This window comes from Toxorhynchites rutilus, chromosome 3 (assembly GCF_029784135.1).
Source record: "Toxorhynchites rutilus septentrionalis strain SRP chromosome 3, ASM2978413v1, whole genome shotgun sequence".
NCBI lineage: Eukaryota > Metazoa > Arthropoda > Insecta > Diptera > Culicidae > Toxorhynchites > Toxorhynchites rutilus.
Genome location: NC_073746.1, coordinates 332,415,219 through 332,486,936, shown reverse-complemented (window position 1 = coordinate 332,486,936; position 71,718 = coordinate 332,415,219). Strand labels below are relative to the sequence as shown.

General features: G+C 38.3%; 6 protein-coding genes and 2 pseudogenes across 10 annotated transcripts in view; 4 read left to right on the top strand and 4 right to left on the bottom strand.

The window, feature by feature from the left end:
* Window positions 1–5,986, bottom strand: part of LOC129776552 (probable trafficking protein particle complex subunit 2) — an 8,796-nt gene extending 2,810 nt beyond the window's left edge. Inside the window, exon 1 of the mRNA XM_055782260.1 lies at window positions 5,754–5,986. Within this exon, the coding sequence (XP_055638235.1) occupies window positions 5,754–5,843 (90 nt within the window). The 5' untranslated portion in view covers window positions 5,844–5,986. The remainder of the gene's footprint in view (window positions 1–5,753) is intronic.
* A 1,641-nt stretch (window positions 5,987–7,627) lies between these two features.
* Window positions 7,628–13,791, bottom strand: LOC129778528 (protein Daple). Of its 2 annotated transcripts, XM_055785475.1 has the most exons (8): window positions 13,461–13,791; window positions 12,099–13,093; window positions 11,513–11,804; window positions 9,689–11,413; window positions 9,382–9,620; window positions 9,249–9,324; window positions 8,907–9,187; window positions 7,628–8,850 (listed from the first exon to the last, which is right to left on the bottom strand). In XM_055785475.1, the coding sequence occupies exons 1-8, from the start codon at window positions 13,509–13,511 to the stop codon at window positions 8,385–8,387; spliced, it is 4,125 nt and encodes a 1,374-aa protein (XP_055641450.1). In that variant the 5' UTR covers window positions 13,512–13,791; the 3' UTR covers window positions 7,628–8,384. The 2 variants fall into 2 exon arrangements, with proteins under 2 accessions (XP_055641450.1, XP_055641451.1); XM_055785476.1 differs by lacking the exon at window positions 7,628–8,850 and having other exon boundaries at window positions 9,072–9,199.
* A 2,621-nt stretch (window positions 13,792–16,412) lies between these two features.
* LOC129778571 (small integral membrane protein 8) lies at window positions 16,413–17,078 on the top strand. The gene is made up of 2 exons (XM_055785540.1): window positions 16,413–16,669; window positions 16,733–17,078. The coding sequence occupies exons 1-2, from the start codon at window positions 16,550–16,552 to the stop codon at window positions 16,886–16,888; spliced, it is 276 nt and encodes a 91-aa protein (XP_055641515.1). The 5' UTR covers window positions 16,413–16,549; the 3' UTR covers window positions 16,889–17,078.
* LOC129778570 (eukaryotic translation initiation factor 2A) lies at window positions 17,077–19,780 on the bottom strand. Its single transcript, XM_055785539.1, has 3 exons — window positions 19,623–19,780; window positions 18,768–19,420; window positions 17,077–18,711 (listed from the first exon to the last, which is right to left on the bottom strand). Exons 1-3 carry the CDS (start codon window positions 19,651–19,653, stop codon window positions 17,512–17,514), a joined length of 1,884 nt encoding a protein of 627 aa, XP_055641514.1. The 5' UTR covers window positions 19,654–19,780; the 3' UTR covers window positions 17,077–17,511.
* Window positions 19,781–27,072: 7,292 nt separating this feature from the next.
* On the bottom strand, window positions 27,073–28,028 carry LOC129780344 (replication factor C subunit 3-like; annotated as a pseudogene).
* Window positions 28,029–41,327: 13,299 nt separating this feature from the next.
* LOC129778047 (UPF0687 protein C20orf27 homolog) lies at window positions 41,328–42,428 on the top strand. Of its 2 annotated transcripts, none has more exons than XM_055784696.1 (2): window positions 41,328–41,694; window positions 41,759–42,428. In XM_055784696.1, exon 2 carries the CDS (start codon window positions 41,779–41,781, stop codon window positions 42,313–42,315), a length of 537 nt encoding a protein of 178 aa, XP_055640671.1. In that variant the 5' UTR covers window positions 41,328–41,694; window positions 41,759–41,778; the 3' UTR covers window positions 42,316–42,428. The 2 variants fall into 2 exon arrangements, with proteins under 2 accessions (XP_055640671.1, XP_055640670.1); XM_055784695.1 differs by having other exon boundaries at window positions 41,331–41,690.
* A 1,198-nt stretch (window positions 42,429–43,626) lies between these two features.
* LOC129774602 (uncharacterized) lies at window positions 43,627–44,843 on the top strand (annotated as a pseudogene).
* Window positions 44,844–48,338: 3,495 nt separating this feature from the next.
* LOC129776532 (mediator of RNA polymerase II transcription subunit 12) lies at window positions 48,339–59,777 on the top strand. Of its 3 annotated transcripts, none has more exons than XM_055782235.1 (9): window positions 48,339–48,659; window positions 48,722–50,484; window positions 50,553–52,933; window positions 53,029–53,085; window positions 56,141–56,936; window positions 57,013–57,200; window positions 57,261–57,543; window positions 57,602–59,504; window positions 59,566–59,777. In XM_055782235.1, the coding sequence occupies exons 2-9, from the start codon at window positions 48,727–48,729 to the stop codon at window positions 59,724–59,726; spliced, it is 7,527 nt and encodes a 2,508-aa protein (XP_055638210.1). In that variant the 5' UTR covers window positions 48,339–48,659; window positions 48,722–48,726; the 3' UTR covers window positions 59,727–59,777. The 3 variants fall into 3 exon arrangements, with proteins under 3 accessions (XP_055638210.1, XP_055638209.1, XP_055638211.1); XM_055782234.1 differs by having other exon boundaries at window positions 48,339–48,670; XM_055782236.1 differs by lacking the exon at window positions 53,029–53,085 and having other exon boundaries at window positions 48,340–48,670.
* The last annotated feature ends 11,941 nt before the right edge of the window (window positions 59,778–71,718 follow it).

Below are 71,718 nucleotides of genomic sequence, written 5' to 3'. Positions count from 1 at the left end.
AAGCGTAGCACATTATGTGGGAAAATCAGCTGATTCCAATCCATTCAAAAACGGAATGCCTGGTCGTAAATGGATCAATGTATTCATTAACCCTCCTATACTCGCGTGCAAAATCATAACACGTATACTCGCGCACGGTGTCACAGACCGAAAATTTAACTTCTCTGTAATGTTGCCATTGTGTATTTTTCAGGCTTTATTGGCATTCATTTGAAGAAGAGGGTATGATTGAATGAAAAAACTCCAAAAAATATGTTTTCTTCGTCTTTATTATGTTTTAATAGTCATCCAATGTTGCCTCCTTTAAAGTAGAGTATTTTTTGATACTCCAACACAAATAACGAAATTCGAATTTTTCACTGTTATTGATTAAAAGTAAGCAACTGAATATAATTCATGGATGTATAAAGAGCTATAAAATAACATAAAAACGTATTAATCGATTGTGGTTTCATTGGAGTAACATAATCAGAACATAGCATAACTGCATGCTCGAAAAAAACATATTTTTTACATTTCATGCAGTTGTTGCGTGTTTTTCGGATCTTTTATCGAAGAGAAGAATGTATAACGACCTTCTAGATAATTATCAGATGATAATGGTTCTGGAATATAAAGTTTGCATATTTCTAATATTCTTTGTCTCTGTTTTCTTGGTAAACTAAGAATGAATGCCTTTTTCTAGATAGGGCATAAAAAGGATGATATAAAAGGATTTCTAGGAACTTCCTTTTCTTTTTCTTGTTTTCTTGTCGATATTGTCCATTATAAAAAAGTATTAGTTAAAATTTACCATAAGCTACCGATTAGTTTATAGTTTACTGTTTACAATCCTTCCTCAAGTGAAATTCTATCACAAGTGTGTATATGTATGACAATTATATTTGGCGAATAACTATACGAATATCAAACATTTATATTTTACTTCTGAGCGTATGAATCTTACAACGAATATATCGACGAATAGTTAATATATGGATCCGTTCAATCCAGTTACAAAAGGGACTGAAATCAAATAAGAATAGTCCGGTATTGATCTTATGTATTATATTCAATAAATATTCCACGCCACTAACATGAATTTATACATTTTATACAACAATATTCTAGAATATGAAAAAATGCACTTGTCCAAAAAAGTTACTCCTATACTCGCGTCGGTGTGTCAGACCGAAAGTGTTAAAAAAGTGGCACACGCCCCCTTTGTACCAACACATGCGATACGCTAAACGATGACGAACGACGAATAACGAAGCTAGAGAGAATCGCAAAGTCGTAGTGTTGATATTTTCTGAGAAATAAACGAATTTTTGATTTCTCGGTCTGACAGACCAATGCGCGAGTACAGGAGTGTTAAACGGCATCCAGGAATATCTAGACGGGTGCTAAGCGTATTGCCAAAGCATCGTGCGACCGTTTCCGAGCAACAAATCATTACCTGGTTTCACGAAATCTGTGAGTATTTCGAGGGAGAGGCGGTATCCAGTGTTTTGAAATTCACGGAACAGATATTCAATTTGGACGATACAGCGGTACGTTCAATACCTACAAAGGTAATGGTTGTAGCTAGTTCCGGCCTAAATATGTCCGATCCAAAATATTACACTGCTCTGTTTTATGGAAACGCAGCCGGGCAGTGAGCCCCAACGTTGATGCCATACCCGTACAAATCCCGGATGCCAAAAGATATTAGACAGAGATTGCTCGAAAGCTAGGCCGCTGCAAGAACGAAATCAGGTTGGATAAACCGGGAAATATTTGTCCTGTTTCTCAATTATGTTTTTTTTTTTGGAAAATATCGTTTCCTATTATACTCTTTCTAGATCTAGATGGACATAAATCACATGTCTCATATGAAACGATGCAGCTATGCACGAAAAAAACAATCCTCATTTGTATTGCATCAAATTCCACTCAAATCACGCCGCTGGACGTCAACTTTTTCCGACTATTCGAAAACTGTTGGAATCAATTTTGGTAATAGTAATGGAGGATCGACAATAACGGTGAAATAAATCCGAGCAATGAAATTGCATTTCTTTCAAAACAAGCAGTGGATAGAATGACGAACCTACAATCGACATCTATCAGTTGTATACAGTGTCGTTCCATTGGAGAGGGGTAAGGTGCTATAGATACAGACCTCTATCATATCAATTCTTGAACATTGGGGTTTCTTTGCGCCAACAATCAAAACCACACTAAGGGTGCTCATACACTGTTTGACCGAAGCCAAATATTTGACTCTTTTTGACAGACAAAATTTTATCAACTTGTACTGATCAAACATATTTGACACAAAACGCGACAAGCAAATATTCATTTATTGGATGCCTAAAATGTTTTATCGACCTGTTTGTCAAACCTGTCGGTACATGATTAAGTTACCTTAAATATTTCAATCGAAATTTTTCAAGTTCGATGTTTGACATTGTTTGCCACTGTTGATAATTGAAGGGCGGCAAACAAAATAGTGTTTGTACAAATTTCAAAAATACAACTACTTCTGTCAAAAAGTGTCAAATATTTGGCTTCCAGACAAGCATTAACAGCAACTTGAACAGTTCCAAATGAATGCTACTTTAGGTCTGAGATGAAACCTGACAGCTTGCTTCTTTGTATTATTTTTGTCAGCATCACCAGACACTATTAGACATTCCTGTTCATTATTATCACCTGCAGCCGAAAACGACAAATCAAAATCTGATCTCAAATCTTGACTGGAACAGTAATTCTATTACTGGAAAGGGCCGCTGAATCAATTTACAGTGATGCTACATCCCTTGAAGAAATTGGATCTGATTTACAACTTTGTTCCGCCAATGCATTCGGTTCTTAGCTGCAGTTCATCAACTCTCAGCTGCACCGATTCTTGCCAAATCCTGCTTCACCTGGTCCAACCACCTCGCTCGCTGGGCTCCTCTCCTCCTTGTTCCTACAGCATTCGATGCGAACCCCATCTTTGTAGGGCTGCTGTCCTGCAATCTTACAACATGCCTTGCCCATCGCACTCGTCCAGTCTTGGCGACTTTGTGGATGCTAGGTTCGCCGTAGAGTTGCGCTTATTCATGGTTCATTCTCCTTCTCCATACTCCGTTTTCCTGTACGACACCGAATATTGTTCGGAGCACTCGGCATTCGAAAATACCAAGTGCTTGTGAGTCCTCTTCGAGCATTGTCCATGATTCGTGGCCATAGAGAACAACTGGTCGAATTATGGATTTGTACATGGTACTCTTCGTACAGGGTAGGAGTTTGTTGAGCGTGAAGAATTTGCGGATCCCATAGTAGGCGCGACATTCATTGACCGCTGCCGTTCTACGCATAGTTGTCCCATGTTCCAAAATCAGGATCTGAGAAAAACGCAGTCAAAGTTTTCTAGCATATTTGTCTACAAGAAGCTTTAAGCATTTCAGTTTACTAATACACCGGGTTTTTGGGAGCAGTAAACTATTGTCTAATGAAATGTGAAAAGTTTCCCTCAATTGAATCAATCTAGCTTGATTATAAGTTTAAAAATTATTATCACCTGGGAACAATAATTTTTACAAACAATAAGTTTTTTGTGTTTTATTCGAATTATTATGCATAAAAACATCGTTTTATGAAGAAGGGAGTGATCTACAACATCTCTGCAGAATATAAATCTAATTGTTATTAAACGTTCGCTTGCAAGTTGTACACGTGTTTTGTTTGAGAATAAGTTCGTTCTCCCAGCCCAAAAGTGAGTGCTTTAGCCCTGCTGAAAGCATGACATAAATTCTTATACTTGAACCGATTCATTTATTGTCGATCTACAAAAAATACATAGCGGGACAGTTATGCTTAGAATATCAACATGGGACAATTGAGCTTGATGTTGATTTTAAAAGCTTGGAACAAACAATAACGTTTTCGAGTTTTTCCAGAAGATTAGGCGTAAAAACATCGTTTTATGAAGGAAAGTGATAATTGTCAAGAAGTAACATGGGACAACTATGTGTAGAAAGGCAGTATGAGTCGAATTTCACGGCTGTTGTTGTCAGTTGTTGTCAACGAGCCAAGATAGACAAATTCCTCTACCACCTCGAGCTCGTCGCCGTCCATCACAACACAGAATTCTGTTGTGATCAGTCCCTCCTGCTGGCATGCATTTAGTCTTAGACGCATTGATCCCAAGCCCAATCAGCACTGCTTCGTGTTTCAGTCGGGTATACAGGTTCGCTACCGTCGCATGTATTCTTCCGATTATGTCCACGTCATCGGCGAAGCAGATAAACTGACTACGCTTGTTGAAAAAAATCGTGCCCGCATGTTGAAGCCCGCTCTCCGCATAACACCTTCCTGCGCAAGGTTGGAGAGCCGACAAGAAGGCCCATCGCCTTGTCGAAACCCTCTGTGAGTCTCAAACGATTCCGACAGATCGCCTGAGATCCGCACACTGAACCGCACACCGTTTATCGTTGTCTGAATCAATCTTGTCAGCTTTCGAGGAAAGCCGCGTTCGTCCATGATTCTCCATAACTGTCGTGTAGCGTAAGGACCTGATACTCGCGGCACTTTTGGAGGATCTGCCGCAGTGTAAAAATCTTGTCTACCCCGAACAACCGGGTACGAATCCGGTCTGATATCTTCCCACAAATCTACTTACTACTGGTGATAGACGGCGAAACCAGATCTGTGACAGAACTTCGTAGGCACCATTCAGGATCGTGATTGAAGTTCCCACAATCCAGCTTGTCATCTTTTTTATAGAAAGGGAAGATTACCCCGGCCTTCCACTCCTCCGGTAGCTGTTCTGTGTCCCAGGTCCTATCAACCGGTACATCCTATCAACCGGTTTCTCTTCGTTGTTCACTGCACCGTTGTAGTCCTCCTCAACGCCCTCTTGGTCTCCTGTCTGCGCGCTGTTCAGATGTTCATCGTAGTGCTGCCTCCACCTTTCGATCACACCGCGTTTGTTCGTCAAGATGCCTCCTTTCTTGTTCTAGCAGATTCCGTTTAGTTTCTTGAAGAACTGACGCGATTCTCGATGAAAGCTGCTCCATCTCTTCACACTCTGAGCCTGATCACAAACGTCACTTCACGGTGAAAACGGAATGATGTTTATATTATCTTGCATACGAATCATTTTGTTTTCACCGTGAAGTGACGTTCGTGATCAGGCCCTCTTTCTCTTCAGAGCGGCGGTTTTTTCAGAAAGAGATGTGTTAGCTGCCTTCGCTTCAGTCTGCATCGTACTCGTTCAGAAGCGCTCGGTCTTAGGGCCGATAAACCCGTTTCTATATTATAGTTTCATCATGTGGATTTTTCAATTATATTATGTAAAATAGTTCAATATTTTTTACGACGATTTTTGATACAGAAATTCTGCTTACATTGATAATTTTTAAGATTTGCTATGAGATTTCTCTGTTGCATTACATTTTGGAAGAAAATCATCGTTTTGATTATAAATAAATGAATACATGAAGCCTTAGAATTTACCAAATCGTAGATGTATTTCCACAAAATCAATACAAATTATTTGATAATTGTAGAAACTTCCAATTTTCATTTTCTGAAGTAAAAAAACGCTAAATATCGTTATACCACTACTATTGGAACAACTACCCAATATGTAAACTGGTCGTACATTTAGCATAACATCTAATTGCATGAAGGAACAGTGTAAACGGTTCATGCGATTTCTATAAATCTCATATTTCATCACGTGAATAAATCACTAGTGTAAACGCTTTATATAACATTGCCGATATACAATTAATACCAACCTTAGTTTCCTTATTGGCATTTACAAATTCCATTTCGAAAATAGGATTGTCATTATGACCAACTATTGCGAAGTAGTAGCTACTGCTCATATTGAAAATACAAATATTTCGCACTATTAAGGAGTGTACCGCTCTATTAGTAAGTTAATAAAGCTTGATTTCACGTCGCACTTCTGGAAATTGAGTAAGCAATTAGAACAGATTTCTGTTTATAAATATAAGCACTTGACGTTTCATCGCACTACGTTCAATCAATGCGTAATACATACGAGGTGGGTCAACTTGTTAAAACCACTTTGCGGCTATCTATCAAGGTTGTGGACAACTATTAATGCGCTTTAGCATAGCTTGTGAATATTATTAACTACGGCGCTTGCGTATTGAGTAAGTGGTTTTTAATCAATTTTCTCTCGTTCCAAGTGAACAATACCGCTTTTGCTTTCTCCTTCAATGTTTTCATGCACCGCTCCTCTAGACAACCTAGCATCCAAACGGTTCCTCCTTGCATCATAGAATCGCTTGTATGGAAGTCAAATGCTGTAGCTGTTGTGTTGGCAAACTCAGCACCGATATATAAAATGAAAGGCAGGCAGATAATCACCCCTATTCAGTATTTCGATCAATTCGAAATATTTCGAACAACTTAATAAAATTCCATTCTGTATTCCGTTCGAGTTGATTTGCATTTCGTTCGATCTGTTTCTCTTCGAACAATAAATGGACAAAAGGTTCGAAATAGGGAATGCGTAATTATAACTCGAATGAAATAACGGTTTTGAACGAAAATCCGTCGGAATACAGAATAGGGTTGAATTTTTCGCGTGACTCGGTAAAATAGTGGGCCTGATTCTCGAATACACTTCACGGTGGAAACGAAATAAACGTCACGCCATTGAGCTACGTCTTACGAGTAAGTGAAGTGTCGAAGATAATGGGCCTGATTCTCGAATACACTACGAATACACTTCACGGTGGAAACGGTATGAAACGCATTCGCGATAACAACGGTACGGTGTCGACATCTGGATGCGAGATTAGTCTCCCACTAAATTTATCATTATAATATCTAATTATCTTCAGATGAAATTTTTGTATGAGATTATTATATCACATGAAGAAAACAAAGTTTTCCACTCACATTGAATACCAGTTTGATACGAAGAAGTTAATTTTCATTAATGATTTTTTATTTGAAAAGTGCTCATTCTGCCTGAGAACTCATTATTATCTTCGACACTTCACTAACTCGTAAAACGTAGTTCAATGGCGTGCCGTTTATGTTGTTTCCACCGTGAAGTGTATTCGAGAATCAGGCCCAATGATGAGTTTTCAGACAGAATGAGCACTTTTCAAATAAAAAATCATTAATGAAAATTAACTTCTTCGTATCAAACTGGTATTCAATGTGCGTGGAAAACTTTGTTTTCTTCATGTGATATAATAATCTCATACAAAAATTTAATCTGAAGATAATTTGATATTATAATGATAAATTTAGTGGGAAACTAATCTCGCATCCATATGTCAACACCGTACCGTTGTCATCGCGAATGCGTTTCATTCCGTTTCCACCGTGAAGTGTATTCGTAGTGTATTCGAGAATCAGGCCCAGTGATTGGTATATTGGACAAAATGAATGCGAGAAATACAAAATTATGCATATTGTGCAACTGTTAAGGCACTAAGCACGAACTACATATCGCTAAAATACAATAATCCAACTTACCGTTTAGAGACATAATAGCTCATCGTGGGCTTTACCTTATGTTTTCACGATTTATTATGTCATTTGAAATTCAGTCAAATGTTCGACTCTTGCGTCATGTTTAGAGTATATTTCAAGATGTATTCTAAAAATGTTGGGATTGGACAGATTGTTTATTAGAGCTTATTGTTTTTGGGGTTGTTAGTGACATCAAAATTAAACTGTTTTATTCAATCTGCACAAAACTTTTACCTTTTGTATGTTATATCGTGCAGGTCATTTTATAACCTACCTATTGATTGATACAATATTTATGAGAACGATATTTTGATTTCATGATTTTTTATTCTTGTATAACAGGCTTCGAAACATCAACTGTATTCGTAATTTCATCAAAACGTAGATTCTTACACAAAATTAATATGTTTAGTTATAATTGCTGTTTTATTATTTATACGGTTATATCACAATCGCAAATCTTTTGTTGTCATATTTTCGACGTATTGATTACGAAAAGCAACGATAAAGGCTGAATCCTCAATCTACTAAACTCATAACTACTTGCTATGTTTTCGAATACAAAATATTGTTACATTATAATAACCTTTAGCCTAATAGATACAATGTTACAGGAAACATGCTATTTAAAAATAATCACTTTCGTTTTACAAACTCGTTGTTTCATTACTGTCGTTATGGTCATTTTATCTGATGTAAATGGGAAATGTGCAAATTAAGACAATGATATTCATCATTAATACTATTGATCCTAACCTATGGTTTTTAAATTACTTATCAACTTGTTTTCAGTCCGTATTGTAATAGAAACAATTTTGTCAGATTCATTTCTTATCTGTTTTTAAATGCACTTTCGTTTACTCAAAAATTTCTCCCAAGTTTGCTTTCATATTTTTTTCGGATTTTTATCAAACACACCCATATTCATACCAAATAGCACCCTCTCGATTTTTTACCTTTTTAACGCTTGCATCCTTTTTATTTGCGTCAGCATCCGTTGTTGCACTAGCCAATGTTGGACTACCAGAAGGATTTGGATTGACAACCATTGTCTGCGGCACAGTGCTACTTTCGGTTGTTTTCAGAGTTGTTGTGGTAGAGACTCGATTCAGGAGAAGGAGCGTGTCATTAGTAGTGGTGGAAGAATGGTTATGCTGATTATTTGATGCCGTTTGAGGTTGTGCCGTGCTCGTGCCGGAAGGTTGGGGAGAACAAGATAACGAGACAGGAGGAGAGGAGCTGGACAAACCAACAACACCGGTTGGTGTGCTCGAGCCGGAATTAGCTGCATTCGCACCTTTCTCATCCATCAAATACACGGTTCGTCGGGTTCCGGCTATTCCAAGGTTCAGATTATCTGTCGCACTATCAAATCTATAAAATATGACATTACCTTTTACGTTTTAAATCGATCGCAAATGGGAACTTACCCCGGAAAACTATTTCTATGAGCCTGTGTTGTTCCGTCTCGACGGGAGGCCTGTAAACTGCTCCGAATGCCACCCCTCAGAAGACTTGTATTTAAGGCTTCATTGTTCGGTTTTCGTTGTAAACTCTGCCTGAGAACCGAATTTCTTTGCAACAAATTTGTATCAGAAGCGACCGAATTGGGTTCTTCTATGCTATTATCCGATTCGTTTCCACCAGATTCGGAGCCAAGTGTGAATTGAGATTGGGTAAGCCGGGACTCATCGACCCAAGAACGACGATTCTAGAATGTATCCTGTGCAATAGTGTTTATGAATAGGACCATTTTTTATTAGTTTACTTACCCGATTCGGTACACGATTCATCAGTTCAGATCCAGCTTTACGAACTTTTTTCACAAAATTCAATCCAAATGGTTTTCTAAAGATGAGGACATGAAATAAGCACTTATTTTGTATCAAAATAGTTACAGATTACTTTTTAGGCGAACAGCTATCCAGTTTTCGATAGTGTTCCATGATTTTTTCTTCCAACTTCTCTTTTTGACGATGTAAATTGTTTACTCGGTCAGTGAAAGTCTTTTCTTCGTCGTGATAATGTTGCTTGTCCTCCAATGAATGCGCCAGCAGTTCATGATATTGTGCCAAAATCTGTGAAACGTGGTCCATCAATGTACGTCTGTCTACGTCCAAGGTAGAATTCATCTGAAGCAGCATCTAGTAGAATCAATAGAAATATCAGTGTATCAGTACGTTACTGACGACTGAATAATCCGCAAACTTACCTCGCATCTTTGGTGCATCTTGGTATATTCAATCTCGAGATTCGTAATCTGCTCCACCTTATTATTCAATTCCCCACTCAACTCAGTGTTCTGTAATTTGAGTCTGCTATTCTCCGATCGATATGCGCGGTATTGTTCCTGTCTATTCTTGTACTCTTGCTTCAAGCGTTCACTAGTTGTAAATAAACACCTGAAGTCGTCTTTCAGTTTTGAGTGCTCTGCTCGCAGATTTGTGAGATTGGTAATTCCATCTTTCATAGATGTTAATTCTAGCTTGTAATTTTCCAACTGTTTTTCAAGAATAAGTGCGTGCTCCTTCAGATCTCTGTTATCCGTTTTGAGATCACGGATAGAATTTTTAAGTATTTCTTTCTCATTATTGAGAGACTCATATTCACTACTTAGTTGCTCGTGGAGGCATTGAAGCGTAATTTGGTCATGTTGAAGTGATTCGTACGCTTGCTTCTTGGCTTCTAACTGTTTTACAAACATATCTTTTTCAGCAGCTAATTGAGAATTGGCTAGTTGTAGAGCGACGTGTTGTGTATTAAGAGATGTTATTTGAGATCCTAATGTAGCCACTTCCACCTTTTGACGAGCATTTTCAGCCTGTAGAGATTCATTTGAAGTTAGAAGAGCGATATTGTCAGCCTTCAGTTGATCTAACTTTAGCTCTAGCTCACTAGGCATCGCTGGCTCATCGCAGTTTGAGAATTCGATGTCTTTCTCAACTGTGTAGATCTCGTGTTTGTGACATAAAACACAAATATCTGCAGATTTTGTTATTTCTTTGCCAACATTAAGTACAATCTCACGAACGGTTTTGAATGATTCGGGATTTTTGCATAATTTTTCCACGAACACTTCCACATTCATTTCGGTCTTTTCCATATCCGACTCATTCAAACCAAGTCTTTCAAGATTTTGCTTGACTTTCTTTGTTGCTAATGTTCCATCATATAAATCTTTCTTGAGTGTTGAAATGGTTTCATCCTGAATTTTCTGCTGCGACATTAATTCGTGGTTTAACTTTTCCAGCTCTTGTAATTTAATCTCTATCAAAGCAGTTTCTTCAAGTCGTTTGACAAACTGTCCAATTTCCTTTTCTTTGTATTCTAGTTTAATAATAGTTTCATCCAGCTCAACATCTTTTTGCTCCAATATCTCCTTGTATTTTATCAAATCTTTGCCATAGCTGATATTTTCCTTTTCAAGAAGAGTCAATTTTGCGTTGGCTTCATAAAGCTGTTTCTTCATCGTATCGAACTCAACGCATCTTTCGTTTAACAAACGCACCTCTTTCGTCCTGCTCTCGATAGAGCGTTCCAAATCGACCGTTCTTCGTTGTATGCTATCGCAAAGATTCTGAACTCTTTGCTTATCCTTGCTAAGACTTTCGAGTTGCTTCTCCAAATCTATGTACCGTATTCTATCGAGCTCCCGATCGTGGGACTGTTTATCTATGATTTGTTGTTTGGAATCTAATGTGTCCTGTAGTTTTTTGTTTTCTTCCAGTGCGTTCTTGAAGACATTTTCAAGCTCGCTATTTTGCTGCACAAGTCGATTACAGTTGTCTTGCATTTGTTCTAAGCGCAAAGATATTTTCTTCTTATCTTTCTCTAGATCCAATATTTTGTTAGAAGATTCATGAAAAGAGGTTTCTTTCAAACCATCAAGTGCTGCCAATAAGCGCCGATTTTCCAGTTCCAATTTGAGTGCACGAGACTAGAAAATATCAATGTTATTGTGAAACGTTATCCTTCTCACATGCGTGTAGCTACATCATTTATAAAAAATAACACATGAGCAACATATTAACAATACCTGTGCGTTGGTAGTAAGCTGTTCTGATAAACTGTTGTCATTGGATGGTATGTCTTCCTCGGTATCTGACTGATTTTGATTAATGGCTGCTTCTGTTCCTGCCATCAGGTTCTTGGTCGCCAACTGCAACTGCACGTTTTCCTCAAGTAGGTCTTGTAGTTTACTTTTATCTACATCACGTTCCAGTGACATATCGTTCATCATCTGTTTAAATTTTATTATTTCTGTTTCGAGTATCATCACTTGATCACTTCGTTTTCTAGAACGAAGCAACTGTTCTTCCAACATTTCCCTATAATGATTAAAAAAAATTAACATTACTACGACATTGGCATTAACCCTTTCACTACGACAGTGTGCTCCGCTGAAGTGCTACGCCTGTACGGAGCACTGCGCCGAAAAGTATGCACATCGCGCTAGTATGATCGAAGAGCAGTATGAATTTCATGTCGTCTAAAGACGACGCTCGTACACACAGCTCGTCGCGTGGATGTCGTTTATAGACGACACTCGTACACACAGGACGTCGCGCAGATGTCGTCTATAGACGACGCTCGTAACGAAAGGGTTAATAATGGTTACTCACTTTGTTTCCAGCAACATTCGATTATCTTCCCGCAGTTCTTCTACTCTCGTTCGATAGAATTCCGCGTCAGATAACTTTTCCCTAAGTTTCTGGACTTCTATCTCGAGACGATCGGCTCGTTCTCCGCGCTCTCGCAATACGTCCACTTCATCTCTATACGCGGCAGCTCGCCTTGCTTCGGAGTACCAATCTTGACTTTCTATCCTCAGTTTCTCATATTGGCTACATTTATGGTCGAGCTCTTCTTTGACTTCCATTAGCACTTCAGATTTTTCTTCCAGCTCTTGACGCAACTTTCGCAGTTTCGATTTATAATCAGCTAGTTCCACAGCTAAATGGTTATTCTCAGAAGATGTCAACGGTGTATTTGCTGAACTTGTCCCCGATGAGGAGGAATTGTGTAGGCTTGATTTTGAACTTGAACTGTTCATTGTGTCAACATCCGACATCACCGATGACATCCATTTGCTATGATATTGATCACGTTCTTTTGCGAGTCGAAGGATGTGTTTACATGCTTCCTCCGGAAGATGGTCCATAGCTTCTTGTGTCAAAACCAATGTTTGGCTATCGGTAACTTGTTTAATGATTTCAACAATCGCATGCTGGGTATTTACATCCAACTCTTTGATACGAGCTATGAATATTTCTTTATTTGGGCACTGTACTGCAGCACCTAGAAGTAATGTTATAAGCAACTTCATCTGCTCTAGCCCGGCTCTTGATTCTGGCGATTGGCACAGCATTGAGCAATCAGGTAGAGCCAATATAGTCTGTCCAAGTTCTTCATTGTAGAGATTTCGCAAATTTCTAACGATTGCATCAAAACTGCGCGACCGAGCGTTAATTAGCGTATGACTATCTGTACTTTTTACATTCACTGGAAGGTACTGTGGTTCGGGATCAATTTGAAGATACACGCTATGCAAAATTGTTCCATCCAATAGAGAAGCGTATCCAGCAATTATTTCGTGGCGTGGGAGACACGACTCAACCTGTAGAATAAGACAATGCATCAGCATTTGAAGAAAAATTGTATATGCTTCATGTTTGCATATGGTTTCGCATATTGAAAGTGATTCGTCAAAAATGTGAAAAACATCAACAATTATAGCTGGCTTTAAGATAACAGTAAAAATGTAAAAAGGTAAAAATTTTACGGGTATTATCTTCCCAAAAATTAAAGGAATCTAGGAAATCACAAATATACTAAATATAACATTTCCGGACTGTGAAATTTATGTAAACTGTAACTACTTCCGTATAACGATTAAAGATTGCATATATTCAATCTTACTGAACATATCAAAAACTTTGAGGATCAATTGATGTTTTAAAATGAGAAACAGAACAAAAACTCACCCAAGAAATAAGTGCACCATTTACGAATTCTTCAATCTCGCTGGTCGACATTTTCTTTTCTTTCCTTTTTTTCTTGCACTCCAAGATTTAACGATAGCAGCTGCCGATGCTCACTTGTTATTACACGGATGAAAAATATTTCTCTCGAAATATAAGGTATGAAATTACGTTATGCAACGTAAAAAACATTACTACGCTGGACGCAAGATCCACTAAATACTCAATGGAATAATATTTTTATTTTCTCCATGGCTATCAACACCGTAATGAAATTGTCATGTCGAGAACACAGCAAAACACGTTCACTTTACATCCAAACTGATTTTTTATCTCTTTTCACACTGACACTGAATGTAAATTACATATTATTGACGTAGGATTACGTCTTTCGGGAACATATTGGGGTACAAATTGAAAATCTAAAATCGAGCACATCGCGAAAATTGTCCAATTTCAAACGCTTATTGCTCAGTCATTTCATGATGGATTGATGATATTTTTGCGTCAATCGATTTGGGCACTCCATAACAATTTTTTATATTGAATAAAATAATATATGTCATGAAACTAACTATCGAACAATTCAAAAATCTCAACCCCTATCCTAACAGAAATATCCACTTCTAGTTGGTCGAAATTGACGATACATGCGGCGGTTCCCTAACAGAGACATCAAAACCAAGCTGTCTGGGGGAAATCAGTATTGCAAATACATAAAAGTAGGGGTAGCTTTCGTTCCCACCGAAATGTGTTCCCTAATAGAGACATCGAAACCCAGGTGCCCTAGGGAGATCGGCATTCGAGAGTATTTTTATATTGCAAGTAGGGTGAGTGATAAAATGAATTTTAGCAAATAAAATTTAAATTTGTAATTTTAATGTTGGTTGCTTCGTGAAATTTCATATCAGTGACCGATCGTGTATTGTGAAAAATTTAGCACAAGAGTAATTGTAAAATTGTATATGGTAGCAGTTGTGTTAAAAATGACTTGATATATGAAACGATTCATTTCAATTTCCATAAATAAAAACCAACGTGTGTACCCGCTCGAGAACGGGTCGTTCGGTTTAAGTTGTCTTTTTTGTTGCGTTCATTTTCACCCAAGGAAAAAAATTGGAAAAATGAAGAAATATTCGGAAAAGTGATTTCCCATATGCTCTACATATAGTATTAGGTATTTTAGTCCAATTAAAATTCGCATTGGGTTGAATAAATACTCAGAAAGTAAAAATTATAAAACAAAATTATCTTTTCCATTTCAAATATGTTTTCTCTAAATTAAAGTAACATGTTTTTACTGATGAGAAAAATTGATAATTGTGTTCGGTGTTAGGAATTTTCTTATATTACATTGGTGAGTTTTTTTGCTTTATTTCATCCATACATAATACAGGAGGCATCTCGTCTAGGGTCAAAGAGAGCGGTTTTCATCATATGTCATTCAACTTCGGCATCTTCTATCTGATATGCACCGCTCAACGACTGTTTACCATACTTCTTCCATACTTCACTCGGTAAACATTGGTGGAGTGAACAAACAATACCCAACAACCAAATAAAACTGCCTTTTTCAGAGCCACCAAATCATTATCAAAGAGTTTAACGATGTAATTCTTCAACATATCCAAAATCAACAGATAGTCTAACGGAATCCTGCGTCAACTATGCGGTCGTGTCTCGGACACAACCCTCCTGTGACTTTTTTTTTAATGAGTGACAGTTCGTGTAACTTTGTTTCTAAAGGGGCAATATTTGACAATTTATTTGTTTTTTGTTCAAAAACAAGGCGCCTCTATATATACCAGGTGAAACAATCATATGAAATGCACTTTCAGCCATATTGGAATTGCTGTCGGTATTGTTTACAAACAGCATCCGAACGCTGCCGGCGGCCCCTACAAACTGCTACGATTCTTATTCGAACGATGCCTACTATGTTCGGATTTCGAGAATTTATGTGAAAAAGACTGGATGAGTTTGTAGAATTGCATTCTCACTTCCACTACTCTCGCATGTGGAAATGCAAAAATGGCGTATCCTAGCAATAACAAAACAAACAACCCCCCAGCCGGGTGACGTCTTTAGAGAACCCCCATTGAACTGACAGGAGCCAACATATCGGGTATCCCACTGACATTTTCCCCTTGTTTTCATATGAATTGGGTATCCCACTGACAGTTCTGCTTGAGATTTTGCTAACGATCCTAGCATCAATCATAGCACCCGGCTGCAACCCCCGCTCTACAAACCGTAATCCCCTTCTTATTGAAGTGATGATGTTGCTTCACCTGTTATACATTGATATAAACGCCTTCCCTAGAAGTATATCCCAAGGCGCCTAGAAGTATATCCTAAGGTGAGGCCGTTTCGTCACTAAGTTGGTTAGTGGAGCGGTATATGAAAACAGTACGGAAGAAAGTAGAAGGGGAATTATTCGCTTGAAGCGTGAAAGAGACAGACTGATCAGGAGCGAGCTTCGGCACTAGCGTATTGTGTTTTGTTTACTAACAAAACACAGTAGACTTCCAAGATGGCTGAAGAGTGCTTTTAGCAGGGGTATGACTAAAACGTCAAATCCCTCATATTGCCAATGTACCCAATATTGCTGCGGTTTACTGACATTTTGGTTCTGACAATAACTGCTGTTTACAACACGGTCCGGTTTTATAGTTAAATAGTGGTTAACTTTAAACTCCATGTTGAATCTAAACACCTCCATGTGAAACCTAAATTTGAAAATCGCTTATGCAGTTAGAAATAATGCCGCGCAATTTCCGCGATTTCAACGATTTCAATCCCCGCAAATGGTATGTTGGTAAACAAATGACGCCATATTGATTTTGACTTTGGGTAGCCTATATTCAATTGATGTTTAACCCCTGGCTTTTAGCAAGTGGCCCACCTTAGAATATACTTCTTCTTCCTTGGTTCAAAACTTCAACGCATGATTGTTTGTTTTTATTTACGCTATTTCTCTTCGAACCCTTCGTACCTGGTCAAATCAACATCAAGTTATTCAATCTATGTAATCATCAACAATTAACAAGTTGATATTCTAGTCATTTAGACTCCCGCATAAAGCATACCAGATGGCAGAAAATAAGCAAAAATCAGCCGAACAAGGCAAAACGACTCCTGGCGAGGGAATTCGTTCGATGCGTTCCACAAATGTTTTTCGTGCCATCAATTTCGAGCTATACGCAAAACCGGTAATTTTGATTCCACTTAAAGTTAATTCGAATACTTATTTTTTTTGGTTTCCGATTTTTCAGAACGCAATAATCATGGGAATCGGGTTAGTGGCTATTGGAATAACCTTTGGATACATTACGTATATGCGATCCAAATACGAAGGACTTGGCTATTATTCCGCAATTCAAGAAGACGGCAAGGAGTTGTTTGTAAAACGAAAATCTAAATGGGAATAACAAATCATATGTAAAATTGTACTATTGCTGAGTTTTGAACAGGAAACACCAAAATGTTCATGGGCTATATAAATTCCGAAAACAATGTGGTTATTAAAAGCTCTCCATTTGCTAATGTTACAAAATGCTGGAATGTAATGAAAAGAAAAATTGTTGTGTACTTGTGATAATAAGAGATGTAGAAACCAAATGGTCAATATTTTTTATTGATCAAATTTACCCACTATTGCATACTCCAACTTTTAATGTTCTTCATTCAGCTTCTCGCTAGTTTTTTTTGTAGCCTTTGTTTGCTGCTATTGTTCCATTAGGCTAATTAATAGCACATACAAAATCTGAATTTGCTTTTTTATATTCTAAAAAAGTGACTGAAGAAGGCCTATCAATTTAACACCAGAATAAAAATTGTTCGGGCAATAATTGTTGAAGCACTATTTACAAATTAGAAACCGATTGATAAAAAGTAAAATTTAATGCTGGAAATTTACGAAAACGTTGAATGGTTGCACAATGCTAAATATATCCTTTGAGACGATTCTGAATGAAATCTTCGCGAGTAAAAAATTGTTTCGAAAAAATAAGAAAAATTAAAGGCATATATTATGGTCATTACTGATAGGAATTTATGACGCTTTAAGGGCCTTCAATTCTTTTACTAATTCGGCTTCCGAATTCATCTTGATAATTTGTGTTTGTTCAAGCTTCTCGCCGCGTTCGTTCTTTTCCTTCAACAGTTTGATGTCCTTCAACTTTTTGTTGATACTTTTTATTTTTTTGTCCTTCTCCGGGTCTCCGCTGGATTGCGGTGGTCGTTTTGGTGTTGTATCAGTTGTTTTTCCATTCGGAGTTTCTGGATTTGGATTTGGAGCTGTTTTTGGTCGGTTTTTCTTCTCCTGTCCTCCACTTGTGTTGTTAACTACAGCGGATGTCGGACGATTATTTTGTACTGGGAGATTACTAGACGTATTATTTGCCGAATTGGCAACTGAATCTTTCGATTTATTTTTATTTTTCTGCTTCTTGTCCTTGACTTGTTGTGCTGCCGAACGATACCCAGGGGGTAAACCAGGAATTGGAGCTCTAGCGGCTGGGATGGAAGATTCTCCTCCTGTGATGCTTACGTTATTTCTCATTCCTGGTGGAACGTATTTCTGTTTACTGGCCTGTGGTGTTTTGGAAGCAATTCCTACAATTTTTTCGTTGATAATAGTGTTTTCTTTAAATGTCCCAGGAGCGTATTTCTGCCAAATCACTTCCAGTAACTCTTGCTTCTCAGGCCACTGAGTTTCATGCAGCAGTGCTCCTGTGTGGTGCCAAATTTTGAAACCATTAGACATCCGCAGTCTAGGAGCTGTAGTAGCCGTTAAAAATATATCTCCAGCTGGACTCCATTCGAGCAATGTTGTGTCAGGTGCCTTGTGTTCGGTTATTAGTTTTTTCTGGTTCATATCCCATACCTCGATATAACCAGGCAAGTTTCCGAAGCCACCAAACACCAACAAATTGCCATGTTCGTTGTAGTAGATCGAATTTCGATTTCCGGTTCCAAAATCGAAGACAGCGTCACACTTAAGATTGAACAAGGTTGCTTTAGAAGGCATAAAGCCGTACACAACGCAAAATTCAGTTGATCGTGGGCTCCACGACACGGCATGGATCGATCCCTCAGTATTCAGTTGAACGGCGTAAGAATCCCCTTTGGTAGTCATGAAGTGAAGCGCCTGCTTTCCATAATAAGACACACCTGTCTGATCCACGTCGGTACTAGTCAATAGCAATATACCATTTCCCTTCTGATTCCACATCATTTCAACTTTGTCGGCCTGCAATTTATATTCATAAATTTCAAGCATTTTCGATTAAAACATTAGAGCATTACCTGGAAGAAGCTCTTCGAAGCAATAGGCTGATTGGCTTCTAGATTAGGATAGCGGAACAATCGACACATTGAAGGTGCGCCCTTCGTGCCTGGTACGTAAAATGCAACAAACGGCGGGCTTTGGCCAGGCGATACAGAAACACCTCCATTTCGCACTCCGCCTAATCGTTTCGAGGGTTTGGTTGGAAAATTCGTATCTGCTTTAACCTCATAAAAGAGTATCTCACCGCCGACCATAACAGCAAAGAGACTCTCATCGGCGGCCCAATGCATTTCCCAATCAGCATGGCGTTTCTGTATAATGGAAAACATTTCTCGACCGCTAGTCACGTCATACAGGAACAAATTGGGCTTTTCTTTTACTTCATCCTTCGGATTCTCCGTGTAGATTTCCCACGTCATTAAATATGTACTGCGAGGTGAGAACTTGAGGTAAAAAGCTTTGGGCCGCGGTAATTTGTGCACAACTTTCCAGTTGGATGCCGAGCAGATCTGAACCGTGGTGCCGTTGGCCCACGCTAGAAATCGACCATTAGGACTATAAACAATAGCACGACACAATTTGCTTTCTTCCCGAGCAAATGTAGAGTCCGGAACATACGGCTCTTTGAAGCCGCCAGATTTCCATACCTCGACTCCAGTGGAGGAACGAACTAGAAAGAAATGTAAACACTAAAATTCCGGCTCATGAAATTAAGAGGAAAACAATGACGTCAACAGCTTCCATATTTGCCAGACTCGTTAGATATTTCTCCAGTCATCCAATTCAGGATGCGTGCATTGTTCATAATACTAACAACCTTTCATTAATATACGAAGATTGTTATCTGCAATTTAATAAGTAGTACTACTTACTAGTCAAAGTAGGGGATATTCCGTTTGCCATTGTTCACAGTTTTCCTAAAGTGCGATTTCGATTTTCAACTAACCTCGAACGTCGCTGAAGACACACAACGCTGTTGCAGCTTGCAACCATGGTTCTAGAGCATGGTGGGCCAATTCGCTGAAACCGCCATCTTTAAAGTTTCCTGTAAACAAAAAATCGCGGCACATTCGTGCATGGTTTGTTAACTCTATTTTATTTCAATAAGACACTTAACGTTGCAAATCATTAAGTGCGATTCACATACAACATCCACGTCACGTGCAAGTCACGTCACGTCACGTTACGTCAATTATTCTCCCATGCAATTCTTATGGGCACCTTACACGATCATAATTATTGACAATATGAGTCTTCAAAATAGTGACAGCCAGGCTTTTCGTTTCGATCTAACTTCAATCAATATGTTGCCACCTTACACGATCAATATCGCCATCAACCCGGACAACGAAAATATCCGCGATGACTAGTGGCGACATTCGAGTTTGGGATCCAAAGTATTTACCATCAGATTAGAAGGCTCAAAGGCAATTTTAAATTGGTATAATTTGAATGAAAATTTCTACTTGGCATTATTTAATTACTTGAAGCACGTAGTCATAACCCAAACATAATTTCTTTCCTCTAAATTTATCGATATTTCTACTAAAACTTATTATTATAATATAAAATTAATTTCAGACACAATTTTCGTAGAGTATTTTCTCACCACTTGCAGAATAAAAGTGATTTACATTCGCATAGGATACTCATTCGGTTCTGAAAAGTTAATTTTAATTCATAATTTACACTTTAAAATTCATTTTTATTACTCAAAAACACACCATAATATTCACTTCACGAATACAGGCTGTTCCTTTCAATTTCAGAGATGCCAGTTTTTTTAGTTTGCGAGAATATATGCAATATTGTCTGCAAGCAAATGTTTTTATTTTATGAATAAGATTATATGAGGGGCTCAGAAGGAAAGGGGTGTAAGTGACATGTTCGAGTTTCTCTTCATCGACTCTGGTCACTTTGATTATAACTTAACTGCAAACACATTCCGAGCAGATGAGTTATTCACGAAAGAAAAAGTTGATGAAAATAAAATCGATCAAGTCACTCACACCCCTTTCCTTTTGAGCCCCTCATAAATAATTTACAGATCATATTCACCCTATACTCTAAATTAACGCCAGTTTTTTTCCTGCTAGTGATTTTCCTACATCTTCCCATTCCCCAAATTTCATAACGGAATGTGAAGAAACACACAACTTAGACTAAAACGGTTGCCCCGCTTGCTAGCGCTAAAAATAACCGAATTCAGAACATTAAAAAACTCGTAAAACGCTGTTAAATTTTATCCACTCTCTCAACATCACATTGTCATTTTACTTTGAGGTTTTGATTTTTATTGCGAAAAGTACCGTATTTTGCTATTAAAAATAACATTTATGTTTCCTAGAATTTCTTATGTTTATAAAATTCAATTGCAATCGTATTAAAATACTAACAAAAACGAAATGTCTGCAAATTTACAGGCACGCTTTCAAATCTGGTAAATCTGGCAACTCAGTGTGAGAGATAAAAGTCCGAGAGATAAAACGTCAACATCATTCATTTATATGAAATGTCACGATATTGATGCTCGAAAATCAGAAAATCCGGATTTCTGCGTCGTCGGCTGTGTTCAGCTGTCATTATGCTCTCAAATGTCATCATATTGACCGTGTAAGGTCCGCTTTATGAAAACATTCACATACACCGGCAACGGAAACTTCGACTTGCTGTTGCGGGTGTATGTGAATGCTTCCATAAGAATTCCATGGGAAAATAATTGACGCAACGTGACGTGACGTGGATGTTGTAGGTGAATCGCACTTTAATGTGCGATTCATATAGAACGTTACGGAAAAGAACGTCCACGTTCGGTCACCGTCTCCACCAATTCACACACGCAGTCTACGCTTGCAGCAGCACCGTCACGTCAAATATCAAACGAATGATTTATTCAATGTTATTCATGGTGTCGCCACTTACAACAGTATTAAACTGCAATGCTCTCTTTCGAATCAGCATGCCTACAACCAGTTCTAAATTTAGAAAGATTCAATGAAAATCATTGAACTATATTATTTGAATGCTTAAACCCCGTAGTCCCAACCCTTATTCAACAATAATAATATAAAGACTATTTTCCTCAGCTAGTCGTGAATGATTTTGACTCCGAAATTTGGAACTAAGAGATATGTTGGCATAAAAAATACAACCAAAATCAAAACAAAAGACGAGACACAAAACCCAGACAAAATTCCAACGAACCGTCCGTCTCCGTCAATTATTCTTTTCTACAAATCCTGCCGGTCGCAAACGTTTCGTATTTCTTTTCTCTCTCTCTTTACAGGTAAATAAATTCATTCACGCTTTCTTTCTATTCTGTTTTCGGGGCCGCCTCCCCCTGATCAACTTGATCGTCAAACGACTGCACCTTTTACCATAAATTTATCTTGATTGGAAATAGCTCAAGGCACACGCACACTTTGATAAATTGTCAATCAAAACATGTAGCCCTTTGGGAACAATTCCGTTGATTCATTTATTTGAGCTCCCTTATACAACGTCTGAGAAGAGACCAAGCAACCACCTTAAGGGTGCTCATACACTGGTTGACCGAAGCCAAATATTTGACTCTTTTTGACAGACAAAATTTGATCAACAAATATTCAGTTATTGAATGCCTAAGTACAAACAGTGTACGGCCATCTATAATGCATCCATATACTGAAGGCGGCCGTACACTGTTCGTATGGAGGTCAAACATTTGACTCTTTTTAACAGATAAAGTTTGTTTTGAAATTTGTACATATACAATTTTGTTCACCACTCTTCAATTATCAATAATGGCATTTAATCATCCTCATTCCGGTTCACGATCGGCGATTGGATTGATTGGATTTCACATTTCGATTGAGTTCGAATATCTTGCATTCTACCCGTTCGCCTCAAATCCGAAAGGCGGTGAATTTCGCATTTCGATCTTTCATCGCAGCAGCCAGACAACTGTGAAACCAAAACAAAAATAAAAACGGCAAATGGTTATGGAAGTTATAGTTTCTGCAAAAAATGATTTATTGTGTATTCGTATACATTTGAATTAAAGGTAAAACCATGTAAAACGATATTGAATGATTATTGATTAATAGTTTTTCTCATCGAATTATAAAGCGGTAAGCGATCGCAGGAGGTTAGTCATCAGATTCTGAATACCACAGCAACGACACGGATGTGACGGTTTACCATTTGGTGAAACGTAAATCGTCGAAGGCTTCTTTCTGTTCGTTTCCAAAATCAAGAACGTCTCCAAGAAGGTACTGTCGACGTGGTTCAGATCTCGTTGACAAACGTGGGATAAAGTGGCCAACAAAATTAACAAGTCCCAGGAAACTTCGAACCTCCTCTTTACTCGTTGGGGTTCTGAAATGTTAATTGCTGCTACTTTCTCATCTGAAGGGCTTATACCTGCGGCACTGACTTTAAAACCCAGAATCTCACGCTCCCTCACTCGGGAGAGACATTTCCCTTCGTTTAGTTTTGCATTATTTTGACGCAGTATCAACGAAACTTGTTTGAGTCTCTGATCGTGCTCCTCAAGTGTCCTCGCAGCAATATAGACAATGACATCATCTACTCCAGCTAGCATTTCCGTCATTATTCGTTGGGATATTTCAGGTGCACAGTTGATGCCGGACATCATTCGTTTGAAACGCATCAATCCTCTTTCCGTCATAGAAGTGGTTATGCTGCGAGAGTCTGGATGCAGTTCGATGTGATGATATGCTGAAGTGATATCTAGCTTTGAAAAATAGGTTGTTCCTCGCAACTTGTTCAACAATGTCTCAATAACTGGAAGGGGATAATGCTCCCGGTGGATAGCTTGATTTGGATACCGCATGTTTATGCAAAGGCGAATATCATCCTTCCCTTTTGGTACGACAACCATAGGAGATATCCATTCCGCTTGTCCCTGTGCTGGCTCAATTACGTCCATGCGTAACATTTCGAGAATTTTCTCGTCAACGTTTTTCTTCATTGGTACCGGATATACTATATACTATCTTCCTACACCTAAAGTTAATTTTAAGCAAATTTTCTGGCATCCCGATTTATAACATTAAATGAGCTGAAAGATAATATAAAATGTTCTACTCCCCAATACATGTATATCATTTGTATAATATATATGGTAGAGCCAATATGAGGGAGCGAAACAGGAGACACATTCAAATGAAAGCTTTTCGTATAGTTTACCAAATACACGGCCCAGACAGAGAAAGATATATTTTCGTTCATGTTCTTCTTTATCGGCTTAGAAAACACCTTCCAACTTCATTTTATGATGAGGTGTAATATTATCACGCTTCTTTATAATAACGCTGACAGCTATATGGATAGCGTGGTCGTGTAAAGTAACTTCGCATTCCAGCCGGCCTTGGTTCGATTCCCATTGACGCCGTATGGACTTTTTTTTTGCACAATTCCAAATGAAAAGAGAAAAGAAAACAGAAAGAGATGTCTGCTCGCATACATACAAACCATTTTTAAGCTTCAAAATAGCTCATTATTTACGCATTTGATTCTCATGACCAGGAAATGGCATCTTTTCTGCCAAAGATGGCATGTTTTCTGTCAACGCTAGTTTGGGTGTAGCAGGTACGGAGTTGTCATTCGAAAGCTTTACCTGAATGTTTGGAAATTTCGGAAATGGATCCTTTTCCATTTCGATGTACTGAACATCCAACCCAACTTTAAGTACTTCCAGAAACTCTGCAGTGGATTTGCTAAGCAAGGATTTGTTGGCAACGACGAAAAATTCTGCGTAGCATTTCGGTTTCGTATCATTGACCGTGATCCATGCTTCGAAAACTGCCACTACGTTCAAAGGAGTTTGTGTAGCATATGGAATGAATCGTCGATCACATTGGAATTTTCTCTTGAAAATCGCTGCCTCTCTGGTAACTAGGATGTTCCAAACCTTTTTAGTCAAAGTATTTATTGCTGAACCAGAATCAATAAGGAAGTTAACGGGGAATTTGTCAATCATACAAATGATTGTGCCACTCGTCTTTTCTTCTACCTTTATGATTTCTTGAAGTTCTGGCCGTTTTGGTAACTCCTCATTCCAGGTCTGATCATGGACCGCGTTGGTTTGACCCTCTCGTTTCCAGGGAACTATTTTCTGTAAATTACGCGATGATCGACACATTCTTGCGTAGTGTCCATGATTACCACATTTATTACAGCGAGCTTCACGAGCCGGACACTCCAATGAATCACAGTTGTGCCCAAATAAATCACACCGTACACATTGGGAATTGATATGTTGACGAGCTCCTGGTGTATTTCCTCTCGAAATATTTGATCCGTTTCCAGCAAAAGTGCGTCTATTTCCAGAGAAACTGGGTCTATTCCCAGAAAATCTTGGTCTATTTCCGGAAAAACTAGGTCCTTTTCCGGAGAAGTTTGCTCTTATCTTTGGTTTCCAAGCTTGATGCACCATTGTCACAGCTGTTTCGCTTTGCCCTTTGACTCTCTTTTTGTTTCAGCGAAATCTCACGATTGATAGCATAATTTGTTAATGCATCCAGGTCCATTGTACTTTCCAGTCCATTGTCTCTCACACGCTTGTCGTATGCTCCCATTGTGATTTGTTGAAGCATTTCTCGATCCTCCCGTTCAAGAAAATCACATCGTGCTGTTTGTGCCCTCAACCTCAGGACGAACTGATTGAATGCTTCATCACTACGTTGTTTCAATGAACGGAATACTTCCAATTCAATTCTATCGTTCCTTTTCCCGATAAAAAAATTTTTCAGCCGCTTTATAGCGTTATCGTATTCTGGCACTTCTGGTGGCATGAGCGGAAATTTAACTGGTTCAGGATAGTATTCATCAGCAGATGGACCGAGATTATAATAAATCATTTGCAATCCCCTGCCTCCTTGCGAAAGCAAAAGAAGTAGCTTCTCATGCTGCGACTTAACATGTTTCAGCTCCAAAAACAGCACAAACGATCTATGCCATTTTTCCCATTCACGTCGCAGATCTTGCTGATCAGCTGCATCATTAAACGGTTCTAACGCGCCCCACTGTTGTCTCGTTATAACATCCATCTAAAACGTTTAAACAAGTTACTCAAGTGCATTATTTAACTAATTAAACTATTGTTTCCATCTTTTTTACTCACAATTTATTCTACGAAATAAACCTCGTTAGCCAAGCCAATCTAACAAAACTTTCGGAAAACTGCACAACATCTGTATATATTATGTGTCCAAATTGTTCACTTTAACGGCTCAAATTCATTAACCAGTTTGGCTATCACACATGTAGTGGTGCACTTTTGGGCTCGCCTGCAAAGCGCTACAGAGTGAAAAATGCTCCCCTCATTTGCCATACAATCCAATAAATGAACAAGCATATAGATGTAGTAGTATAAATTTGGACTCGCTTGCATAGCGCTACAGAGTAAAAAAAAATCTTTTCTTTGCTCTACAATCAAACGATTGGACTAGCATACATGTGTGTGGTGTTTCTCTGGGCTCGCTTGCATAGCACTACAGAATAAAAATTCTCCTCTCATTTGCTCTACAATCAAACGATTGGACTAGCATACATGTGTGTGGTGTTTATCTGGGCCCGCTTGAATAGCGCTACAGAGTTAAAATATATTTCTTTGCTCTACAATCAAACGATTGGACTAGCATACATGTGTGTGGTGCTTCTCTGGGCCCGCTTGAATAGCGCTACAGAGTACAAATTCTCCTCTCATTTGCTCTACAATCAAAGATTGGACTAGCATACATGTGTGTGGTGTTCCTCTGGGCTCGCTTGCATAGCGCTACAGAGTAAAAATTCTCCTCTCATTTGCTCTACAATCAAACGATTGGACTAGCATAAATGTGTGTGATGTTTCTCTGGGCCCACTTGAATAGCGCTACAGAGTAAAAATTTATTTCTTTGCTCTACAATCAAACGATTGGACTAGCATATTTGCGAAAAAAAACTGATATCACCGCCATTCCAAAAGTGCAAATGCAAACAGCAAAAAACGCACTTATTGGCTAAATTTTCAAAGCTTTAGCTTCCTTGGCTTTTCAAACATATATACTGAAACTTCTTAGCGTTAATGAAAAAAACATGGTTTTTAAAACCATTAGTCACCATTAGTTAAAAAAAATGCTGGTTCTGAATCCTTACGACTGTGCCAAAATGTAGTGTCTTACCTTTTATATTTCCAGTAATTAAAGACGAGTTCACTTTCTATATATAGTCCTTTATTTTTAAATCCGTTCCGTCGCACTGGTAATACACAACTGACCGTTGATCTCCCGCAATCCATCTCACCAACCTTCCTCCTAATATTATCTCGCTTACGCTTCACGTCTCTCTAAATCTCTCATTTCATTCGTTTACTGCTCAACTCCACAGGTACTAATTGACGGAATATAACATCCGATGGGACGCTTTGAGTTAGCAGTTCCTATAGTCGATACCTCACCGCTTTCAGCTTCGATAGACTTTGAGGACAATATGATTGGTGGTTTCTCGGAGGAATACTTGCCAGTCGGTTTTCGGCATCTCTTCATTCACCTTAAATGGATACTGTTATACCATGCATGTTATCAGCATTAGCAAAGCTCGTCGCAAATTGCGCGAGGTCTTGACGGTAATTATTTTCACTAGCTCCGAAGGAATTTGTAAACTTTCTTTCTTTCCGATGTGCTGAAATGCATATAGCGCTGTTACATTCAAGAAACAAAGAAATGACAATCTTATATTTAAAATTTTAAGAATATTCTCCTCAGATGGTGCCGGCACTCTTATTCCCAAGCAACGACTTCTAACCGCGGTTATAACCCGCGAAATAGAGTTGACGTACAGAATCAATCTGCACAAAGACACATACTTTTCCATGGTTCTTCACAGTGCATGCTGGGCATCTTTATCAGCTCATCCACCTCGGATAAGACGACCGTCTTAAATTCCCTCTGCCCGCTGGGGTCAATCTGTTGCGTCTGAGTAACTTATTTAATCAAATTCGTCACGATCACAGCATCCGTTGGATTCATCTCGATGTGGTAATTACTGCTGACGATCATGATTTCCACCTTCGAGGCCATTGTGGAATTCACTATTTCAATTCGTTGCCGTTTCACGCCAGGTCCATAAAGTTCCCACAGCAGACACATCATGAGAGTTTTCTTACCGGCCCCGGATAGACCGTAGAGCATAAAATGCGGGAAGTCACTTAGGGAGCAAAGATTAATTAGATGTGTAGCTTGCGTTTTGTGGTAGTTCCATTTGGACAAAAATATTCCTGAGCACGAAAATTGCTTTCAAATTGCTCTTTTTATACACAGATGAAATAGAGTGCACAAATTATAAACAGTGCCCTTTAAAAACTTATGATGATCATTTTACAAACGTCAAAAAAAATCATAAGAATAGTGAACCGATAAAGTGTTTGCAAAATCTATATATATAAATAAAAATCTCGTGTCACGGTGTTTGTTACCGAACTCCTCCGAAACGGCTCGACCAATTTTGATGAAATTATACTCAAAATACTTGGTAGGTATGAGAATAGGTATGGCTATACAGTGGTCGTCCGCTAACTGGGCTGAAGCCGCCTCCCAGTTAGCGAATTCCGCTCGTTAACTGGGCTGACTTTTCAAACGCCAAAAAACACTGAGGGGAACGTCAATGGATACACTCAGAAAAAATATGTATTGAAAAATATGGAAGCGCAAAATGAAAACTACACTAAGAGAAATAATTTGTAAATATAACGATTTTTTTGGTAAATGCAACCAATCTTGTCATTTTCTACCGTACTAGTAATTGGATTAGCCTACGAGCATCTCCTTTTTTTCACCGAGTGTCTCCTTTTTCACCGCTTGTTTACATCGACGAATATATTTTTTTCCACTATGTTTCGTAGGAGAGTGTATGCATACTGACAGATTTCTACTACGAGGTGTTTAATGAAAGTGGAAAGGTGGGAATGTTTATGTTTATATATAATTATCGTACGATTTAATTTAATGCATAAAAGTTGTCATCAAAACCGGAGTTGAGCACATCTCTAAATTTTAACAAACAAGCCCATACATGCAAACGTGGAGGCGATATACATACATCCCAGGAAACAATAAATCGTATAATTATCGTTTGTATAACATCATATACCCTATATACATGTATATGGCCTCCAATTTCGTATGCATATGCCAGTTATACACATCATAATTAACGTCGCCTGGGTGGTGCGGCCCACCCCCGGGTGCAAGGTTTTAGGGGTGCAGAATGAACCGAATTTATATGAAGAAATTGGATAGATATGATTTTTGATGGGGAGTGGGGATGCAAATCAATTCTCCCACCCCGGGGGCAAAAGCTTCACTCGACGTCACTGCACATCATACAAGTAATGTGTCTTGGATGTATGTATATCATCTCCAATAAAGATGTAGTACTGAACTTTATTTAACCATTTCTATATAAAATTTTGCGATATTTCCACTAAAACACTTTTCACTTTTCTTGAAACCGGAAATATTCGGACTTAAAAATAATTTTTAACGTAATATTCCAAACATACATGTATTTAATAGTTATTATAATGATCACGGCAATATGTGGAAAAATATTTAATCCATTGCGTTTTGAGGTGACACTATCCTAGACCAGCTGGCGGGCGCCTAGAAATACCTACGCGGGCGACCAGTAGACCGCGGACTACCGTTTGGCCCTCCCTGGTCTATACTGATATTTGGTATATTTGCGACTGAACGAAGTAGAGATGGACAAATCGTTCAAAAAAACTAGTTCACCAAAAAGAGTGAACGAACTGTCGTTCTTTTTTGCTGGGCAACAGTTCATATGAACTGTCGCCCCAGTTCCCAGTTCCCATACCCAGTTCAGAACGAACTGTGTACGGTGAACGATGAACTGATAATACAACTTAGAACGAACTGACCGCTGACTGAACTGTGTATACAGTTCAGAACGAACTGTGTGAGAAGACCGCCGAATGAACTGTGCATGCAGTTCAGAACGGACTGTGTATGGTGACTGGTGTATAAGAGGAAAGAAAACGAACGAATGATAGATGAATCAAATCAAATCAAAATGAAAAATCAAATATGAATCAAGGTAAATAGTCCTCAAATTAACGAATAGAAACAAACGATAGCCCCATGAAACAACAAAAATAATATGTCGGTATTGTCGCTTTCATAAAAAAGCGCATCATTTTCAGGATTTAAATTGGATTGTAAAATTATTTATCAAATAAAAATTTAATTTCGTATTTTGGAGCTCAGGGTATATATTTCAGTAAGTTGGTATGCGAATCTACCTAACTTGGAAAATAAGTTGAAAGCGGAAAGATTTAAACAGTTAAACATTAAAATTCGCGTCGCTAATATGAAATATGTTTTATATTATATCATATTGTGCTCGATAATTTTGAGATGGACGTTCGCGGTTTGGGTACAGTTTTGCCTATAGCATTTATTGCAATACATCGTAAGCAAAACATCACAATGTTAAATAACGACTCAAACAAAATCGAGATTTCAAAATCAAAGTTTGATTTTCTATTGTGCTAAGTTATTTCTAACAAATATCGGACGAATAATGATTAATACGGCATTTAATGAACGAACAATCCTACATAACATCCCACACTTTTTATACTTGCTTTGACATATCCCTCCACTGTACAAAAGAGTGAGTGAACTGCTCAAAAGAACTAGTTCACTTGAGTGAACGGTTGGTCACTGAACGGTTCATTAAAGTGAACTGTTTTGCCCACCTCTAGAACGAAGTACTGAACATTTCGTGCCCTATACGGCTATTTTATACGGTGAATTCTATTGTTGCATTCTTGCTCGGGTATTCTGGGATATTTGCTATAAACAATAGAGCTTTGTTTTATAGCAATACGAACAATGTCCAATATCTTTCTCGAAACGTCTTGTCAGTTCTACTGGTATTGTTTTGATTCTTTTGTTGAGGTAAGTTATTTGTTTTTTCAATAAAACTTTTGATTTTTATTCGTTCTTTTTCAGTTAAGATAGCAACTAAATACGAGTTTGAGAGGAGATTGAACACAGATTATTAAATATTAATCAAGAAAATTAAGGCAGGAAGGTAAAAGATATAAGCAAATTCATTATTGAAACTGCTAACTGACAGTTTTTATAGGTAGAAAAGCCATAGAAGCCTAGCCCGCATAAATTGGGAAATTTTATCAAGAAACTAAACGTGAGTAGTTCATTATTTTCAAAGACCTGAAAACAAAAGAATTGTTAATATAAATGCCATATACGAAGTTCATTCCAACTCGACTGGACTTTGGCAGCAACATCTTAAACTGCAGTGAAACCTTGTGTATAGACATTGGTCATTCAAGCAACATTGCATACTTGAAATCATTAAAAAATTATACTACTTTTTGGAAAGGGTCAAAAAAATTTCTTAATTTTTTGCATAAATTTATAACTTAAAAACTGTAATACCTTCAAAATTCTGATCGAAGGATGGAATGAAGGAAATTGTTTAAATTTTCATAGAGAAATACCATTTTTTTTATTTTTTTCAAAAAAAAGTACGCTAAAGAATATTTTTTCAATTGAATTTTTTTTTCCAAAAACATATATTTTTCAACAAGTCACTCATGCATCGTTAGATGGGCACTTTTTCTAACAACACCTTTTTCATGTTTTTTGAAAAAAAAAACATAATTAAAAAAAATCCCAATTTTCTATAAAATTAAGATAGCCATATAGTGGATTCGACAATGTTTTAAATCTTATTAACTTTTGTCTTATTTGAACTTTTGTTGAACATGTGAACTTTCTATCTTTTATAGTTTCTGAAATATATGGCATGTTTGTATGGAGAATCAAAAAAAAAATTATGTTTCACTCTTAACATTTTTGTGTAAATAGAAAATCAATAGAAAAATGTTTGCAGAACATGTACATCGCTATAATCTATACATAAAAAATTTACGAGTTCAATATTAATAGTAATTCAAAAAATCATGAAAAAGTTGTTCCAAAAATTCTTTTTCCGCAAGAGCGCCCATCTTCCGATGTATGCTGAGATTTGTCGAATAAAAAATTGAAAAAACTATAAATTTCCAAAAAAAATTATCCATACACTATGAGACCTACAAAATGTTGGTTAAAGAATGAATTGTAGATAATTATTTGAGTTTTCATTAAATAATATCAAACAAATTTAAAAAATAAATAATTGAAATAAATAAATGAAATAATAAAAATAAATGAATATTAATTTTTCCTCTTTCCTTTTTTTTTTAGCTCTTTTATAGTCAACTTTTCGCTTTTTCATGTTTTTTTATTGAAAAATTACTATTAATTTCCAACTCGTAACAATTATATGTATAAACTATCGCGATGTACATGTTCAGGATTTTTTTTCCTATTTAGAAACATGTCAAGAACATGTCAAACGCAAAAATTTACACAAAAAGAGTAGAATATTATTTTTTGGGAGTTGGAGACTCCTGAAATATATATCAGAAACTATAAAAGATAGTAAGTTGTGGTCTTCGACAAAAAATCATATTTGAATAAGATCATCGTCGCGTCAAATGTCGAACGAATAATTTATTCAATGTTATTCATAGTGTTGCCACCTACAACAGTTTTAAATTACAATGCCCTCTTTCGAATCAGCATGATTAAAATCAGTTCTAAATTTTTGATAATTCAATGACAATCATTTTTCACGATTTTTTAATGACTTCAAGAAAACTTGTTACACTTTTACATACAATATTCATTTGATACGGAAAATTTGATTTTCAATCATTATTCCGTTCCTGAAGATGTGTTTATTTTTCCCGTCGCAGAGAAAACGTAATTTTATACACCGAAGAAGTGTGTTTCTAACGTTGCTAATTTGTTCTGCAGTTCTGCAGCATCTTATACTTTTGTTTTATACTTACCATTATAAAAATTAAATTCATTACTCGTGTAAAATTACATGTACTTTTTACTTTCCGTTTTATTTATTTTATTTCATGTAAAATTCAAAACTGTCAAATTCAGCTTCGATGTCCCGAATTGTATGGGAGAATAATTGACGTAACGTGATGTGACTTGACGTAAACGTGACGTGGATATTGTATGTGAATCGCACTTATATCGTTATTTTGACTTTAAATAAAATTAGGATTAGTTATATTTTTTTTCAAAGAAAACATGAAAAAACTGTTGATAGAAAAAAAACCTTTTACCTCTAAAAGTGCCCATCTTCTGATGCATGGGTGACTTATTAGAAATTGTAATGACTATTCACATAATTTTCTTGAGAATTTAAAAAAAATTGTTTTTCACAAAAACTCCTGGGACGAGTTGGCATGAAATTCGTCAATAGCAATAAAATCCGACAACGGACCTGATCACGAACGTCACTTCACTGTGAAAAAGCAAAGTATGTAGAATAGAAGGTATCTGCTTTGTTCAAGTAGTGGTAGGCAAAAAAAAGCAAAAATATTAATAAACCATCGATCGAATTCATGTTAATTCGAACATTTTTTTTTAAATTGTCACACAAGAACTGTCTCAAAATTTGTTTCGAAATAATGAGATATCAGTTTACTTAATTATTCTGAAAATTAAAAACAGTGAAGTAAAAAACATAAAAACAGTAAATAAACAGTATTATGAACATAATGCAAAAACCGGTGAACAAATGTGTGGAGAGTGTGCAGTGTCGTTCCCGGTAATTGGTAATATGATGAAAGATTAAGTCCCACACTGCTGATTTTTTGTCTTTCATTATAGCATCCATCAAGAGTCAACACGACGCTTTCATTGGTTTCGGTTCGGAGTGTTCAGCCGTAGTGAGCCCACTTGAAGGGACCAAAATGGCGTTTTTGGAAACGAGAAAAACTTTTCCTCCATCCCGGGTCATATTCCGAAGTGATTGCAAATTAATATTTTGCACTTTTACAAAAAGAAGTGGAGTAAAGTGAAAGTATAAAATTGGAATTGCGTGTGAAACTATTTGAATTATGTGCCAAATGTTATGCTACTATTCAAAATTATTCTGCTCCGGCATCGCGGGACATTTTGCTGAAGTAAAAAAACTGTTCAGTATGAAATCGAAAAAACATCACATAAAACCTTAAATAAATGCGGTAAACTATCGTGTTTATCGTCGGCTCGACTTGCGATTTTGTCACTTTTTATGGTTTTTAGAACTTTTAAAATCAAGAAATATTGTAAAAAGCTTCAGATATTCGAATAAATTGAGGAGTTCTTATTACTAACTACTTTGTGTGTGTAACACATGCTCTCTCCGTGTGTATACAAAGGAAATTTCCCTTACCTTCTATTCTACGTACTTTGGTGAAAACGAAGTAAAGTGTACATAACCTTGTATACAAATCATTTCGTTTTCATCGTGAAGTGACGTTCGTGATCAGGCCTAATGTTATACCTACCTGAGATATAGTGATCCTGAAAATTTTCATACTTACCTGAGACGTAGTTGACCTGAAAAATTGAAACTTACCTAATATAGCTTTCATTGTAATGACGACAATGAATCTAACGACAATGATCTACGTATTCTAGGGATATTTTTAACCTAGAATTGTAACAAAGTCATGAAATCGGAAACGGCGAAAAATTTCTCACAATGATCATATTAAGTTAGATTTACAGTGTACTATTACCACAATTACCAATCAGGTTTGAATCAAAAGCGTAAGCAAAAAACGCTTACTTTGGTGGAGAAAGTTAAAATCATCAAGGAGTTTGAGAAAGGGGGATGTACTCACGAATCGCTTGCTCAAAAATATGGCGTAGGATCATCATCCGTGTCGAGATTCATTCAACAAAAAGATGACCTACGAGCAAAGATGGAACAGTATAGAGAACACGGAGTTAACAGCAGGAAGACGATGAAAACGCAAAACTTCCCATTGATGGAAGAATCCGTATATGTGTGGATTTTGCAACAGCGAGAGGCCAACATAATCGTCACTTCCGAGGTTCTGCGGGTCAAAGCGGAGTTACTTTTCCGAAAAATCCAGAAACGTGGACATTATGTGAACCAAAAATTTTCATTCTCGGATGACTGGATGCGTAGATTCAAAGAACGATTCGGTCTGCATGTCAAGCGGGTTGCGGGAGAAAAAGCTTCTGCTGACGTGGATGCTTACATAAAATTTAAGGAAATATTAGCATCAAAAATAACAGAAACAGGACTTCAAAAGTCGCAAGTGTACAATGCAGACGAATCGGCAATTTTCGTAAAGCTGCTTGCGTCACGAAGTCTGGCACTTTCCAGCGAGAAAAATGAAACTAAATAAAATGCGATACACATTTATGCCATGTAGCAACATCGACGGTTCAAACAAATTAAAACTAATCGGAACGGCTGCAAAGCCACGATCATTTCCGACCAAAGAACTGCTCCCGGTGTCATATTACAATTCAAAAAAAGCATGGATGACGTGAGAGCTTTTCCGGGAGTGGTTCTTTAACGAATTTGTACCTGCAGTAAGAAAGTTTTCCGGCGAAAAGAGCTTAGAACCGAAGGCTCTCCTGGTACTGGACAACTGCACGGCCCACTATACAGGAGGAGACAATTTAATTTCTGATGATGAATTGATCAAGGTGAAAACCTAATTAATCAAAGTGAGAAACTTTACATTACCTCTTTTTCCATACAGCTGATTTATCTACCGCCGAATGTCACATCACAGTGTCAGCCAATGGACCAATCCGTTATCAATGCAATAAAAACCCGGTACAAGCGGAAACTCATGCTGAAACTGGTTCTTGAAATCGAAGAACTCAAGTTTGAGAACCGTCTCAAGAAGATATCTCTGATGCAAAGCATTGATTGGCTGTCTGCTGCTTGGGATGAAATTTCACCAAGCACAATCGAAAATTCCTGGAAAAAGCTCTTGGATCAGTTTCCAGGATATGCGTGGAGTTCTGATACACCAGATGAGTTTCAAGATGATACGAGAGCGCTTGTTGTTGCCATAGATACTCTAACTAACACAACTACAACCGACGAAGATATTAATTTATGGCTAAAAGATCAGGTTTACGATGGTGACAACAACCCAACTTGGCTCACCAGTGCGGTCTTTACGGATACGGAGATCATTGATTCCATTTTGCAAGAAAGCGTGACTCAAGAAAATGACTCTTTCACCGAAGATTCAACAGACAATATTTCCCTCGAGATGTCATCCGGAACTGTGAGTGACATTGCAGAAGAACCAACATTTTCTGATGCCATGAAGTCTATAGATTGCCTACTGAAATTTGTGAAGAACGATGCAGCAGACGTTAGCCGACTTAAAGTGTTGCGCACAAAACTTATTGACATGGAATGGCATAAAAAAGGCATGTGAGCAAGCTATTGTTGTGTTTTGTTATTTTTTATTCGATTTTTGAAATATATTGCTTTAAAATTCTTATTTAATGTAATAATGGTTATTTCTTCCTTTGAAGACGAGTCTGAATCGGTTAAAAATAAATTGCTTCGCTGGGTAACCAGGTAACCAGTAAGCACTAAAAAAGTGTCTCAAATCAGCACTGTATCCACATATTGAATACTGAATAAATGCTTATTACACTCTATAAACCAATATAGGGTGGATATAATGCTGGAAAGGCGAGATATAGGGCTCTTTAAATGCTTCAGTTACAGCCTTAAATAAGCATTACTAAAGCTTACTTACGGCTAACTGAGAACGTCACTTGTGATGGCAGCCTTCACTAAGCAGTTGTATTTGATTCGTTTTTTTCTAGGAAAAAGTCATCAAATCTATCGGGACTCGACAGAAAATTAAAATAAATAATCATGTATTTAATGGACCCACACAGATTTTATGGATGATATTGATATATCATTTATTTAGATTTACGGCGCACTGTTTGGAATGAGAAATAATTGTTATATGAAAATTACCCTACGAGGTTCGAACCGAGGTACTTCTGCAACATGTCTGTTTTTCTGTAATGTCTTTGCTATCTGGACCACTGTTGATACATATAAATGAATGGAAAATAGTCCTATTTCAATAACCGCGCTCAGATACCTGCTCAAAAAGATCATGTATGTGTAGGTCTGGAAAAAATGATAGCATTAAATGCGCTTATAGGGCTTCCATTAATGCCTATTTTCATATGTTTTATCCTAATGTTTGTTAGCATTATATGGTAGCACTAACTGCGCATATCTTATTCTTCTTTAATGGCGTTAACGTTCCCTGTGGAACTTTTGCCGTCTCAACGTGTTCATTAACTAGCGTCATTCATTAATACTTGGTTGAGATTTCGATGCCGAATAACACGCCTTAAATGTACTCTGTAGTGGCAAGCTCTAGAATACGCGTGACCACAGTGCAAGCCGGAAGAATTTTCTTTGACGAAAAATCCCCCGGCCAGAACGGGAATCGAACCCGAACACCCGGCATGATAGTGTGGGACGCTAACCACTCGGCCACGGGTGCACATGCGCATATAGGGCTTTCATTAATGTTTATTTTCATTAATCTTTATATGCATTAATTATGTTGATATAAGGCCTATAAGCATCAAAAAAGCAGATATACTGCCATTTGGTATTAGAGATGCTGAATTAGTGCTATAATAGAGCTATACGTTAATGCTTATGGTTACTTGGGTAATTTCAATTAAGTTTCCATTAGCGATACGGTTGTTTATGTTAACGTTTTATGTGGTTTTTCAACATCGGATTAAAATATTCTCCCCGATAATTTGGTAAACTAGAACGAATCAAGGCGTCCCTGAAACATCATTAGATCATTTTCTTTGGGTGTCACAATTCATCCAAATCACAATTAACATCAAACACATATTAAAACGACCGCTACTAAATATATCACTGAGCAGCAGCGGTGGTTCAAAACGGAGCAGATGTGTTCCACTGTTCGTATTGGTGTTTATTCGATTGACTCTTCAATCCCAACGAAAGTGCATTCCTATGCCTATCGATCGTAAAACCATTGGTATGTGCACATATACTATGCACATTCCGGACCTACTTATGATTCCCTCGAACTAAACGGGATCAAATCTGTCCTTTCGTTTTCCTTCTAGGTTAACTTGAAGAGTTTCTGGGAGCCGTTTATGCCAACTTTTTTTATAAATCTTCAGCTGGCCCACTTGATCTATCGCACAAATATTTTGCCAATGAAATTCATCTCGGACCATCGCCAAAAAGTTCATTCGCACCAAGCTCCGATTTTCTGCTTCTCGAATTAATCGATTACATTTTGTATGTTGAAATTTTATTCGATGGAAATAGATGAACAAAAGATAACCTTTTATGTCTTCATTACAAGAACTGAAAATGCAGTCGTATTGCAACTTGATATTAATAAATTGGACGATGGTCCGAAATTCCGAAAGCAGGATCGATGTTGGGCCGATATTCTGGAATATATTTTGACACTTGTATTTACTATTTATATATACTAGAATATACTGATTATTTCTCTCAGTGTATTGATGATCATAGATCCGTGATGCATTGGAGTACCCCTCACCAATGTTGTTGTTTACATTATATTTGACGTTTAACTGATTTTTAACTGGGCTATCGCCCAGTTAGCGAGCGCCCAGTTAAAAAGCCGCTCAGTTAAACAACGCCCAGTTAGCGAACGAGTGCTGTATATGATACCGGTAGGATACCGATAACCATACATTTAATACCGAATAGGGTGGCTCTATGCAGAAAAAAAGATCTGTATATTTTTTTTTTCAAAAATTTGACTTCATACCATACATATAACCTTAAATTTTGACCCCAATTCCCTATTTTTAATTGCGATTTTATTATTTTTGTGTCAAAAATATTCTAATAATTTAACCGTTGTTCGTTTTTTCAACAGAACGAATTCATTAAAGTTGTTCAATGACTGATGGCGTAACGCCCGCTTCATTGAACATCCATCTACAAATACACAAGTAATATCAATTGATCTAAAGCAGAGAGCATCTCCGACGAGCTGGAAGCCTTTTTAAATGAGCACAATGAGTTGTCGAAATTCTTCACATTCATTTGCTCGGATTACAAAATGACAATCACGCTATTGCCATCAACCCTGATGAAACATCAGCTGGAGAGCACGTGTGTAGATCCAAAGCACAAGCGCTGCTGGAATCATGAAAGCACGGTGACACGAGAAATTTAATGCGAAGAAAAAACAATAATCTGGAATTCATCGTTGACACACACCGTTCATACGACCCTCGCTATGTTCTTCTTCAATGGCACTAACGTTCCCAAGGTTTGCCTTTTCAACGTAGTACTACTTGCGTCATTTTTATTAGTAAATAGTTGAGATTTCTATGACGAACAATACGCCTTGAATGTATTCTGGAGTGGCAAGCTCAAGAATACGCGTGACTGCAGTGCAAGTCAGAAGGGTTTCTTTAACGAAAAATCTCTTGCATAAACATTAGACCAACGAGACCCCGTCACAGATACTTAATTCATTATGAACATCATTTCTCATTTTGATTTAATATTTATGAACATACGACGAAACAAACAGAGGGCGCGCTCGAAGGATTTTTATGTTTATCATATGGTGATTTGACATGGTCAAGAAACGCCAATTCAAGATATCGTAAGCTATGCCAACAATTCATGGTCGACATATACGCAAAGGTAGAGATTGAACGACTGCAATTCTTACTACACAATCAACAAAAGCGGTGCGAGGAATAATACATTCACTTGCGAGACACTATCATGAGCAACGCCGACACAGCTTTAGTTATAGCCAGGCCAAAGTGCAATACATTGTCATGACATTGCGCGTGTGTTCAAACACAAAATGAAGTTCGATCGTATTCGTCCCCACATATTGTTGGTTGTATTCTGTTGAATGGAAAAAGCGCAATTTTGCATTCTGTTCCAGCTCAAGTCCAATCGAGTTGAGCAAATGTGACAACCTTGCCACGCAATTCGACGTAAACAACATTGGTCTCCATGTTCCATTTCTATGAAGCAAAAATAGTAATGGTTTTTCGGGTGGAATAAACACGCAAAATTTAGCATTCAAACACATTCAAAACAAATTTAGCATCCAAACGAAATCGAATAATAATTTTCATTCAAATTTCAACAATTTAGAATTATTTCCGGAATTATACCAATCAGATAGAGAGTAAATTGAACCACAAATACGGATGACTTATTTTGACCATTGTTTCGCGACAAGGCGAACGAATTTAAGAGTGTAAATCCGATTTCGATCGAAATGTAAAATCCGATCACTCATATGCATATATGAATGTTGAGTTCTACAAATCGGGGAAGAGTAATAAAAACATCCATGAATAGAGGAAGCTATATGGCTTTAGATTACCGATGTGAATACTCCTCGATTGAATGACAACGATAAAATAACGCGATTCCAAACAGGCCGATTAATTTGAACGTTTTCCAATTTATGAACGAGACCAAGCTGTTATAAACTAAGCCATGTTGAAAATCACATGCACGTACTTTCTAACAAGGAGACAGCAATAAATATTGATTTTTTATATTTCATTTTTTCTACTTTACGACAAACTTATATTACTTTTTTCAGTTGACGTTTAACTTTTAAGAGATCAAACATGTCAGTTACGTTAATGAAATACACCAAGAAACATCATATAACCTTTCGTTCAAATCATTTAATTTGTTTTTTTATCGGTCACATTCGATTTATTTTAAAGATCGTAAAAATATTCAAACACACTTACAATACATTAGTGTGTTTTATTCAACACCCAAAATATTCACTAGAAATAATTTATTTGGCAGAACAACGTTTGCCTGGTCAGCTAGTAATTATATAGATTGCTAAACTGTTTTTCTTAATACCGCATAACTAAGTGGCAAATTACTCAACCTTACCTTATTATATACCCAAGAGTTGAGAATTATCAGGTAACTGCCATTTAATTAGTTCTGAATGCAGAAACTCCCATTCGAATTACATTTCATAAACATACCTAAATAACCTAGAATTCAAGACCAGGAAAATATCATAATCTCCCGCGAAATTTCATAGGCAACTAGATCAGTTGAACTACGCTAGATTGAACAAAAATATTTATTCAAAGCGGTAAAGAATCAGCAAAAGTAAGTTAAATTTGTTTTAAATGCTCGTGAAATAATGTTTCTCATTATATCTAGGATTTTGTAATTAACTACATTCTGCTGGAATAAATTCACAAAATCAACGATTCGTTTTTTTTATCGCCCAACACTTGCAATGATGAATAACAAATTTCGAAATAATAAATCTTCCAAACTTCGTGAAAGTAGAGGTTCTCAACCCCGCACTTATAAAAACTAACGAGATTAGTAAAACTTAACTTAACTTAACAATTTATATTTTCCCGATAATGTCAATAAGGGCTGGCGACAAGCCAAGTAATCCAAATTGGCGCTGCCGGCGCCAAGCAAATCAATTTTTACGAAACGGGCGGACGGAAAATGTTGAATGCAATTAGTGACGCCATCATCTTTACGTTTACCAATGCAAGCGACTTTGCATATTTTCCCATCCTATAATATGTCTTTACCTTGAGTACAAATGCGAAAATCCAGAAAAGGAGAAGTCAGAAAAAGCATCCAACAAGCAAACAAAAGTGAGAGAAATGATTTTATCTCTTGACACATTTTGTAAATTTTATATAGACGGAACACCAATTGTAATGAAATCATAATTGGGATAAAGAGCGCCATTTAGTTGACTGCCATTTGTCTATCGTCTATATCGCATGTTTACCGCTCTCCGATAATGGTGTTCAAACCGAGTTGAAATAGAAATGCAAGCTATTTATTTATTAGAAAGTTCTTAAAATAGTTTTATAAAACAGAGTTAACAAGCAAGTTCCACTGTTTTAATATTGACTAAAACTGTTCAATATTGCCAACTTTGTTTATTGTAACGAAAGGTATGTGAGTAGCTTACTTGATTGATATAAAATTAGATTGTCATGGTTTAATCATGTGATATTTTCAGAGTTATTTGAACGCATAAAAATGGAGGAAGCACATCATCACGTTCATTTCGACGCAACTGTGATAAATGACGAACTTCATGATAACACCATTATCTATGAAGTTGCGAACGCTGGTAGTCTAATTACGGTTCAATTAGGATTCTTACAGATAAACCATAAATATCGTCTTGAGCTCAATATTCCTGCGTATGCTTTAGTGCAATCCGGTTTCAATGTTGGCAAAAATACAAGTTTTGAGGTTGAAGACTCTCAACTGCTGAACCTAAATTGTAAACTAATTGAGTTTACTACTCAACCGATTAAAACCGTGGATGGTAAAGATCATTACTCTGCAACGGTAGAATTTTTCACCCACAAAGAAAAACTACTGAAAGAGCATTTAACAATATGTGGAAAGGAAGACTCTAGCATTAAGCTTCAGATAGTATTTGTAGCACGTGTTCTTGGAAAAGGCAAAGGGACACCCATGCTTCGAGACGGCATCCATTTGATTCACGTTGAAGATGACGATGAATCCGAACTCTCTGATTGGCAGGGATTTCCCAAAACGGAATAGACTAGATATAGATACGTTTAATAAATATATATTGTCTTTTCTAGCTTTGCTTTGCATTTTTAAATGTACTCTAGTGTCGAATTTATAGATGTGAAATAAATTTTTTAATCTTGCATCGCAAATTTGAAATGTACAAGATTAGTTTTTATTGTTAAGTTTAAACTGGTAAATTTATTTTTCATATATTTTTTATAATGATGAATAATTTGCGTTATTGTTAGAACGTTGATATAAATAGCACATTATTTTCAAATATGAAATATTCATGCATTGATTAAACTTGTCGGTCACAAAGGTCACGTATATTGTATGAAGTGTATCGTTGTACGAGTTATCAACTAAAGCATTTGTTTTGTCGTGCAGACAAATGTGAGTGTTAAAATTAAAACTGAATTTTTTATGCCTTTTTATTGATATCTACGCGCATGCTTCAGTTATGCTAAGCTTGTCTCATGAACAAGCTTTCGTAAAGATATATTTGTGAGAAGGTATACTATTCTCAGTGTGAGTAGTGCGCAGCAGGGCTGTTCTTTTTATTGGTGTTCATCAACACTTCGAACAATTGAAATTCTCTGTTATTAAATAAATTATTGATCAACTACTTATCATTTTTTTTCTTTGTTGAAGCACTGAAAACACAATGAGGCGCTAAAACTATAAAACAAAATGAGTTGCAATACAACCATATTGTCAGTATTGTTAAAACTTCCCCTTGACACTACTGAATCGGAAATTCGGTAGGCAGCGTCATTCCTGAGATCTATGGGGATTTGAAACCCCCCCTTTTTGAACATGTCGAAAAAAGGTACTTTAGATTTTCTTCGTTTTTTTTGTCATGAACCAGACCAATTGGCTTTAGAATTTAGTAGGTCTGTTCAGGACAACCCTCCTTCGAATGTTAATTCGGAAAAATGAAATTTCAGTTGGGTCGGTTTTTGCACCAGTAGGCCGATCCGACCGAACTGTCGGCTGAAAAAAAGTCTGTAGTGTGTGGGGCTCTAAACGTTCCAAATATGTTGGATCTTGTTTGACCCTGGGACGTTTGACCCGTTTGACCCGTTTGACCCATTCACGCGAGGGAAACGATTCTGAAGGGCAATATTTACAAACAATCAACAAATGTGTGGGTAATGGCAGAATTATATGCAATCAGCTGTTATCTCAAATCAAGATGGTAGAATTGACAGGTGGCTCGTAATTGTCACTATCTACAGAAGACGTCTGAGGTTGATGGAACGGTAGAACGGTAGATAACTTGGTATATGATTTTTGTTTAGCGAAATCAGTTTAAGATTAAATGCAATCTAATAATTCAACGGTGGATGGAAGAACACCAAATTCGTTATTCGAAAAAACCGTGCCGAGCCGGGAGTGTGCGAGGTGGAAGCTCTCGACATTCTCAACGCTGGCGAGTTCCGTGGATTCTGGATTAAGTGGCTTGATGATGTGAGTTACCTCTCAACAACAAATATAATAGCAAAATGACTTATTTTTTACCTCTCATCTTTCTAGGTCATCACCGTCTGTATAGAAGGAGCTGTGACAGCTTTTCTATGTTACGAGAACCCTGATCCATTTCCAATCAATCGGTGTTTGCACCGGTTGGGGTGCCACTGGCTCGTGGATTATACTGAAGAACGAAGAAAAGTCATCAACACATATTTTAACAACCTTTTTTTAATTGGTAGCGCTCGCCATTAAGGCACAGTCATTCCGGGAAAGTTGATCGCCTCCCATGGAATGTGTCACGTTCCATGGGGTGATGCTGAGAATACAATTGCCGAATATGAAGTTCTTTGTGATGCAACTGGTACCTTGTTTCGGCAAGCGGAAGTAACGTCCCTCCGAATGCTATTCCGGTAGGAGAATGTGAGGACGGAGAGCCACTGTTCGTCGGTCGTGTATCGCACGAGAGAACTCGGTGAAGTGCAGCCGTCACATGGCACTTGCTACGTTCCATACGGCGGAAAGGAACTGGCATTCGACGATTATGATTGTCATATTATTAAAATTAGCTATTAAACACAGAACGATTCGTCATTCGGTACAAGTCACCACTGCAGCCTACAAAATACGTTTGTCCGGAGAAATTTCGTTGGCGAAAAAGCTTCAAAGTGTTTTAGTGTTGCTTAGATGCTACTGGGTTGACACCAACCCAAGACGGTGCAACAGCACACACTTCAAGAGCATCGATGGCGAGGGTACACTTTCAAGAGCGCATTATCTCACTTAGAGGCGATTTGGAATGGCCGGCACGCCCTCCCGATCTGTCCCCTTGTGATTTTTTTCTATGGGGTTTTTTGAAATCCCGTGTTTATGTGAACCGTCCAAGAACCCTACAAGATTTGAAGACCAACATCCAAGAAGAAATTGCCAACATAACACCTGCTATGCTAACAAGAGTCATGACAAACGCCAGAAATCGGTTTACGCAATGTATGGAGAATGGGGGACGTCACCTAGCAGATTTGATCTTCAAAACAATGTAAATAAAAACTTTAGGCATTTAAAAAATTAATAAATATTTTCCGAAGCATACAATAGTTTTTATTGAGTTTTGAAAAAAGGAAGTTATGCTGCCGCTTAAACTGATTTCGCCAAACAAAAATCATATTCCAAGTTATCTACATGCTACAACTTTGAGATCATTGCTGTCCAGCTTGAGTTGCAATCAGCTGCGTTTTTGTTTTCCTTCTTCGAGGAATTGAAACATAACCATGACAACGTTAGGAACTATTTAATAACAAATCCAAACACTACCGTTCCACCAACCTCAGACGTCTTCTCTAGATAGTGACAATTACGAGCCACCTGTCAATTCCACCAGTGGTCATACTTTTATGCACCTTGGTATATCCTAAGGTGAGGCCGTTTCGTCACTAGTTTGGTTAGGGGAGTGGTATATGAAAACAGTACAGAAGCAAGCAGAAGGGGAATTATTTCAGTTGTATGACACCCGTCATGTTTTTGGTGCCAACATCTCAAACGTCAAAAGTATTTATTTTATTCAAAACAGCGATTCGCGTTGGCGGCATTGTGCTTCGTTTACTAGTTTAGGGGAGCGTCAACGATTAGCTGATTTTCAGTCGGAATGAACGTTTTCAAAATAAAATTATGAATGAAAATTAGCTTTTCTATATAAAATTAGTATTGTATTTGAATTAAAAACATTTTTGTTTGCAGTTGGTGAAAAAGTCTCATACGAGAATTGTTTATGAAGACAATTTTATATTATAATGAAAAAAATCAGTAACAATTTTTGAATTGTATAGCCATATGGTTGAATGAAAATCAGAAATACGTGTTTCAAGTAATTAAATAACATGATGGGAAAATTTTCATTCAAATTTTAAAATTTAAAAACCGGCTTCGTGTCTTTGAATCTGATAGAGATTATACTAACGAGTTTGGGACACAAATTATGGCCCTAATTTGAAGTCGCCACCAGACGTCAACACCATCGCGAATTACCAATTTACCACCATCTAACATATCGTGATGTCGATGATGAATTTTTACAGCAGAGAGATAGTGAAATATGCGATGACGGTAGGTAGAGTGAGATAGCGATAATCGTACCATACACCTGAGTTATTTGCTTGAAGTGTGAAAGAGACAGACTGATCACGAGCGAGCTTGGGCACAGGCGTATTGTGTTTTGTTTACAAATAAAGCACAGTAGACTTCCAAGATGGCTGCAGAGTGGTTTTAACATATTGGCCCACCTTAGGATATACTTCTAGGCGCCCTGATTGGACCTATTGTGAACTGAGAGAGAGGAGCCAGCTGAATGACAGATAGTTTGTTTTCTTCTTATTCTTTTTACGAATTCTCATCAAGAAAATTCAAATCGGACAATTTCAATCAAGCAAGTTGTTGTTATTCATTTATAAGAAATGTGTTGAAACTTGACGTGAACTTTTGTTTGTGAGATCATTTGTGCGTTTTTATCCGCGATTTTATTTTTGACTTAGGACTACGCCTAACAGGAATATATGGGGATAAAAATTTGAGCACTTACATGATCAGGAAATAATAAAATATGTACCAGGTCATTTTACTTTTGATAATTCCGATATAGTTGTCTAAAAGAACTATTTCGATGATTTCTAAAAAAATATCCGAAATAAGAAGTAAACTGATTTTTATGATTTGCTTACCGGTGGAGTTCTTGTGTGAATTAATGGGTGTTTTGCGCTCATTTGTGACTTTTTCCGATCGTTCATTCAATTTTCGTGAATTCTTTCATTCTTTAACTGGTTCCAGTTTGATTTATTGCTGCAAGCTCGGTGAATCGATTTTTGCAATGTGAGCCATAATTGTATATTTTCCGATACAATTTGAATATGCAGCGTATGTGGAATATACAAAATAAGCGCTAATCTCCCAATGAAAAGAGTCAACATTGATTTCTCCCAGGTGCATTTTGAGGGAATTTTGTTTGTGTCCGATAGAAATAAGAATAGGTTGACTCAAAATGATGCTGTGTCTGCATTCTTAATAAGCACTCTGCCCTTCCTCACAATACCCACTTCCCGTTTGTTTTTCTCAAGATTCATTGTACCCCTTATAAGTTCTCGAAAGATGTAATTTTACGTTGATCGCACTTGATCGAAGAAATTACGAAAAGAATGTATTTGAGCGCAGTATTTGATATACTCTTTCTGAAAAGAACTGGATTTGATTTGCTGAAAACACTCTCGTGTTGTGCGTTATGTGTGGCGACGGTAGTTTTTAACGAAGCTGCTTCTGATTTCTATGGCTTCGGCTTGTATGCAGCGATGTTCGAGGATTTGTTTGACTTTTGCTTCCGGGCAGCCACACCAGCTCGATGCTGACGCTTTCTTGGTCGCCTTCTTAGCGATACTATTCTTCTCTTCGGTGGACTCCTTTTTGGCCATGCTTGAACGAACACGATGCTCCAGTGCCCTTCATTTGCACAAACATGCTCTTGGTGGTGACTCCATTCATCAGGATTTCGGAGCTGCTACCTGCTTATATACAGATTTTTGTGATTTCAATAGCTTGCTTTCAAAGCAATTTTTGAGCTTTGGAAACAAATTTTTGGATCAATAAGTAACACACACCCGAGAATTAATCAAGCAAATTAAACCAAATTAGGCATATGGAAACTTTAGGGTGCAATGAATGTTTCTATGGTGGTTAGATACCCCTCCCCCCTCTCTTAGGGGTGGCTGCCATACAAATAAAACACAAATTTCTGCATTACTCGAGAATTAATCAAGTAAATGGGCGGGACGAAGTTTGCCGGGTTAGCTAGTTTTCTTATAAAATGTTTTGCGAAGAAATATCATGTTAAAATTTTCTACATATTCCAATACTTCCCCTTGGTTCACCGTGACTGGTTCGCGCTGACATAAGGGCGATCACAACAAACGCGAGCTGGCTCCTCTCTCTCAGATTGTGAAGACATTTTTTGTGACATTATATTTTTTATTATTTTGAGCCATTACCATACAATAGATTAACCTTTCTTTCAAACCACCACTTCTCAAATCGAAGGTTTTCCGGTTACATACCGTTTCAATAAATAGTTTATGGATATTGTTTGAGTTACAACCAAAACTTCAAAGCTGAAATGAATAAATTGAGTTATCACAGTGGAAGTAGAAATTGAGTTATTTTTGTGAATGAACTGGGACTATATTCACTCAATCAATACTTTATCAAGCCAATTATCATTTCTGAACTCATCAAATTTAGTTTGCAGTTGCGCAATATATTCTATGTTCACATTTGTTGAAATAAACTTCGCCTCAAGGTAAGTTTAATAAAATGCGCTATATAACAATACCAATTAGAATAAACATCGAATAAACTATTAAACTTTGTTCAAAAGTAAATTATGAATTTTAGTTTCATCCGATATAGTTGTGAAGACATTTGAAGACATTTTGAAGACATTTTGAAGACATTTGAAGACATGTGAAGATATTTGAAAAAATCACCTGGCATCCCTGATCAATAGTGTCAAAAGTGATGGATCAGTCATGGTTAAATTTTCCTATAAATAAAAACAGAACAAATCGGCCATATTTTGTATATTTCCAATGAAAATCAGAAGCTTGGGCTGATTCGAGAGTTGCGTCGGTGTTATTTTTGTTGAAACATGCAAAAGTTTGTAGTTTTTGTTCATGCAGCATAAAAGTTGTAAATGTGAAAAGTTGTGACCGACGAGATTATATTTGTTCATTATCTCAAATCAATATGTGGTGAAGAGCAGAAAAGAAAATTTTCTATCGAGCGGACATATTTGTTTTCAGTTTCTCCAATTCATCGGGTATTACAGTTATGCCCAGGAAAAACTGCAATCGAAGTTTGATGTAATCGAAAGGTATAAAATAATTCGAAGATTGTGGAATGTATATAAATGTTATTTTTGTAGTGTAAATGTGGGAGAAAATGAACATGCGTCCTCTAAAGAGGCCTCGTCTGGGGCCTCCGGATGTTTATCCACAAGAGGCCAAACAACGTGAAGATGAGTTGACTTCGATTCATGTGAAACATGGTTTTGCAACTGAACATAAATTGTCGGAAGAGTTCGGCACGGCAAGAAACTGTAATGTAACTGCCAGTAAAGTGGGAGCTTATTTCAATGCAATTTTGGCGAGAAAGGAAGAACTGATGACTCTCCCTGATTCGGGAAGAAAGAAACAACAGATTAATCCTAAGGACAACTTCTGGCCTGTAACAGCAAGGAATAAAGCCACATTGGATACATGGTTCAAAGATTTGGCTGGCACAAAGCCCCTGAGCAGTCTGGCTAAAAAAGCACCAAGTTTTAACAAAAAAGAGGAAATTTTCGCTATGCTTTGTGAAAATCAAGTTACGATGCAGAGAGCGGCTTGGTTTATAAAACTGAGTTCAGCCTATACTGTTGCTGTTTCTGAGGCCAAAATAAAGAAACGTCAAATGCCAGACCCAGCGACAGAGTGGACCGGCACCCTAATAAAATTTATGAAGGATTTAATACCGAAGTTTCAGGAGCATTTCCATCAAGGTCTATCAGGTTCAATGAATCAAGAGAAACCATTTGGAAGCTCAGTATCCTCTGGACCTTCAGGTGGAATGACCCCCAATTCTTGTGTTAATCCTAACACATCAACAATTCCTCCGCCACTTTCGAGTCCGGCAGGAAATCTTCATAGTCCGGCAAGCGCAGGTATTGGCGGAACTGCGTCGCAGCTGTTGAATCAACAATCTCCTCCTTCACCTCAAGAGGAACAGAAGCTTGCTCTGAAACAGTGGAACTATTGTACACAGCTTTGCAAGTATATGTACGAGGAGGGTCTTCTAGATAGAGCAGAGTTCCTAAATTGGGTCTTAGATCTGTTAGACAGAATGAAAATGTCTCCTGCGACTGATGACGGAATTTTGAAGGCCTACCTTCCGTTGGCTATGCAGTATTTATCAGATTTTGTGCAATCAGAACGTTTCTCTCGTCGATTGGCTTACACGGTTTGCAAAAAACTTGCTCACTTGTTGAATGTTATGGCAGAGAGTCACAATCTCAATCTGAACAATTCCGAGCAGCAAAAAAATCAAGATCCTCCCGAGCAGCAGAAGAAAGGCGAAAGCGACAAAGCTGCGAAAGATTCAGACAATAAAGCCGATGCAACACCTCATATAAATCCTTTTGACACCATTTTCTCCGAATATATGCGCTGCTCACATCATCACGATATTTTGTTGCAATTGTCTGCAATAATTCAAGTCATTACGCTTGAATGTCCCACGGCTTTGGTCTGGTGTGGTGTCGGAGAAACACGGTCATCTTCTGTGCTTGCAGGAAGTCCCTTAGATCATCTTCCAATAGCCCCGTCTGCTCTTCCAATGCCATCCCGTTGTGAGAAATCTAACGAAGAGACCAGAAAACAATTGTTGGAGGCTGAGAAGAGCATCAAATTACGTTCAGGTCATGCGGAATCTCGTTGGTGTATCGACAAGTGGCAAACGGCTGCAGGAAATGCTAGTTTGAAGATTCTCGCCGTATTGGATGCTTTGGATGGCCACTGCTTTGATCGAATGGACACGAATAATTCGCTGGATACACTATATCAGAAGATATTTCCACCACTCCTGTTACAGAAGGACCCCGCGAACAATACATCGGACGCAAAAGATGTCACCAGCAAACAACCAGAATATGTAAGATTCGATCAATGTTAGAATTATGCTGGTAACTAACTAACAAATGATTCATTTTATTCTTCCAGAATGTGGAACAGGATGCGTCGATCGTGAAGATTTTATGTGAATGGGCAGTTTCTTGGCAGCGCTGGGGAGAGCACCGTGCAATGGCCGTAGCTTGGTTATTGGATAAAAGGCAGAACGAAGTTTTTAGCACATACGAGAATGAAAGCGGAAATAATGGCAGCACATCTGACGATAAGGATTCTGTTATATCCGGCGGGGGACCAGGTGGCGGATTGCCAATTTTTCAGAACATTTTAATGACATTTTTAGACAATGATGCGCCCATATTGGATGAGAATGGAACGCAGCAGAACAAAAGTCAGTTCACTAATCTAGTGCATTTGTTCAGTGAATTGATCAGACATGACGTCTTTTCACATGACGCATACATGTGCACTCTAATCTCGAGAGGTGACTTGTTGACAGGGACGGGAACTTCGTTGCTGGATTCGCATTCGAGCTGTAATGCCGGCTTAGGTACTGGACCGATTTCGAATAAACCAGCTACTGCCTCGCCCAACATGAATCAGGGCCTTGAGGAAGATGTCATAACGAATGATTTCAAGGCTAAACTAGAAGATTTAGATGATTCTAATGTTGATGATGATCTGGATAAATTATTGCAACACATAAAAGAGGATCAGCAGAACTCGATGGATGCACCAGATAGTCCTAAAGATCCAGAACAAGCCACTGCGCAGGCTAATACCGCCAGTAACAAGACGGAGTCTGCTAGTAAGCATTTTTTGTACACGGAACATTTTCCATTGTGTCAAGATGACCCAATTTCGCTTCATGACTGTAATCAAAGATACATTTTACTGTATGGTGTTGGGAAGGAGCGTGATGAAAAGAAACACGCCGTCAAGAAGATGTCCAAGGAGATTTGTAAATTATTTTCGAAGAAATTCAGTATAGATGTCGCCGAAGGTGGAAAAGTGAAAAAACATTCCAGAAATGAGTTCAATTTTGAGGCTACATCAAACAAATGTCAGTCGATGTCGTTCTTCGATCAGCACGTGGTCACATGGCAATGCTCCGTCCAGGTACAGGAAATGTTGAATAGTTTCGCGCTTGGAAATAGTAATTATCTTCCAGTTCAAGAACATGTTGCTTTCTTGTTTGATTTGATGGAATCTGCGTTCAACATCTACGGATTGGTTGATACCTGTATTCAGATACTGAAAGAGCTTCCAGAAGTAGAGCAACAGTTGATGAGTAAGAATTCGGTGCTTGTTAAAAGCTATACTACTTCACTCAGTTTGTATGTAGTCGGTGTTTTGAGGCGTTATCATTGCTGTCTACTTTTGTCTCAGGAACAGACAACCGCGATTTTCGAGGGCTTATGTCGAATTGTAAAACATGTAACAAATCCCGGCGATTGTAGTTCTGCTGAACGATGTATTTTGGCATATCTGTATGATCTTTACTCGGCTTGCTCATCCTTGAAGGCCCGTCCTCAGCAGGAACCATTCCATAATGCTTATCCAAAGATCAAACAAGCTCTCTACGCGCCTCTTCAGCCAACACCATCGGTTCATACATACAATCCGCAGTTTATGACCGAAATCATAGCATCTCCTCGACGAGGAGGTAAGATCGAGATATCGTGGGCTCGTCAGCTTAACGAGTCTGCATCGAATCGATATAGCTTTGTATGCAACGCTGTGATTGCTGTCACCCGGGACATTGACAATGACACATTGAATGATATCGCGGCAATGTGCGCAGAGTTAACGGCTTGCTGTAATGCCCTAAGTACCGAGTGGCTTGGCGTCCTTATCGCGCTTTGTGGGTCTAGCAAAGATGCAGGATATTATGTGGACGTTATCACCCAGGTGGATATTCAAAACACTAACATTCACAATGCGCTTTCAGTGTTTACCAGTATTCTTGTTGCACGTCACTGTTTTTCGCTGGAAAATTTTGTTGCTCACGTTGCTCTGCCAGCATTAGTACAAGCCTGTAAAGGACGCAGTGAAACAACACCTGAAATCGAGACAGGAGCACGTCTCTCGTGTCATCTCTTGCTAAGGCTCTTCAGAACTATTGAATGCCCTCAACCTGGATTGTACTCAGTGAGCACATCTCCCAATCCTATCACAACGGCTGGACTTACGCACAACATCAAACTGAGTTGCGATAGGCATCTACTGGCTGCGGCACACAAAAACATTGGCGTGGCACCTGTTCTAGCAGTTTTAAAGGGCATTCTGGTTGTGGGAGATGCGACCGCAGTTAAATCCCAATCATCGATTTTTGGAAGCGGCAAACGTAGTGGGCTAAACACTCCTGTACACCCGGGGAGTACTCCGAAGCATGCAGGAGATTTAAGCCATATTCTAGGTACAAGTGATCTTTCCATAATAGGAAACGCTGATGAAAGCATGTTGGATTTGACGTGAGTAAAACCTGTTCATTGCATTAGTTCTGAGTGCGAGTTCAGTTCTGTTATATATTTTGTTCAATTTTTTATTGTGTTTATTCTTCCTGTAGGATGATTGATTTGGGGCAACTTTCTCCGACCAGTTCTGTTCGGTTGGTGTCTAGCAGGTGTGAAATTTATCCTTTATTATTTGTGCGTTTTGGCACCTTGTTTTTTCATGTACAAAGTAAAGGTGCTGTCTTTGTAGAGATTGAGCACTCTCTGTAACATCATTCCGCATTACACATACCCTTAGTGTGACTATGACTGTCTCTGTGCACATTTATGTTCATATCAGGTCGGGATGCCTTTAACATACTCTTTGTATTATATTAAAGTGTTCAGAACTCAGTTATTCACGCTTCTTCAATAGTTTCAACCATTGCACAATGGTCCAGGTAACGAATTTAAGTGGAAATTTCCAGAACTTGGCAGTTATTCTTTAGACAAAAACTGTCTTCGACAAAGTTGTGACAAATGATGGAACCACTCATTTTGTTTTATGTTACATTAGAGTCACCTAAAAAAAACGGGTTTTTGCTCTAACTCTTGACTCAATATTCTTGATTCACTTGCAAATAATAGATTTCTCCGTTACATGGAATACATGTTTGTTACAGAAATGCAAATTATACCAAGCTTTACATACATTATACATAATTTTCATTTTCAGAGTGCGTTATTCCAACTAAGAATCTATTTCTATTTTTGCTTCACACCAACGGAACACGAAGCTTGATTCCGTAAACACGAACGCATGGGAATTAATTTTTTTCGAACATTCTCTCAAAGGTTTTCAAAAATCAAAATTTTAACCATAACATAACATTGATCTACGACCAGAAACGGATACAACAAGATTAAGACAGCTCAAATTGGATAATTCCTTCCTCGGGTTTTGCGTGTAGCAACACATTTGGTCTTCCATTTTTATTTATATACAGTGTCGAACAAAACAGACCACTGCTCAAGCGAAAAAATGACAAAACTTTGAGAAAAAAAAAATCCAATACAGTGTTTCAATCCTTTTATAACAATTTATTTGCATTGCTCGTAGAAATTCAATCCATTTATCTGTAGTTAAAACCATAATCATTCATTAAAAAATGCGTTTTAAGCATACTTAACAACTGAAATGACGCGACAAAAATTCGATCCGTGAAAACCTTCTAGGATTAGTACTTGATCGTGTACCCTTTGTTACGCATCACTTCACGCAACCGGTTCGGCATGGATTCTACCAGCTTCTGGCACGTGGTGACCGGGATGACGTACTAACAAGCTTGGATCCTATCCTACAGTTGCTGCTTATTCATCGACTTCTCCGTGTGCACCGACCTTTTCACAATCTCCCATAGGTTATCTATAGGCTTCACGTCCGGTGACTGTGCTGGCAACTCCATGACGTCGACTTTGTTATCCTGGAACCATTTTTTGACGGTCTTGGCGGTGTACTTCGGATCGTTATCCTGCATAAACTGTAATTTCAGGAGCATCTCCCACTCAACATGTGGCAGCATAACATTCCTTAGGAAGTGGGCGTAGAGTTACTGATCCATGATCCGATCCACCCAGTACAGGGGGACAACCCCGTACCAGGAGAAGCACCCCTACAACATAATGTTCACTCCTCTATGCTTGAATATCTTCGTGGTATAGTGTGGCATGTAAGCGCAGCCTTACTTACTTCTTGTTTACATGATAAATACTTACCAGGATCCGAAAAACACAAAATACCACCGAGAAACAATCAATTTTCTTCAAAAATAGTAGGAAACAACAAATAAATTGCAAATTGCAAATAAATTATTATAAATGGATTGAAACACTGGATTCCAATTTTTTCTCAAAGTTTTGAAAGTGTGTATTTAAAAGGGTATACAGTAAAACCTGTTTTTGTGCGATTTTCTGTTTTTGTGCGGTGTATGAAAAGAAGCATATTTGACGAAGTTATCGTCCATTTAGTTTTTTTCGATGGTTTATATGCATTTCAGTGCGAAAAAAGCATATTTGCGTCTCAATTATCCACTTCTAAAACCATTCCCCTCCTCTCATCAAATGCTCTAAATTTTTCTAAGTTTTTGCATGACATGATTTCTAACAGCAACACGTTTCGACATGCAACTAAAAGTACAAATCAGCCACGCGCAACCAAAAAGGCAAAGTGTCCCATCGCAAAGCAGGGAAACAAAAGCTAATGGAACGGTGAATGGCGTGAATTTGAGTTATTTTCTTGGGGGAAACTTTTTATGCGGTCCCTATCTACCGCACAAAAAAAGTTTTTTTCAAAATGTGTACCGAACTCGATTTTTTAAAGCTGTTGGTAAGGTTCCGGAATTCCGGAATTCAGAAGAAATTTCTTTGACGAAAATCCTTCCCAACCTGAACGGGAATCGAAGTCGAACCCCCGGCATGATAATGTGGGACGCTTATCACTCGGCGACGGGAACAACAATTTTTTTTTAAAATTCTAATTTGCTCTAAATCTCGTCCGAAAACAGTTTGAGAATTTGGGCCTGACCGCGATATAAAAGTTTAAGAAAAAACCCCGTTTTTTTCAAGGTGACCCTAATGTAACTAAGAACAAATACGCTAAATCGGTTATATTGAGAGACAAACAAAATAACTGACTGGGCTACAACATTATCGAACTATGTTTAGCTCTATTTATAAAGATAAAAAATTAGATTTTTTGTTACGACTAATGTTTTGATCACTCTATTTCTGTCAACATTAAAAGAGCGCTCCATCACATGTAACAACTTCGTCGAAGACAGTTTTTGCCTAGAGAATAATTGCCGTGCCCTACATGCAAAATTCCGCTCAAATTCGTTCCCTGAACCATTGTGCATTGTAAAACAATCATGTCGAAAACATGTTTTTCGGATCGCAAGAAATTACTCTCCTGTTATGCATGAAGCAAATGCTGCACATAATGGATCTATCCACTCACATGAATTGTAAACATGAGAGCCGAAAAAGCAGAAAAACGAACAGCAATTTGCATGTAAATCATAGTTGAGTAAGAAATTCAAGTAATCTTAATTAAGGTTTTAATTAATTTTCCATCATGTAAAATATGACTATATTATTTTTTCGACGATCGCACATTTAGTAAATAATATAGCTTCGATATCCTATTACTTTTCGAATTGCTACTCATTTTTTAATTCGATTCACCAGACAACATAATGCTAACCAGGATAGCACTACCAGTCTCTCGGACTTTGCACAGCATGTCTTACGTCAAATCTGTTCTCAGGAATGGGTCCTAGAGCGATGTCTACAGAATGCGGAAGAACTCTGCCAGCAAGGAATGTTGATCGATAACATGCTGACGGCAAAACAAGCTCAGCGTTTGCTGCACATGATTTGCTATCCGGAGAATGAATCAAATCTCATCGCTGACATGGATCAGAAAGCCATTATCGTGAGGATACTGGAGAATTTGGAGCAATGGTCATTGAGAATTTCATGGCTGGATTTACAACTTATGTTCAAACAAACTAACTGCAGCTCACCCGAGTTGACGAAATGGTTAGACATGGTGGCTAGGGCAGCCATTGATGTGTTCCAGGTACATGATTGCAACGTCATGGGCTCCTTTCGCCTTAATGGTAAAAACGATAGGACTAAACCATCGATATGGTTGGTGGCTCCGCTCGTATCAAAACTGCCGAGTGCCGTTCAAGGAAGAATTTTGAAAGTAGCTGGTCAAGTGCTCGAAGGAACCAACATGTTTAGCAAGACCAAGGATAACGGAGGTGGAAATAACAGTAGCATCGGGAGTCAAGGCGGAAATAGTAACAGTTCGATTAGTTCGAATGGGAGTGTAATGACAGCGAAGCAAAGCTCTCAGTTGAACCATCAACCTTTCCTAGGACTTGTACTGACTTGCTTGAAAGGACAGGACGAGCAAAAAGAGGGTCTATTACAGAGTCTGTATTCACAGTTATCACAATTTCTACAAAATCGTGATGTAAGAACCAACCGTCTCGTACACTTGCTATGCTTCTGTGTATTTAAGATATAATATTTTTCTAAAAACTTTATAGCTGGAATCTGTCGGAGGAATAGAAGATCCCCAAGGATTTGAGAAAATGCTAGATGCATTACAACTACGCTACTCACTGGTGGGTGGATTATTTGATGCAATCCAGAAAAATTCCACCTCTACTAGCGACTGGGCCATACTTTTTGCCCAACTCATCAGCCAAGGAGTGATTGACTTGAGCAACAATTCGTAAGTATTTCCTTTCAGAAAAGTACTGTGAGTTGTAAATGTTTTTCCAATGATTTCCAGCGAACTATTCACAACGACATTAGACATGCTTGCTACACTCATACACTCAACGTTGATCTCGGACAGTCAGTCAGAGCGGGATGAGACCAAAAAGCAGTACACGAATCTGATGAAGAAGCTTCGGAAAGAGCTAGGTGATAAAAATAATCCATCGATAAAATATGTCCGACAATTGTTGCCCTTAGCGAAGCAAACATGTGAGGTAATCGTTTGTGAGGCCGCCGGAAGCTCAACAGATGCAAAAGGGAATAAAATCAGCATCGACAGTATTGAGAAAAAACACGTAAGACCTTTCGATTACAAAATGCGTGCTAGCAAATACAGTTTACTTTATGTTCCAGGGCCTCCGACTAACGGATAAGCAACGCGTTAGCGTATGGGATTTACTTGAAGGACACAAAAATCCAGCTCCCCTTTCATGGGCATGGTTTGGAGCCGTTAAAATCGAACGGAAGCCTCTTGCATACGAAGAAACGCATCGCTTGTTGAAGTATCACACACACAGTTTGGTGAAGCCATCCAGTTACTACTATGAACCTCTTCCATTACCACCAGAAGATTTGGAACCCCTACCGGATAAGATGAAGGAAGATTTGAAAGCGGATACTCCTACTTCCGATCAATCTCCAGCACCAGCTGGCAAGAAAGGAAAATCTCAGACACGGAAGCGTAAAGCAAAGGGTGCTAATACACCGCAAAATCAGCAACAAACTGGTCAACCGCAACTTATGACCGGTCAGCAACAGGTTGGTCAGCAGTCAGGATTCCAGGCAGGTCAACAACAACCAAATCAAAATCAGCAACACCCGCAACAACAGATCACTATGACTCCTCAGCAAACGATGCAGCAGTTACAGAATGCCAACCTCGGTCAAATGCAGATTGGTGGGCACATGGGCCAGATGAATCCCCAGCATATGCAGCAGCAATACCAACAGCAGAATCAAAATCATTTGATGGCTCAGCAACTGGCGCAGCAACAAGGAATGGTACAAGTTTCTCAAGCTGGAGGCATGGGTGCAATGATGGGAGGTCCCCAACAACAACCACAACAAGGACCCAATCAAATGGGATTCGTGGGACCTGGAGCCGGTGGTGTTAACCCAATGGCAGCTCAGTTGGCTGGGCAAGGAACTGTGGCTGCTGGCAATCAACAATGGGGTGGTTACAATCCAATGCAGCCACAGCAGCAACAACAGCAACAACAGCAACAACAGCAGCAGCAACAACAACAACAGCAACAACAAATATTCTACAATCAGGGTATTGTGCAGCCTGGAATGAATCGATTCGATAGACCCCAGTTAAATACCAATCCTAAACAGGTTTTATCAAATATGTTACGCGCACGAATGCCGATGGGTGGAGCAAATCCTGCGGCCGCAGGTTTCATGCAACAGCAAGCTCAACGTAATCCGCAACAACCATTTATGCGAGGCCCTTTACGACCAACATTGCCAAATCAAATGGTAGGAACTGCAATGGGTGGAGGTGCAGCGACAACTATGATGGGTCAATCAGGAGGGAGCATGATTCAAACCAATATACTGAGCCAACAGAATACCGGTATGGTGAATCAAGCCATGAGCGGTAATATAGCAAATACCGGTATGGCAGGCAATGCCCTCATGGGACAAAATAGTGGTAATTCGAATGCCAGTGGTATGGGTAATCCAAATATGATGGGAATGCAAAATATGCAACAAGGAGCCAATATGAACGCTGGTATGGTCAACCAGGGATTGAATCCTAATATAGGAAACGCTACAATGGCAGGAAACACAATGATGAGTCAAAGTGGCGGTTCAGCGAATGCAGCAGCAATAGGCAATCCAGGAATGATGAATATACAGAATATGCAGCAAAGTGGAATGCAATCCGGAATGTTTCAAGGTCAAGGTGCACCCTATCAAAACATCAATCAAAATTACCCTAACTACGGCAACCAAGGTATAGGTCAACAAGGCGGTCAAGGTATGATGGGCAACTTTAACCAGATGGGACAGCAGCAGAGGAATACACAAGCTGAATACATTGCGCAACAAAGAGCATTGGCTGCTCGCGGAAGTCAATATGGACAACACGCTCCCAACGTGACAATGAATAATATGGTTAACCAGGGAGCAGTCCCACCATATCCAAGGCAAGGTGGCAAGCCCGGTGCCACGGCTGTTGCCCAAAACCAGCAGCAGTTCCAGCAGCAACAACGGCTCCGACAACAGATGATGATGCAACAGCAACAAGGTAATACAAGATTATTTGATTAAAAAAATCAATGAATGTTACCATTTACCATTTTTAACAGGGATGGCTCAGCAAGCAAATTCTCAAGGTATGGTGCAAAACCAGGGACAAGGCATGAATCAACAGCAGACACCGAATTTAGTGGCTCAACTACAACGGCAGATGCCAAATCAAAATAGTATGATGAGCCAACAGTACACCCATCAACCTCCGCCGTATTAAACAATAAACAGGTGTCCTACGCCTACGCCATAATGGCACATGTTCGATAAATTTCAATCCTATTTAAAATGACTATCCTTTATTTCATTCATCGTGTTTAAATCTACATTACTTGCATGGAGTGTCTTTATTCTTCTACCAACTTTCAATCTCATCCACATTTCATCAATTTATTTATTTCATTTACATTGATGCTACATCCCATGAAGAGATTGGATCTCATTCATAACATTGTCTAGCTAGTAAACCCGGTCTTAAGCTGCATTTCTCCAACTCCGGACCGTACCGATTCTTGCCAATTATATTTCAAATTGTTTCTTTCCAAAGATTAGTTAGCAAGTTTTTGAACATTTATTCGCCTTGTTGCAAAAGATTGTGTATCTGCCATCAAAGTTCCTGTTAATTTTGATTTTTTATTAGAACTCCTCAACATAAAAGGGAAGAACCATTTTAGACCATGAGATGTAAGCATTCTTAAAAATTATAGAGGACTGAATCCAAGAAAAGACAGCGTTGTTGACGCAGGACTGAGTAGCTATTAAGTTCAACAACACCTGAAAACGTGGAACGAGTAGGAATTCCAATTGAGCAGACAATTGAAACTCCTACACGCTAAAACAAGCAAAATTTTCATTATTGGGTGCCTGCATATCCAAGGGAACCCAATGTACTATAATTACACTCTTCATAGGTTACAGTATACAGATTTTGAACTGTTTGAGCATCTGAAACCGATTCAGCGCGTGGGCCGATTTCGCTTTTAAAGTTTATGTCGATGTTTTTTTTTATTCTTTATTTGAGAGGTTTTCAGCCTCCTGGTCTGGTTCGCCTGTGTCGATGGTTTTGTTGTGGGTGACATCAGCATTAGGTGAGACTGCTGACTGCTCGCTAATTGGAGCGAAACCATAGAAATAAAACACAAATTTCTGCATAACTCGAGAACTTATCAAGTAAAAGGAAACAATTTTGGCATATGGAGGTTCTAGGGAGCAATAAATGTTTTATGGTGGTTTGACACTCCTTTCCCCTCTCTAAAGAGGGGGAGGGGAAGGGTGCTGAACAACTCGGGAGCTAATCAAACGAATGGAATCAAACCTAGCATAGGTTAGGTTTAAGGGATCGATAAACGTTTCTATGGTGGTTCGACACACCTACCCCCTCCCTAAGGGCATGGAGGATGCCATACAAATGAAACACAAACTTTTGCATAACTCGAGAATTAATCAAAAAAATGGAGCCAAATTTGGGATGTGATGGTTTTTGGTTACGAGAAATGTTTCTATGATGGTATTGTGGTATTTCCAAGGATTGGTTATTTCCAAATTTGATATTTTATATCAAAAAACACGACACTTTATCATTTTACAGGTTCATCTTTATTCACGTCTAGCTTACTCTCTCAACTACACTCACACACTACTGAGCTCCTCGTCATGCACACTAAACTCAGAATGCCACATCCTCCCCATCACCAAAAGTATTAGTGCTTTAAGATATAGTTTTAAACTACATAAACTTCTACAATTCATTTTGTAAAGTGTTGAGATATCTCTGCGGTGGCCTGATTTCTCGAGTGTCACGACGTTTAGCTATTGGCTGTTCATCGATATCTGCATCGTTGGGGTAAGCTTCTGTTGCTATCGGCTGCGGATTGTCAACGTTGTTGTTCGGTGCATCACATGCAGGAGACTCAGCTTCCGAAGAATCCTGGGGTTCCATTACTTCCTCCGGCACGGCTAAAAAAAATAAACAGAGAAGCAGAAAACCAAAAAGAAAACAGAAAAGAGAAAACAAATACATTGTTCCTATATGATGTCTAGGAATAAAAATTTTATGATGAAAATAACTTACTCCTCTGACGTTGTGTAAATTTCTTCAAAAACGTTACGATCAAACACCTTTTGTGTGGATAGGTCCTTGACTGTCACACGACCAGCACCGGAAATTGCGATTACTTCATGAAGAGCATTCTTGTATTGTATATCGGCTTTGTTGTGTTTATCCTGTTTGACCAACACCGTATCGCCCACTTGTATGCTTAACTCAGAAGCCTTACGCCTTACATCTTCTCTTATATTGCGGTTGAACTTGGCGGATTGGTCTCTGTCCCGCAGTTCTTCATCCAAAATTTGCTGATAATCTGTTCGAATATCCAGTAGCAAACCACTCACCGTTCGTCCGAACATCAATTCAGCTGGTGGCACTTTTGTAACATGATGGGGCCATGTATTATAAGCTGCCACATATTCGGCTAATGCACCCTTCCAATTTTTCTTTCCCAATCTCGCAATGGCGGTTATCTTGTTGATACCCTGCATGCTTCTTTCAACTAAGCCATTCTCTGTTGGGTTTAATGGAGTGCTGTGAATAAGTTTTACCCCCCAAACATCTCGCAGCCATGTTTTGAAATCGGTGCTGTTAAAAGGTGGACCATTGTCTGCCTTCATGGTTTTGGGTATATAGTATGTATTGAAGATTCGTCTTAGTGCATTCTTGACTGCTTCCGTATCTGTCTTATCCATGGGTAACGCTACCAAAAACCGAGAGTAGTTGTCAGTGAGAACAAGAGTCAGACGCAGTAGAAAAGTCCATAGAGACATAGTCCCACGGATTCTTTGGCAGTTCCGTCAAAGTGATTGGTACTGGGTTATTTGTTGCAGTTACCAATTGACACTCCGGGCAGCTTCGAACAAAATCTTCAACCTCTCGATCCATGCTCGGCCACCATAAGCCTTGTCGTAGGAAATTCTTCATGGTGGACATTCCAGAGTGGCTCCGATGAGCCAGCTGCAATGCGCGAGTACGTAGTGCTCTTGGCACAACCATTTTCTCTTGTTTCATCAGTAATTCACCTTGTATATACAGGTCACGTTGGAAAGCTTGATATCTCGCGATTGGTTCCGGCCATTTTTCAGCTCTACCGAGCCATTCGATGACAGTCTGAAGTTCATCATCTGTAACCAAAGTATTCTTCACTTCCGCCGTGGTCAGAGCCAGCAAATGCTCATTGACGATTCATAAGTTCGCTGTTACTGAACACAACTCATGAGGTTCTTTATTCACACCGAATTCCTGATCATCCCGTCTGCTGCCAATCCGCGAAACTGCATCTGCGATGTTGTCATTTCCTGACACATGTTCAAACTTGAAACAATAATGATCCATCCGTAGCATCCAGCCTTCAGCTCTTGACAAAATCCGTTTTCCAACATCTTTTCCCTTCGCTTTCGTCATAAACATGAGTGCTTCATTATCACATCTCAATGTGAATCTTCTTCCTAGGAGGTAATAAGCGAACCTCTCCATTGACCAGATGATAGCCAGAGCCTCTCTATGTAGTTGTGGGTAACGACGCTCCGCTATGGTCAAACTTTTTGAAGCACAAGCGATGATGCGACGATTTTCAGAATCTCCTGTCTGCTGGACCAGAACACCTCCGATTCCCCAAGGTGATGCATCGGTATATAATATCATGTCATCATTTTCATCAAAATATCCACGTTTAATCAGGTCAGCCTCAGCTGCATCCTTAAGTGCGTCGAAAGCAAACTGTCGTTCCTCATTCCATTCGAAAGGAGAATCCACCGACAATAAGTCCCGAAGCGGCTTAGTTCTATGCGCAAAATTACGAATAAATGGACTGATGAAAGTTATCATGCCCAGAGAGCTTCTAACCTCGGATGTGTTTTCAGGTCTTTCAAATGATTTTATATCTGATATTTTCTGCTTGGTAGGTAGAATACCGCTTCCATCGATAGTGAACCCCAAAAAATTAACTGACTGTTGGTTATACATCGATTTATCTTCATTTATGGTGAGGTTATTATCGCATAGCACTTCCTTAACATTTGCCACATTTTCCTTTAGCTCATTCAACGTCTTGCCGTGAACGAGAATGTCATCGAGATAAACTATCACATTCTTGCAATTGACCAACAGTTTGTCCATAACTCTTTGGAAATGTTCCGGTGCACATGATAAACCGAAAGGCAATCGTTTGAAACGCATAAGTCCATTCGCAGTCATGAAAGTGGTATAATGGCGCACACTTTCGTGCAGTTCAATATGGAAATATGCGTCTTTTAGATCCAGCTTCGTGAAAAACATGGTTCCTTTTGGAATATCCGACCAGATTTTCTCCAGCGACGGCAGAGGGTAAGGTTCCCGAATTATTGCTTTATTAACTTCTCTATAATCGACGACTATGCGAAAATCATTTGTGCCTTTTGGCACAAGCACAAGTGGTGAGACGTGTGTAATAATGTCATGCTCCTTATCTGCTCGTTCGATTATACCCTTCAACTCCATGGTTCGCAGCCTGTCATTGGTAGCATTTTCGAATGCTTTCGGAATGTTGTATCTAATAATTTGCTTCGGAGTTACGGCTTCGTCGACCTTGAACTTAATAGGATCGGAGCGAACTTTCAGAAACTCACGAGTTTCCATCGTGAGATTGAAAGTTATTTGAGGCTCTTGATTACTATCATTCCGATCTTCATCTGCCCTTCGAAAACCAACACGGATAAGATTCAGCTTTTGTGAAGTTTCAAATCCAAGTAGCGATAACTTGGTTCCCTTCACAACAAAGAATTTGGCTAACAGCAGCGGTTCATTGTAATTCGCCACTCCGATGTACGCTCTAAAAGAGCATTCCATCTCTAGAGGGCGTTGGTGAGCGTAAGCCTTCAATATTTCATTCGGATACGCCACCAAATCATGAACAACTGATCTGCAATTTTTTTTTATTGTTTTCTAAATATCTACTGTTACCGTGTTCACATTAGCGCCAGAATCTATTAAAAACTGAATGCTCTCAGTACCAATGACACAATCAACAAATCTAGTATCTTTCGGAGACCGTTGAAAATTTGATTTTTGGGTGATCAACTTCAAACAAGATATAAGTAAGAGAAAACAATCATTCAAATTGTTATAAATTTATTTGTATTGAAACATCCAACAACTTTGAAGTTTCCAGTTATGTTTTTTTTTTGACGTAGGACTACGTCGTTCATTTCTATACCGGGGTGTAAAATCAAAGTTTCGAAAACGAAAGCGTTACGCCGGAGACCGAGATTTTGAGTGTTATTAGCTCCTAAACAACTGAACGGAATGGTATGATAAACACTTCACTCGAAAGATAAAATGTCTACGCGTTCTATACTTGTTACTTTCTGATCCAAAAACTTGTTTCAATAGTCTTAAATTTGCTTCCAAACTAGGCTATTGAAATCACCAATCGGTATATAAGCGAGCGCCGCTCGGAAATCCACTCAGTTCAAATTGAACAGCGATTGGAGCATGTTGTCGCTGTTGTGGTGAAGCTCTTCATTTATCATGAAAGCGCGGATGAACGGTGTCACCAAGAACCTGTGTGTGCACCTTAGGCCAGAAGGGAATCCATCAGGAGGAGAGTGATGCTACAAACGGTTCTCCGGGAAGATCTCGAAGCAGCCGCTACACACACACACATACACGCACGGAATTCTTTCCGTTTGGATCGAGAAAGATCCGGAAAATAATCTGCCAGTTCCTCTAGGAATTTAAAAATACATTCATGTGAAAGAGTTTATTTGAATGTTTTCTATCCATGTAACACTGTGACCAAATATGTTTCAATCAAGTGCTATTAACAGATGGTTATCGAGTTAGTATTAACCACTGGTGGGCTTCCAGTATCGAGGAAAATGTGGAAATATCTAATCGTTACTGAAAATAATCTGCCAGTTCCTCTGGGAATTTAAAATTACATTCATATGAAAGAGTTTATTTTAATGTTTTCTATCCATGTAACACTGTGACCAAATACATTAGGTTTTGTGATTTTTCAATCAATCGCAATCAACAGGATAGCTTCTGAAGATTATTCTTCCCCATCAGTAGGATATTTCCGTATCCAATATTGGATGCATAAAACCTTGTGCCTCCAACGTAACGCTCTCGTTTTCGAAGTTCTTCAAATATTCATTCATTCAGAATGAATTCAGATTCAACTTCATACAAATGATCTCTAAATCAACGATAGTCCTACGTCACCCTTGCGGTTATACCATAGATATAACCCACTTCCTGTTTTTTTTCTATTGAGAGCTTTTGTTATCTACCTGATTGATTTGTTCAGCTTCGGCCTTCACTTGTTGGATACGGTCGAAACGGTTGGTATCGATATTCCTTGATGTGTAGCAGAACTCAGCGTAATGGTCTACTTTTCCGCACGAGTAGCATGTAACTCGGAAAGCTTTACATTCCCTACGCCCATGCAAACGTCCACATTTCGTACAATTTCGAACATCACCGCCTTGAGCGTCTCGCCACTGCGATTTACCGTTACGATAACGTGAGTTGAATCGTTGTGACTCAAGCTGCCTTCTTCGATATGGATCATAATGACGCGGTCCCATCTTTGGCTTCAGTGAATGCAAAGCCTTAACTGGTTGAATCTCAACATTTTCCATAACCTTGCTTGACTTCGAATATTCTGCCGCATCATTCGTCATTCTGTTTAACTCGGCTGCTTCCGTCCGGATGTAGTCCAGATGCTTTCCGTGTTTGATAATTCGTTGTAAATCACTTTCGAAAACATCGGACATCTCATAAAGCTTGTCTGCTATTCCTGGAATCGAACGTCGCAAGAGAGCCTGTACGAATTCTTCTTCGCGTTGCTAGTATGTAAAATCGCAAAATTTTGCTTGGGCCTCTAGCCGTAGCACCCAATCGCCGAACGATTCATTTGGATTCATCCGCATCTCACGAAACTTTAAACGTTCTTTAGCCGAGTCACACGTCTGATTGAAATACCTACAATCACAGCAAGCGAAAATTAACAGCATTAAAAAAAACACATGAAACATTACTTCATGTCTCTTCGAACTTTACCTGTTCAACGCAGAAAAGGTATCAGTGTAAACGTCAGTCGAGTTCTGATTGATGAATTTTTCGTGCATTTCAATAATACTCAATAAATAGTTTCCGGCAAAGATTTTCATTCCCGTTAGCCTCGTACTGGATCCAACTGGCGCCTTACACGAAGCAATTCTCTCAAATTGATCGCGGAAGCGGACCCATTCAGCCTTCCGCTTGTTAGTCGGCAGCGTATCGTCGAAAGGTTTCAACGGCCACGTACCCGATAACCACTCTGAAGTATTTGGAACTTTATGCACTCCAGTTGGCAGTGGGGGATCTTGCCTAGAGTTTTGATTTGCAACCAAAATCGGAAAGCAAGCACCGACATCCTCTGCATCGGAATCATCCGATGATGAACGTTCAGTTACTCGCCAATCGCCACTCATTTTGCACTAACTTTTCAATAGTTACACCAAGAATAATTAACGGAATTCAACTGATTTTTTTTTACTTGTTGCGGGCTCACAACTATAGCGTCTTATTGATTGAGCTTTTTCTTTGTTCGCCTTTAGGAAACAGTTTATTTCTCACTCTCTTACACCGGTTGCCGAATGTATAATGAGACAGATATAGCTTCCGCGCAAACGTCGTACATATGTTGTGTGAGACCTTAAGGCTGATTTAGACGATGCCAGTCAGCGCTCCAGTTGAAGTATCCAGTGAATAGAGAACAGACACTCTGTTCAAGTTAGAGGCCAATTACTTGTTCGATACTGGTACAAGTAACTTGGACCGAGTGCCTGTTCTCTGTTCACTGGATACCTCAACTAGAGTGCTGACTGGCATCGTCTAAATCAGCCTTTACAGAGCTTACTTCCATGTCATAGTGTTTCAACAAGAGAGAAAGAGAAAACAAATTTCCAGAAGATTCTCCATTCTCGCACCAAGCGTGTTTAGCATTTAACGCCTCGTTGCCAGTCATATTTTCCCTCTTATATTTTTTTTTCCACTGTATAAATATAATCGTGCAGTTTCCGTTCCCGATCAATTTCATCGTTCGCGTTTGCGTGTCCGTTTATTTTAGCTATGAGCTGTACTCAGCTTAATATCATTTATTTATTTTTCATGTTTATCATTGATCACTTAGGTACTTAACCTCAAATCATTTTTAATAGCTGGCCATGAGCTACACTCGGCTCAGCTACGACTGACAATGGACCGAATCCTGTTCAGATAACTTCTTACAGTTCGTTTGGCCATGGACTGTACCGGCTCAAACGGTCAACAGCTCTCTGTTGACAAGTTGGCAATGATCTTCAAAATCTGCTCAACTTCATAGCACAATCAACCGATGCTCATGGCAACACTTCCCCAAGCTTCAACGCTTTTTCCATAAAAAAATCACAGCAAAAATAAAATCGACATATAAGATACTTACATTACATATGCCTATTAAAATTTTGATCTGCCAATATCGTGGCAGGATCGCCAATGTGGTATTTCCAAGGATTGGTTATATTTTATATCACAAAACACGACACTTTATCATTTTACAGGTTCATCTTTATTTACGTCTAGCTTACTCTCTCAACTACACTCACACACTACTGAGCTCCTCGTCATGCACACTAAACTCAGAATGCCACAGGTATGACACTCCTTCCTCCTCTGGGAAGGAGAGGGGGTCTCTTAAAAATAAATCACGTATTTCAACCAAACATGACAAATGAAAATTTTCGGAAAACTCCGAAGGAAAATGTGGAAATTCGAAAAATTTAATTCGCATGTGTTCTTCAATTACATATTGACAAGCGTTGTTAGTCAATTTGATGTTTGCGGTAACGAAGTTGATATTCGTTCGAAAGTGGAAATGGATTTTAATGTGATAAAACGTCTGTCTATATAAATAAAAATGGATCGCCGAATGTGTTGATAAGAGCAAAACTCGAAGAAGGAATTGTCCGATTTCAGTTCTGCGATTGTGATAACGAAAAATAAATTTTGGGCGGGACGAAGTTTGCCGGGTCAGCTAGTAAGATATAAACGGACGGGGTTAATTTCTTCTTCAATCGAATATCTCCTCTCCTCGGTGTCTTTATGAACGAACGCTGCATTTACATTTCTAGCGAACGACTCTCACTGAAAAAGGTAGTCTTATGTCAACTTCCAGTCCATATAGTTTAAAGGAATTATAATTAATGGGATAAAAAAGTAATTTTCAAAACGGAAAACGAATTACTAGAATATAAGGAACTTGTGAAGCTTACTGATTATATTTTGTGTATGTCTGGTAGTACCGCATCTTTCGAAAGGATTTTTTCTCTTCTTTTGGACACAATATTGTCGCGACTCAGCATTTATACCATAGACACTATTAAAAATTCCTAACAGAACATTTATCTGGAATGTGACAAATTTTATGATAAAATATTCAAAAATCATAACCTTCTTCGCAATGCCTTTTCAGCATCCGAACATTCCTTTGTTTTGAAAAACAAAATAGATGTATCTAAGAATGTTCTATTGATTAGTTTTATTGTCGGTTTTATTTACTCACTAAATTTTTGTTTAAAAATATGACGAAACGGGTGATTGGCCACTAGCCAATCACCAGTTTCGTCATATTCATCCATCACGATGGAAGCTGTACTTAGCTCGAGAGTGTTCCCGCACTTATGATAGATGGTATAATCACCTTAAACGATCGCACTATCGAACCTTTCCAGCATACCTCCTGCAGCGATATGATGTTGAAATTACGGGCTCATAATGGGCCTGATCACGAACGTCACTGTCACAAACGCTTTCACGTCACTTACACTTCACTTATTGGGCCTGATCACGAACATCATTGCCACATCCGCTTTCACGTCACTTACACTTCACCTCATCTCATTGTGTCTATCATCATTGTCACGGACAGTTGCGTGTAAAAATGAATTCCATGAAGCGAAAGTGTTCATTCCCATTTCGGACGTTTGAACGTTATGTAGGTAAAATGAATACAGTGTATGATATAATATTTATTTACTTGAGCGTAAGTTTTAGAAAGACAAGTTTGGGATTATACCTCGATGATTCGGTATTTTAACGCCAACTATTCGGACTCATCCCATGATTCATTTGCTTGGTGCGTTAGTTTACTGAATCAAACGCTAGTTCAAAGATGAGAAGGAATACTTGGTTGCTCATCAATAATGCAGTTGTTGAACATATGAGATTGTAATTTTATTTTCTCTTTCTATAAATTACTTCAGAGATAAAACATGACTATTATGCTTAATAATCGACATCTCGCATATTCTTGTTCTTAGCTCTGTTTTACTCGTTTGAATAGTTAGAAGTATTTAGTATAGGTCAAGACTAGAATCATTTTTTAAGAACCGTTTGTACAATTTTGATGAATTATAATATCTTCTATATCTCAGAACAAACCCGAATTTATCCACCTCACGATCAGTATAATCTGAGCTACTCCCATATGGGTTCTGAAGTTTAATCCTCTTATCCTTCCCATTCTCGTGTAATTTGATATATGGGACATGAGGTTTGATTTAATTATTTAAACAGAAACTAGCCAGCAGCGTCGGTCTGAAACATAATCTTCATATAAAACATCTGATGGGTTCCAAGGAATTTGCCAAAAGCAGAAAATGATTCAGGTTCTCTTTAGACGGATATCAAAATTATGGAAAAACAACTAGAGATGAAATTAAAAACTGTTATTCATAATAACACCAAGTTCATCAAAGTTGTCACGACGGATGAACTCTTCCGGATTCTACACACACGGTGGCAGCCGTAATAACGTTTTATACAATTCACTTCATTTCCACCGTGAAGTGACGTTCGTGATCAGGCCCATTTTTTTGTGTCTATCATCATTGTCATGGACAGTTGCGTGTAAAAATAAATTCCGTGAAGTGAAAGAGTTCATTCTCGTTTATAAGAGACATGTCAGTTGCATAATTTCGGGCGTTTGAACGTCATATCGGTTGCATAATTTCGGACGTTTGAACGTTATGTAGGTAAAATTAATAAGTGTATGAGATAATATTCCATTTAATTGAACGTATGTTTTCGAATCATAAGTTTGCGATTATACCTCGATGATTCGGTATTTCAATGCCAACTATTCGGACTCATTCCATGAATCATTTGCTTGGTGCGTTAGTTTACTGAATCAAATGTTGGTTCAAAGATGAGAAGGAATACTTGGTTGCTCTTGAATAATGTAGTTGTTCAACATATAGGAATGTAATTTTATTTCCTCTTTCCATAAATTACTCTAGAGATAAAGCATGACTATCATGAGTTTAATAATCGATATCTCGCATACTCTTGTTCTCAGCTCTGTCTTACTCGTTTGAATAGTGAGAAGTATTTAGTATAGGTCAACGTTAATTTTTTTTTAACAACCGTTTGTACAATTTTGATGAATGATAATATCTTCTATATCTCAGAATAAACCCGAATTTATCCATCTCATGATCAGTATAATCTGAGCTACTCCCATATAGGATTCTGAGATTTAATCCTCTTATCCTTCCCATTCTCGTGTAATTTGATATACGTGACATGAAGTTTGATTTAATTATTGAAACAGAAACTGGTCAGTAGCGTCGGTCAGAAACATAATTTTCATATGAAACATCTGATCTTTCAACCATTCGCGACCGAGTAATGGGTGTTTATCGGACTTGGCGACGTACAACGGGAACATTAGCAATTGACGTTGAACTTCCACGACTGCATCAAGCACTCCCAGCACTGGGATGCTGGTACCACAGTAGCTCACGAGGCTCAAATCACTTTTCCGTAAGCACACATTTGGAAAGTATTTGTCCCGAAACCGCCCATTAATAATACTCACTGGCGATCCTGCATCAACTTCAAACTTCATATCCATTTTGTTTACACGCACTTGAAACCAAATCGTTTCGTTACCCGACATTTTTTCCATAACGCAAACTTCCTGTACATTTATATCCTCGTTTTTCTCGACGAACAAGGGCTGGTCAACATAATTGGATTGAACCGATTTATTCTTATGCGCAAACTATGTCGATTTTGCTTTCTGCATACACACCCTTGCAAGACGTCCGATTTGCTTGCAAAACAAACATTCCGTGTCCTTGTGTTTACACAC

Bases quoted from the DNA above. Each gene is read 5' to 3' on its own strand.
- LOC129778570 (XM_055785539.1), bottom strand. From the start codon at position 19,653: ATGGCAAACGGAATATCCCCTACTTTGACTA. The intron at 19,421-19,622 runs GTAAGTAGTACT...ATTTCTTTCTAG, and splicing joins AATATCCCCTACTTTGACTA to TTCGTTCCTCCACTGGAGTC. The intron at 18,712-18,767 runs GTAATGCTCTAA...TATAAATTGCAG, and splicing joins CTTCGAAGAGCTTCTTCCAG to GCCGACAAAGTTGAAATGAT.
- LOC129778047 (XM_055784696.1), top strand. From the start codon at position 41,779: ATGGAGGAAGCACATCATCACGTTCATTTCGACGCAACTGTGATAAAT.
- LOC129778571 (XM_055785540.1), top strand. From the start codon at position 16,550: ATGGCAGAAAATAAGCAAAAATCAGCCGAACAAGGCAAAACGACTCCT. The intron at 16,670-16,732 runs GTAATTTTGATT...CCGATTTTTCAG, and splicing joins TCGAGCTATACGCAAAACCG to AACGCAATAATCATGGGAAT.
- LOC129778528 (XM_055785475.1), bottom strand. From the start codon at position 13,511: ATGTCGACCAGCGAGATTGAAGAATTCGTAAATGGTGCACTTATTTCT. The intron at 11,414-11,512 runs GTATTGTTAATA...GATATTTTCTAG, and splicing joins AGCTTACTACCAACGCACAG to TCTCGTGCACTCAAATTGGA. The intron at 9,621-9,688 runs GTAAGTTTGCGG...TGATTCTACTAG, and splicing joins AGATGCACCAAAGATGCGAG to ATGCTGCTTCAGATGAATTC.
- LOC129776532 (XM_055782235.1), top strand. From the start codon at position 48,727: ATGTGGGAGAAAATGAACATGCGTCCTCTAAAGAGGCCTCGTCTGGGG. The intron at 57,201-57,260 runs GTAAGTATTTCC...AATGATTTCCAG, and splicing joins ATTGACTTGAGCAACAATTC to CGAACTATTCACAACGACAT. The intron at 59,505-59,565 runs GTAATACAAGAT...CATTTTTAACAG, and splicing joins GATGATGCAACAGCAACAAG to GGATGGCTCAGCAAGCAAAT.